This window comes from Elgaria multicarinata, chromosome 1 (assembly GCF_023053635.1).
Source record: "Elgaria multicarinata webbii isolate HBS135686 ecotype San Diego chromosome 1, rElgMul1.1.pri, whole genome shotgun sequence".
NCBI lineage: Eukaryota > Metazoa > Chordata > Lepidosauria > Squamata > Anguidae > Elgaria > Elgaria multicarinata.
Window position 1 is genome coordinate 159,740,287 of NC_086171.1, and position 61,286 is coordinate 159,801,572.

The 61,286-nt window shown below is 42.3% G+C and overlaps 3 protein-coding genes across 3 annotated transcripts; 1 reads left to right on the forward strand and 2 right to left on the reverse strand.

Moving 5' to 3' along the window:
- Positions 1-1,323: 1,323 nt before the first annotated feature.
- Positions 1,324-4,337, reverse strand: CLPS (colipase). Its single transcript, XM_063147551.1, has 3 exons — positions 4,269-4,337; positions 2,551-2,673; positions 1,324-1,461 (listed from the first exon to the last, which is right to left on the reverse strand). Exons 1-3 carry the CDS (start codon positions 4,335-4,337, stop codon positions 1,324-1,326), a joined length of 330 nt encoding a protein of 109 aa, XP_063003621.1.
- An 8,357-nt stretch (positions 4,338-12,694) lies between these two features.
- Positions 12,695-21,136, forward strand: LHFPL5 (LHFPL tetraspan subfamily member 5). Its single transcript, XM_063147553.1, has 3 exons — positions 12,695-13,106; positions 20,537-20,773; positions 21,123-21,136. The coding sequence occupies exons 1-3, from the start codon at positions 12,695-12,697 to the stop codon at positions 21,134-21,136; spliced, it is 663 nt and encodes a 220-aa protein (XP_063003623.1).
- Positions 21,137-22,872: 1,736 nt separating this feature from the next.
- SRPK1 (SRSF protein kinase 1) lies at positions 22,873-60,135 on the reverse strand. Its single transcript, XM_063140784.1, has 16 exons — positions 59,826-60,135; positions 59,233-59,293; positions 45,428-45,546; positions 40,827-40,935; positions 40,409-40,496; positions 39,708-39,795; positions 38,923-39,029; positions 36,325-36,490; positions 32,876-32,901; positions 31,531-31,744; positions 30,671-31,102; positions 30,012-30,112; positions 28,118-28,225; positions 27,408-27,477; positions 26,282-26,374; positions 22,873-25,614 (listed from the first exon to the last, which is right to left on the reverse strand). Exons 1-16 carry the CDS (start codon positions 60,133-60,135, stop codon positions 25,430-25,432), a joined length of 2,277 nt encoding a protein of 758 aa, XP_062996854.1. The 3' UTR covers positions 22,873-25,429.
- Between the last annotated feature and the right edge of the window lie 1,151 nt (positions 60,136-61,286).

A 61,286-nucleotide genomic window follows, 5' to 3' on the forward strand; every position in this document is an offset into this window, starting at 1 on the left:
ACACACCCATCACAGGATTTAATTCAAGTGAATGGGCCACATGACAGCTGAAGCATGCCAGAGCTGCATTTAAGATAAAATATGCATTAAAACGACTTTCGAAAATGCATATTTTAGCAGAGGATGTGGCGGAGTGCCTGCGGGGCAGCCATGATGTCATTTGGCCCAGTAAATCATGTGTGTAGACTGAATCCTGTTCAAGCAGTTCTCATCTTCACCTGCTGTTTGGCTCCAGAGATTTCACCAAACATTGTATACACATGTAACTGTTTAAGAACACAAGGAGGGCCATGAAGCCCCCTCCCACAAATACTTTGCATCACAATTGGGAACAATAGATTGCTGCTAGGAAAATTGCATTGCTCCCAGCTGTTGTGAGAATTGCAGCTATGGTCAGGGAGAACACATACTTTTGGAGGTGGGTAGTGGTGGCACATGACCTCAGTGTCCCTGTTCATAAAAGAAGTGCTGCTGCTGTATTGCATTGAGTCTCGGCGCCACTACTCCACTGGTCAGAGATAAGAAATATGGCCCTTTCTAATGGCTTTTGCCAGGCATCAGCCAGGGACACACTGTCTGCCAGACTGATGGGGCAGTGGGAGGAAAGAGAGAGGAAGAGACTTCTGACTTCTCCTGTATCCATGGCAAAGCCCAGGTATGGGAAATGACAGTCTAGAGTTGGCACCCTCCAGATATGTGGGATTGTAGATCCTATCATCCCCAGCCAACATGGCAGATGTAGTCTTCCAACAGAGAGCTTCGGCTATTGGGCGGTATAAAAATGTAATAAATAAATAAATAAATAAATAAATAGTCCAACACATCTGGATAGCGCCAAGTTTAGGAAACAGGTGTGCACTTGCACTAATGTACTGCAACCTGGCCACAATTGCACAATTTCCTATCTACACCTGATGAAAAATTTCACTGCTTTCTCATTCTTCCCCTTCTACTGAGATGCATTAGTGCTTACTGCAAATTAGTGCATCACCCACACACCCAGAGAGTCTGTGGAATCTGTTTGACTTTGAAAACGCAGAATCCACAGGTAAATTCATACAAATCAAAACTTATTTTAATCCATGGCAGATTTCTCCAGGTAAGAGCATGATATCTGCCTATGGCAAGTAAGGGTTTGCAGCAGGTTTTATGAGGGGTATGTTGGGAAGTATTTGCCATTTATATCAATGAATGCATACATGAAATAGAAGAGAGGGGTGATGATGATTTGATTGGAAGTCTAGGACAGGAATGATTTTTGCCATGGAAATGATAACAGCAGATGGAAGTAGGGGAGAATGCAGACACCTTTAATGTTTCTCCTCATTGACTGTTGATTCTTTTTGCTGGGTCTTTGCAGATGCCATAGTCAGTGTTGGTGATACCCCCCACAATTGTCCAGTCTGCCTCACATGTTAAGCCGTTCTCGCAGGGACACCTGTAGTAAACTTGATAAATGTGCTGGAAGAGATGGAGACATAGATCAGAACATCCTGCTTTACCAGGGTGCAGCTTCTTCTTCATTCCACCAGCTGAACGGGGCTCAGATGTTAATCTGCACCCCTCCATTGTTATCAACCATGTGATATTTTTATATATGAAGTCACCTCCCTGGTCCATCAAATTTAAGGTTAGGCAACTTGGTGCCTTCCAGCTGTTTTGGACTACAACTGCAATCAGCCACAGGAAGCATAGTCAATGGTCAGAGATTATGGAAGATGTAGTCCAAAACATGGAGAGTGCAGATCGCTGTCCCTGGCTAAGGCTATTTGCTCCAATTGGCAATGGCCTCCAAGATCTCGAGCAGGACGTCTTCCCCAGCCCTACTACCTGAGATCCTTTACCTGGAGATGCTAGCCTGGAACACTCTGTATGTCCTCTACTCCAAGCTCTGGGCCCTTCCAAAATTAACCATCTCATTCCTTTTCCCCTATACATTTTTCCAATTCCTTAACATGTCCAAAACTCATTAGTTTGTTTCATCTGATACATTACATTCTACTTCACTTTCATAAGCATCTCTCATATTCAGTAGGGCAACTCCCTTCCTCCTCTTACACCACATGTCTATGCAGACGTGACTCTCATTGAATTCCTGAATCCAACTCCCAGGAAAGGGCTTATAGGATTGCAGCCATTGGCTAGGAGCCAAGGCTGCCACAACTCTAGCATTGATGATGTTGCACCAAGCATTGGTGTACACCAGTGCTATGACAGCACTGGACATTGTCCTTAGGCTGAAATCCTCCACACAGTCTGGGAGTAATTGCACTGAACACGGAGGGGCATCCTTCTGAATAGACTGCATTAGATTGCAGCCTTAAATTCATTTCATCTGCCCTGCTGCTAGTTGAACCTTTGCTGCCCGTTAATTTGATCAAGTTACTTCTCTCTACTCCTCTCTCCACTGCTTTCCATTTTGTTGCCAGATGCTCATCTGAATGGTATTATTAGCCGCTTTACATGCATTTTGTAAGAAGACAAAGAATGTGATGGCTATCAGGACCATCAGATGACGAGTTCGTGTCAACCCTAGGACATGCCGCCTACCTTTCGGCTGCACTCCTGGTTCTCAGCCGCTTTGTCTGCACAACGAGACAGACTTAACCCATCTTTTCTGTGACAGCATTTGCTTCTGCACTGAATACTTTGCAAACACAGCTCTCCATTTTTCTAGAAAGAAAGCATAGTTAAATCAGATGCAAGCAATCAGATAAATCTTCATGTCCCCTGCTCCTCTGACCCTTGGACTGATGCACTTGATCTTCTTTTTGCATGGTAAAAATGGCACAGGTGATGTTTATTTTTTTTAGATGCAATGGTTAGCCTTTCTAGTGTCCCCAAAGCATATCATAATATCATCTGTCGATATCAGAACACATCACCTCCTGGCTCCGTCCACCTTTGAGAGATTACCTCATTCATCCTCATAATTCTGTGACTTACAATTCTTACACCTATTTTTCATATCGGAAAATTGAAGCCAAGAGTGACTTCTGGTTTTATGCACTTCAGTGCTCCCAGTAGTGCACCTAGGTAAGTTCAGAGCCAGGACATTTTGGTCTTAGAGGGTGGGGATGCTTTAGAAAACCATGTGTATAAGTTCAGGTGGGAAGCACAGAATTAACATTTTTCATCTCTTTCCTTCACTCCCTGTTCCATGCTTTACAGGTGCTTTTACATTGCTGATACATACAAACAAATAAATGTTTTCAGGCTCTGATTTAAAACCAAATGAAACAACATTCTGAGGGGTTTCACATTTTAAACTCACTTAATTCATGGAACCAACAAGACTTCAGTAATAAAAGAGAATTTGCCTTTGCTACCCTGATGTGAAATACACTTACTTGGGAATGAGTACAATTTTGTTACAGAAAAGAATAACTTATTTTTAAAGTAAAAATAATAAAATGAGCATCTGTAACAACATTCATGTCCATCTGGCCAGCCCTTGGCTAGACAAGGTGTTGTGTGTGTTTTTAAAATGAAGAAGCTCTTTTTCTTTTTAAAAACTTAGTTCTTCTGGCAACTACCAGCAGTCGCCATCTGCCCTGGAACTCCCACAGCCTGGCGCTGAAGCCAGGTCACATGGTGGAAGGACTGTGGTTTCCTCGCTTTGAAACCGGGCAACGCAGGACGGCCCAAAACTTGATAGGGGACCAAGCTAACCAATGAAGCTATGCCTAAGCAGGCCTCACAGGTCCATATTCAGCACCATCCACTGGATGGAGAGCACCCCTGGCTCTTTGGGGTCTTCTATTGAAGTGACATCAGGTTGATTCAGTGGGACACCCTTCCTCTCCAACTTCCCTGTCTTACTAGCGCTCTTGCATGAAAGCCCAGACATCACAAATCTAGCTATACGGGCACATTTGCCAATACTTGAACTTTCAGATGCCATAGACTTGCATTCTATTTACTTTGACAGGAAATGGGAGTCTCCCTCCTTGCTGCATAGGCTGGTACCCAAACTAATCCTGGTGCCAGATATATTCTGATTGCTTCTCCCCATCCCATCCATGATTATACTATTAATTCTCTAGTGGACTGGGGTGACTTACGCATCTCTGAAATAAACCCTAGATTGGCTGATATGCTGAAATCACATCAAGGGTGGGAAGAATCACCCGTAAAAGCATCTTACTGTAAAAGAACCAAGTGATCATCCCAATACCAGCAAGAATACCACAAGTGTCAGACAGCAAATGCCTTCATCAGTGTTGCCCCAGGAAAGTGTACAAAAACATTACCCAGTGCCCCCTTACCAGATTAAGGAAGAGCCCCCCTTCTGTCAAGGCAAGGCTGAGCAGCAGCAAAAACCAAACTCTCTCCATTGATTCTCAGTAGACAGCTGATTGAACTGGTGTTGTTAGGAGAATAATGCAGAACTACCAGTATTTTTACACGTTTATATGACATGGCAACTAAATCACATGACTCTTTTCTTCCAATCAAATTTGAATGCATGTACTTGTGTTGGAAGCATTCCAGCAGGAGCAAAAAATGAAACAAATATTATAAATGCAATAAATACATACGTTCAAATCAAATAAGAAAAAAGGTGCAAAGATGTTTCCCAAGTTGTGTCAAGAGCTGTCTGGATTTTTTAACAACAGTATTAAAAAGCTATCATGTATTGTAAATAGAGTGATCCAGACAGAGATTGCTTCTTATTGTAGGGTAACTTTGGTTTTAGTGTATGATCAACCTATAGTGCCCAGGTCTGGATGTCACGTAACAGCCCTCAGTCAGTCTGTGCCACAGCAAATTGTGGGGTTATTTCACTCACAGTTTCCTCCTGTTATGTGTGAACTGTGTTTTAGACTCTGTTTTTTCTTCAGGAAGGCTTTAGGTGCAAAGTGTAGTCTCCCACCTCATCTCCCCCTCTTTTCTACTGTGTGCTGGTGTGAGTGTGCAATTTGCTCTATCTTTCTTTTACCTCCACCTCCACCCCACTCTTGCAAACTTGCTTCAAACCTTTCCCTCCACCTCCCTCTCCCAGAGGAATTAGGTTCCTAATTTGACTAGCCTTTACCCACACAACATCCCCAGAATCCCAAGTTCTACCCAGTCTAAACTCAGATATTTTCTCCTTGCACACCCAGCCAGATTAATCTACACAGCAGCTCATCTTCCCCAACTGTTTAAAACTTAGCATATGGATATTTACACCCTCCACTTTGATATTGTGTGTATGTATTGCTCTGCAAATTCAATGTGTATTCCATGTTTTGGTTGAATCCACCCAGGAGTTTATTGAATTCCCCATAGTAATGACTGTACATTTCAAATTCTTGTGTGCACAAGGAAATTCCCCTTTTGCTTTTGAAGAACTGTGTGTGTATATTATTGGGTCATTCCTGCCAAGGCATGCTGTTGCAAAAGTTAAAATGGCCCTTGCCATGTGTCATCTTATAATGTATGCACATTTGTGCATGTGTATCTGGGGGATGCTCATTAACCACAGCTTAATCAGGTAGAGGAAATACAAAACCAGCATGCTTCCCACTTATTTTCAAATTATAAATTTCAAAATGCAAGATAGATAGATAGATAGATAGATAGATAGATGATTGATAGATAGATAGATAGATAGATAGATAGATAGATAGATAGATGCCATGGCTCCATTTGTATTAGCAGTGGCTTTGTATTCTTGGAAAGTGTTAGCATGCTCATGCAGATGTTGTCATAAATTAGAAATAGTTTTACAGAGGATGACGTTTTACTCTCTCCTTAGCTTCCAACAATGCTTTATACCACCAGAGGAAAATATTATTTGGAACATGATAAAAAACAACAACCAGAAAGACAGATTATTCAGACAGCCTGAGATATGAAACCCTCTTGAGCAAACAACATGTGCAGCCTACTGGAAATTTCTCAGGGTACAAGTGTCTCCGTCTCACAGTGGACTCTTTGGTGTGCAAGGCCAGACTCAGAAGGCCAGGGCTGGCCCTCCCATCAGGCAGCGAGAACCCCCTGAGTAGGTGGCAGATCAAGAGGGGCAGCGGATCTGGAGGGGCAGCGGATTGCACCTCCTGCCACCAGAAGGGCCCCTGCGGTCAGTGTTGTACCTCCCTGGTCCCATTCTCTTGCTGTGGCACACAAGTGAGGCTCGTTGGAGGAGAAGTCCCCCTCCACACATCTCTTGCTCTGAGCCTTCTCCCAAAGTGAAAGATCGGGCAGGGGCGCAGCCTCTCTGAAGAGCCATTTCAGCCACACAAAGCAGCCAAGACATCTATCTGGAGAGTTCCTGCAAGATCTCTCATTCTGGTGACTCACCCAAAGCAAGAGATTGGAGGGGGGGGCAGGTGGCCTCTCCAGAGAGTCCGCTCAGTCTCTTGCTCTTGGGGCATCCTGCAAAGGAGAGATTAGGCAGGCAGCCTCTTTGGAGAGACACCCAGCTCCATGTGCCAAGCTCTGAGAGGTCGTTCCCCAGAGGATGGGATTGTGAGGTGGCCCTGGAGGCTGCCTGAATGGTCATTACAGGTAAGTACATAAGAAGTGCCCTGATGCTGGATCAGACCGAGGTTCCATCTAGTCCAGCACTCTGCTCACACAGTGGACAACCGGCCATCAACCAGGGACCAACAAAGCAGGCCACGGTGCAACAGCACCCTCCCGCCCAGGTTCCCCAGCAACTGATACAGATAGGCTTATTGCCTTGCATACTAGAGGAAGCACATAGCCACCAGGGCTAGCAGCCATTGATAGCCTTCTCCTCGAGGAATTTATCCAACCCCCTTTTAAAGCCATCCAAATTGGTGGCCATCACTACATCGTGTGGTAGTGAGTTCAATAATTTAATTACACGTTGTGTGAAGAAGTACTTTCTTTTGTTTGCCCTGAATTTCCCATCAATCAGCTTCTTGGGATGTTCCCCAATTCTTGTATTTTGAGAGAGGGAGAAAAGTGTCTCCCTATCCACATTCTCCACACCTTGCATAATTTTGTACACCTCTATCATGTTTCCCCTTAGCCTCCTTTTTTCCAAGCTAAACAATCCCAGCTGTTGTAACCTTACCCCGTAGGGGAGATGCTCCATTTACATCATTTTAGATGCCCTGTTCTGCACTTTTGCCAGCTTAATAATATATTTTTTTAAGTGTGGTGACCTGAACTATACACAGTAGTCTCCAGGGCCACCTCCCTATGCCTCGCTTTGAGGAATGACCACTCAAAGCATGGCATTTGGGCCTTCGCTTCACTCCAGAGAGGCTGCCTACCCGATCTCTCATGCTGGGGTGGTGGGCAGCTGTGGTGCATCTCCTCCTGCTACAAGCAGTGGGAAATAATGCACTGCCATTGTATAACCTTTGTATAATCTGTTGTATAACCTTTATTGCCTCTTCAGCCAGCTCATGACATTGGCGGCTCCTGTGCAATTCTTGAAGTGGGCTTTCAGTGCCACTTTTTAATTAGACTGGAAAGTGTTTGGATTCTCTGAGATGCAGTGCATGGAACTCTCAGGTTTAACATCTGAAACTCTAACGATACTCCAGCAACCCAGAGGCCATCTTAGAAACTAGCAGCCTAAGTTGTCCAGAAGGAAGGAATGTGACACAGAACTAAGGATTGGCTCCCATGTTCTGACACCTAGGTCCACTTTAAAAATGATGTTGAACATGCAAACAACCACCCTTATCACACTCCATCATACCTGTTTGGGGTTCCATGGGGCAGGATTATATTTCATTCATGTCAACGATTTCTTTGTGTTAGCATGTTAGCATGGTGTGTGGTCCTGGTTGTGAATCACTGATGTTCTGATATTGCCTGTAAACAACTCAATTTAGATGGGGAATCAGCCACATGGAGTCGTTTATGGGTAAGGGTCATTTGCTTGATTTTGGTACGATGGCATTGCTTTAAGATGGGGCCACAGAAAACTGAGCATGTAAGCTGTCAATTGGATGAAAGGAAATCCCACGTATAATTCTTTCTGTTCTTGAGGATTTATATGCCTCATTAGCTTTTATAGCTCCTTTATTTCTCTAAGCCCTAGATCTGGCTATGCTCAGCTGCTCATGTGTATATCTTCTTGGGCTGGCTGAGCTCCTGAGTGCCAACGCTGTATGTAATGTAGAAACAGAGAAGATGTATTTTTGCCTTTGGAACAAGTCCGGAGAGATGGGGGCAGGCACATATGACATCAGAGCCTGCTCCCCTTGGGCTTTCCCCTCCTCCTCTTCCCCCTTCTCCACCTCCACTCAGGGGAGCATCTACCAATATCTGCTCTGTGGGAAAGATATCAGGACAGAGAAGGAGGCAGGTAAGGATAACATCAGCTCCTGCTCATCTTCCAGCTAGACTCACTCACTGGGCTATTTACTATGAGTTGCACTGTGGGAACTTACCTACCACAACCATAATAGTGTTGTTTCTATACCAGCCTCTGTGAAACTGGGTGCATTCTCTAGAAGTAAAAAAATAAATAAATAGGTAATGAAAATGCATGGATGCTGCTTGGAACTCCCAGTCTGAACTGCAGTGTTTGTACTATGAACATATGAAACTGCTTATCCTGAATCAGACCATGAGTCCATCTAGCCCAGTAGAGTTTACTTCCAGTAGAGGTTGGTGACTCTGATGTCAGTGGGGCAGTGTATCTGCTCTGGGTTTCAGTCAGAACCAGTCAGAATTCTAAAGGAGCTCTCCAAGGTGCTCCACACTTTGGAGAGCCCCTTAAGAGTTCTGTTTCTGACTGAAACCCAGAGTGTATTTACTGCCCCACTAACATCAGAGCAACCAGCCTCCACTGTTTCCTTCTCTGACTGTCAGCAGTGCTCGAAGAATTCAGTCAAGTCTCCCAGCCAGCTCTGCTAACTGAGATGCTCCCTTAAACTGGACATTCCATGGACTGAACCAACAGGCAAAGCATTTGCTCTACCATTTAGCTACAGCTCCTCCCAAAAACAGACCTGAATGTTGTGGTTGGCTATGGGATCTAAATTTCCTCAAATGTGGAGAAGAAATCCTAGGAGCACTGTCCTGCATAAACAATGTATTTAATTATGTCTGTCTCTTTGTTGTAAAAACAACATGTTTTCCAGAGCTATAGAAAATGAAAGCTTACGTGGTGTAATGACCGGTGTCAAATATATTATCTTTTGTCATTAGGAAATGAATGAAATCCTCCTCCAGTGAACAACACCCAGGGAATATGCTGGTTACTTACCAGCATTCTTTAGATGCCGGTGATCTCACTAGCAGTTTCTAACTTGCAAAGCCAATAAAAGTTTATCAGTATTTTCAGATCAGACCATCTGTTCCTAGGTTCACCGTTTGCCTGAAAATAATCAGGAGTCCCAGAGAAATTGTTGAACAGCTGAGGAATTTCCCAGTTTGCTAAGAGATTAAAGCAGAAAAGGCTTTGATGTTCATGCACCTTATCAGCAAACTTTCCATTCCAATCAGGGGTAGGATGGGGTTCTCTCTGTGCAAAGGGCCTGAACACAGATCAGTATATAAGAAAGGGTACATACACCCAACGTTTCCCATTTTCTTCATCCCAGCAAACCTAAGGGCAGCAGCAGGTTGTTTCTGTAACCATCACATAACCTGCACAGCCAAATTTGTATGTCTGCAGTACCCTCCTCCTGCATTCCATCTTTGGACTCTGAATTTGCAGATACCTTAAACCATGGCTTTAACCATAGTGGTTAAGCCAGAAAGTCAGGCTGTGTTCAGAAGACACCTTAAACCATGGCTTTAACCATGGTGAATAAAGCAAAAAGCCTTATGCACCATGGGTAAAGCCATGGTTTAAGGTGTCTTCTGAACATGGCCTGGCTTTCTGGCTTAACCATTATGGTTAAAGCCATGGTTTAAGTTATGTTCTGAATGAGCCCAATGTGACTTTACTATGAAGTCAGTTTCTCTCTCTCTCCCTCCCTCTCTGCCTCCCTTATTCCTTCTACACATACATACACACACATACACACACACACACACACACACACACACACACACACACACACTTTTTATAACATCTTGCCTGGTGGAAGTGATCTGGAGATTTCAAAAGCTTGCATGTTTTGGTGAGCTACTGGTTGGCCTGATAAAGATATTGCACTAATACAGATTTTGGATATATACATAAAAAGGTATTGTCCAGGAGAAGATGAACCTCAAGTGGAATTTGGATGGCAGGATGGCTTCCTTGCTTTGATGAGCTGCCTTTCATTATGTATGGCCATGAGGGTAGATTTGGGTTGAGTGAAGTTGACTGTGGTAGATTACTCCACCAGACACCCAGATCAAAGCTACTTCTCTGCATAGCCAGATTTTATGTGGTATTGCAAAGCTCTTGAAAACAGTTAGAGTGTTAGTGTGGTAAGTATGGGTTGTGTTGTGAATTGGGCATCCACCATAATGACCAGGTAGCAAATAACTGAGTTTAGCCTAGAGTTAATGTAATTAAGGCTGCAATCCTATACTCCCTTTCCTGGGAGTAAGCCCCATTGAACTTAGTAGGACTTTCTTTTGAGTAGACATGTACAGAATTGCACTGTTAATAGCTCAACCCTATGCATGCTTACTCTGTAGTACATGTATTGAGGAATGAAGCCTAAGAATGTGAGTGGAAAAGTTCCCAGGTCAAATTTTACCACAACCATTAAGGTGATTAGAGAAAAGTCACAATCTCTTAGTCCATCCCCACCCCAGACCCACTTACTCTCTGGAGCTGACCACACTGTCCTACATTACAGGGTCATTGTAAGGATGGCTGAAATTAATGTATGGGCAGTGCTTTGAAAACTGAAAACATGCAACATAAATGCAAGATTTTAAATATTGAAGAAGTCAACAGATGTGATACTCTGCTCTTCCTTGACAATGTCCATATGGATATGAGCAGAGGTGGAGTGGAGCCAGGGCTCACAGTGTTGGGACCTCCTGATTAGCAAGGACTATGATGTCATCTACTAACCCCCCCCCCCCGGATGTCTTTGATGATTCTGAACTCAACTGCAATGCTCACAGTAGCTGGTGATGATGACAGGGAAGGATTTTCACTGCAACAGTCTTGTTGTGGACAACCCCTGTTACAATGTGAAGAATTTTGGCCTGTCTTGTCTCAAATGGGAAATTATTATCCATCAGCATTGCAAAAGACCTGCTCCTGGTGAAGGTTAAAACTGCTGGAACTAGTTTGTTGACTTTAAGATAAAATATTTCTCATTGGTGTGAGGAAAAACTCCCAGAATGTCTTGAGCTGGGCTGTCTGTCGGTGTCTCTGTGTATGTACAGATATGGAACAACACTTAGATCTGCATTTTGGGCTCTGCTTGGGAGGCATGGCTTTAGGGAGTGTTGTGCCATGGCGTAGCTCCAGGTAACTTTAGAACATGGACTTTGGGTGCAATCCTATGCATGTTTAGAAAAGGGGGAAAGTCCTACAATTCCCAGCACCCCCCAGACAACAAAACTGTTTGGTAAAAGCAAATACTCTGAGCATGTGGAGTTAAAGCATTTTAAACTCACTTTAAACATATCACCATTATGACTACAGGAATAAAATGGAGAAAGCTTTTGCTGCTACCCTCATCACCTGCCATTCTCTGGGTGGCCATTTAGGAGGGCCCTGGATTCCCTGGACTTTAGCCCCAATGTCCAGTCCTAGCTGCACCACTGCTGTCATGATGAGCGCCTGCACCTCAGCCTTTTCCACTGCATCACTGGGCATGGGAATCTGCATCTTTCTACCTTTCATGAAAGCAACAAGGCCACTAGCCTTGCATTTAATTTCCCCACATACCCAATGAGTTTTTTATGAGTTTGAGAACATCTTATTTTCCAAGCCAGAAAAGATGTGAAACCAATGAAGGCTGGTAGCTCCAATGTCACAGGAGCGGTGGATCCATGCCAGGTTTCAGTCAGAACTCTAAAGGAGCTATCTAAAGTATTTCAAGGTTCTTCATACCTTGGGTAGGTTCTTTAGAGTTCTGTCTGAAACCCAGAGCAGTTTCAGTGCACCACTGACATTGGAGCCACCGCAGTGTGAGACACTTAGAAAAATGCTTCATTTGACAGCAGAGAATCGGAATCCTCATCCATCCCATCGTGATCTAAGATCCACGCCAGGGCAGTCCTCCTAGCCTGGCCTCGAATGTCCCAAGTCACGGAAAGGCCGCCTGCCTGCCTGCCTGCCACTCCTTTCTTCGTTCCCTTTTCGCCAATGGGCTTGCTCTGCGCGCCGCTGTCCGTGGTGCTGAAGCCGAGCGCGGCCGCGAAAAAGGCAACGCAGCCGCGGGAACTGGCGTCTCTTCCTCTAACCCTGATGGCAGCAGGAGGGGCTTCGCCTCGAGCAGGGGAAGAGGCGGCAGCCGCCGCTTAGGAAACACCGAGTCTGGGAAGAGGAGGAGCCAGGGCTAAGCACCCTTCAGGCTGCAGCGACCTCTCAGTGAGCCGATCAGAATGGAAATGGACGGGGCAGGCAACCTGCTAGCAAAGTAGCGCCTGAACCCAGGGCAGAGCCTCCGAAGAGGGAGCTGCTTTCCAGAGTCCTGATCTACTGGCGGAGAGCTCTACTTTCAGGTATTCAAGAGTCCCCAGCCATCTGCTGCTCCCACCTGATCGTATGTCCTGGGGCAGCCTTCCAGCCATCTAAAGTCCTGGGGCCTGCATCCAGCGCCGATCCTCGCCACCTCTTTCCTAGAAAAGACAACCCACTCACAGCATCACCATGGCGAAGATGCTGCCAGCGCAGGAGGCAGCAAAAATCTACCACACCAACTACGTGAGGAATGCCCGGGCCATGGGAGTCCTGTGGGCCCTCTTCACTCTCTGCTTTGCCGTGATCATGGTGGTGACTTTTATCCAGCCCTATTGGATCGGGGACAGTATCGACACACCCCAGGCTGGCTACTTTGGCCTTTACTCCTATTGCATTGGCAATGCCCTTACAGGTGAACTCATCTGCAAGGGCAGCCCACTGGACTTTGGCACTATCCCCTCGAGTGCCTTCAAAACAGCCATGTTTTTTGTGGGCATCTCTACCTTCCTCATCATTGGCTGCATCCTCTGCTTCAGCCTCTTCTTCTTCTGCAATGCAGCCACTGTCTACAAGGTGTGCGCTTGGATGCAGCTGGCAGCATGTGAGTTGGACACAGGGAACCCAGGGGATAGGTTGAGGCATCCCTTCTAAGTGTCACACACCTGTGTGCTAATAGGCTGAAGGATATTGTTCTTGGGGACAATGTCCTTGTCCACCAAGCCTACTATGTAAAAGCCACCCGTGTAAAGAGAATATAAATCTGCCAAGTGGCCATTTGGATTAAAACTTGGCATCATCATTACCAAATTTTGAATAATTGAGTTTCCTGTTGAGGCACCCAATAAACAAGGTTAAAGCTAAAGTGCTGTGGGGGTGTGGCAATGTGAATACCAGTTTCTTAGAGAAGTAATACACATCCAATTTGTTATGCATGCTTTTGCACATATTACATGGCGGCAAACCCAGGTTTGTCACTGAATTTACACCCGAAAGGGAACTGCAGCCTGTCATAGCTCTCTGATTAGTGTGGGGCACCTGTGTTTGCAGATGTACATTTGTACTATTCCTATTTTATATCACTGTATGCACACTTAAAATAAGTAATATGTGAAGTGGTCTATGGACATATTTTTGTCTCCAGTGACCTCTCCTAGGGTAGACAATGGCTCAGGATGGTACTTCATGCCTAAAAATCTAGCCTTTGAATTGTCAGAACTAACTCATCAATACAAATACAAGCAGCTTATAGATTTTGATTACCATGCTGGGTTAGAATGGACTATAGATTAGGTTCACCTAGTAGTCAGAGATAGGCTAGAACTGCCTCCCCCAAGCTGGTGCCCTTTGAATTTGATGGACTACAATTCCCAACATCCCCAGTTTGGGCTGGCCAGTGGCTATGCTGGTGAGGAATGGTGGGAGTTGTAGTTCAACACATCTGGAAGGTATAAGGTTTTGGAAGGCTGACCTAGAGCATGCTGAAGGAATAGAGAAGAATTTTTTAAAGGAGAGAAGTAAGAAACTGAGCAAAATACCAGAGGCTTAAGAAAAAGAATTAGAAGCAAGAGCAAACAGGATAAACTGAAATATTAAAGTTTCCACCCACCTGAAACACCAGGAGAGCAGAGTTGGTAATGCCAAGTAGACTATTAAATGCTTTTGATGGGGGGGGGGTGGAGGCAAAAGTTTAAATTGATATGGAAAGATAATAGACAGCGAACAGTAAAGCAGAAACATAACAGGATAACATGCATAGTGGAATCCTTATGTCCTATTGATTTCAATGCATTTACTCGAAGCATGACTTAGTCTGGACCCAATTCACTATTTCTAATATCAGAAGTAGACTTAATGTAGAAAAACAGGGGTGGGGGAATAGGGTCAGGTGTCTTTAAGGGTAAGGATAGTTGAGACTACACAAACAGATTAGATTACCATGAGAGTATCCATAAAGAAAGGACCAAGAACAGTAATCCTGAAGAACAGGCATAGGCCGAGACAATGAAATCACCCTGTTTGAAGACACAAAAGTACATTTGCTGATGCACATCTTTACATTAATTCACTTTCCTGAGTCCAGTTATGTTTCCCATCCAAGGGAGATAAGTGAGCTACAATATTTAATATGTGAAAGGAGACTAGCCATTGCTTGATAAGTTCCAGATCCAGACTCCCCATCTAAACAGCACATCAAATTAGGGCATGTATTAAGTGGCAAAGTTCCACTTCTTCTAGGATATCCTGTTTATGCGATTAATACGGGTGGCCATCAGTCATAGCAACATCTGAAGCAAAAGAATAGCAAGGATCCTGGGCAATTTGTGATTCCACAGTGGGAAGAGGCTGAAATCCAAGAGTGACACTTAAAACCTTCTGTAATATTTATGTCCATAAGAAAGGTTGCAGCCTTGTTACAAGATCTGCAGAGCTCCACTTTAGGAGAAAGAATACATCAGGCCAAAGATATTGGCACCCTGAACGAAAGCTAGCAACAACCCAGCAGGATGAGCCCTGGCATTTTAAATAAGCAGTAGGAAGCGGCTGCAGCCACAGCTGCATTAGGAAAGCTCTAATTCAGGCTGGCTCCAAACCATAAATAGCTTAAGAGTAAGAGGCTTGGAAAGGCATCCAAATAGCTCTCAGGAGCCAATGAGCACAAATGCACTGGAAAAGTGCAGGTACAGGTGACAAATGTGAGTAGGGCTGTGTGTTTTCCATTATTTCATGCAAGTACAGTCAGACACATAATTGGTACTGGCCAGTGGTGTAGTGGAGCCAAGAGTAACAGGGACGCAGCACCAGCCCTTTTTTTAACAGCAGGGATGCTGTCAGCTGCCACCTCCCCCAGTCCCAGACATCCCTGCTCTTTCTGAGCTATAGAATTCAGCAGCTTGTGAACCTCCATGTTCATTCACACATTTTCCTAGCTCTTACAAGCTTCTTGGAGGAGAAGGCTATCAATGGCTACTAGTCCTGATGGCGATATGCTGTCTTTAGGATCAGAGGCAGTAGGCCTATATACACCAGTTGCTGGGGAACATGGACAATATGGTGCTTTTGCATTGATGTGGATTTCCAACAGGCACCTGGTTGGCCAGTGTGTGTTCAGAACACTGGACTAGATGGCCTGTTGGGCTGGTCCAGCATGACTCTTCTTAAGTTCCTAAACAATAAAACAGGTAGACAAGGTTTGGTGAAATCTCTGGAGCCAAACAGCAGGACTTTTAGCAATCAAAAAGTTTGGATCTATCTTCTTCGAACAGCAGCCACCCTCTCCCTCCAATGCCATATGCCAATATCCAAAAAAATGTTTTGAAACCCAGCCACCAGTGTGCCATATTCCCAAAGCTACCTTGGGCACATGGAAGTAAAATTAGTTGTTCAGTTCTTTGTCTCCCAATTGCAAAGTCTGACAAGTCCCATTACGAATCCTGTGGTTGTCTTGTATCACCATAAACAAAATGGACAGAACTAGCATATGTAAAGGATCTTCTTAATATCACCTTCTCTTCCATTTATTTTTTTAAAACCAGAATCTATATGATTCTCTCTCACACACGCACGCATGCTCTGTCTCTCTCCCCCATCTTTTATGCCTTGTAGGAAGACTGGAAGGGGCAAGTTTCAGAGCTGTCTTTGCTGACTTTGCTGTCCAGGAAAGATGGCAACGAAATGCAGATTACACTCTGTCTCTCCTCCTGTCTCCCTTTAGCCAATTTGCCTCTTTAAAGAAACAAAGGATTTATCTCATTAAGCTAAATGGGTTTGGATATAGCTAAGAGGTTACCTTTCTCTTACCTATATGTCAAGGCAAGATAAGGTGGCTCAGAATAGTTACCTTGCACTCCAGTAAAAACACAAGGCGGCTGAGACCCAAAATAATCTCCTTCAGATCTAATCAATAGAGCCCGATTGTGCAAGCTTGTTGTTTAAGTGAAGAAATCACTTAAATCTAGAACATGAATATAAAAAGAGCCATGCTGGATCAAACCAGGCCCCCGACTTTACGGCGGTGCTTTGGCACACGAGGCGCCTTGCTCCTGCACTTGCGTTCCCTCCCAGCATCTGCACGGGAAGGAACGCAAGTGCAAACTTTCCGGCTCTGGAAAAGTAAAAAACAAACAAACAAAAACAGGGGGGGAGAGGAAAGGGGTTGTCCTTCCCCCCTTTTTTATTATTTTGTCTGTATCTACACAGCTGCACAGGTACAGATAATAAAAATTAAAAATGGGGGTAAAGGGATGAGGCAGCCAGAGGAGGACGTGAGGAGAGGAACTGGGTGGACCATGTCTTCTCCCTCTGGCTCCCTGTTCCTCCCCACCCCATTTCTTTTTCTTTTTATTATCTGTACCTGCGCAGATACAGATAATAAAATTAAAAAAGAAATGGGAGGGAAATGGCCCTGTTCCTCTCCCCATCCCCGTTTTTTTTTTTTTTTTTTTTTTACTTTTACAAAGACGCAGGGCCACCCATGGTGACCAATCAGGGGGCACCATGGGCTCCACTGCCCAAAAAATTCAGAGTAAGTGCCCGACTTTTTCGGAACGGAGTTTCCAGTGTTTGCCCCCGGATGGCTTTGCAATGGTGGCTGCGTCATGTAGCTGACCGTTCCTGCGAAGCCATCCAAGGGCAAACTCTTCGTGTAGACATTCCCCAAGGGTCCATCTAGACCAGCGCTCTGTTCACACAGTGGACAACTAGCTGCCCATGGAAACCTACAAGCAGGACATGAGTGCAAGAGCAGCCTCCTGCTCATGCTCCCCAACAACTGGTGGGGAGGTAGCTCTTTTTTCATATTTATTCACAGGGTGATATAGAGTAGGGGTGAACAAGAGGTAAATTAGGAACTACGGGTAGATTTTGGGGTGATTTGCAGTTGATCTGCATGGATTTGGTTCCCCCCTTTTTTAATCAATAGCAGCAACAAAAAGCCTCAGTCAGGCTGCCAAAATGAAGAAAACTTGTGGGGAAACCAGGAGCAGACTTTTGTGTGAAAAGGTTGCAGGCTCAGTTATGATATTGAAAACAAATTCTTGATCTGAGCCTTCAGAGACACCCTGTTCCTTAATTCTACCAGGTATACACCCACCCCACCCCACCCCACCCCATCTTAGTCACTATTTCATTTCATTATATTTCTATACTGCTCCATAGCCAAAGCTCTCTGGGCAGATTACAAAAATTAAAAACCATTAAAACACATTATACAAACTACAAAAAGTCATTTACATAAAAACCATACAAACAGACAACACACATACAGACAACAGATATCTCAAAACATTTTTTTAAACCATCAGCCAAAGACAATCCAGGACCTAATTAAAACTCATTATATGCTGCCAAAAGACTGAGAAAAGAGGGAAATTTTAACCTGGCAGTGAAAAGATAACATTAGTGCCAGGCAGGCCTGGTTGGGGAGATAATTCCATAATTGGGGGGCTACCACCAAGAAGGCAGTCTCTCTTGTTGCCACCCTCCAAGCCTCCCTTGAAAGAGGCACCCGGAGGAGGGCCTTGGATGCTGAACGTAGTGTAAAGGTCGGTTCATGCACCTAACTCCATTTGGGGGGACCTTAAGGATCTAGAAAAATACAAAAATAAAGTAGATCCCAGGAGCCATCCCCGGTTTAGAGAGTAAGGGTGCAATCCTATGCAAATTCAGACAGAAATAAGTCCTACAGTTGCCAGCATTCTCGCCAGCTATGCTTGTGCCTTAAAATCATACAAACATAGAATTGTAGAGTTGGAAAGGGGCCTATAAAGCCTTCAAGTCCAACCCCCTGCTCAATGCAGGTATCCACCCTAAACTACACCTGAAAGATGGCTGTACAGTTGCATCTTGAAGGTGGGAGAGCCCACGACCTCCCTGGGTAATTGGTTCCATTGTTGTACTGCTCTAACAGTCATGAAGTTTTTTCCTGATGTCCATCTGGAATCAGGCTACCTGTAAGTTGTCCTGCACTCTGGGATGATCAAGAAGAGATCCTGGCCCTCCTCTACGTGACAACCTTTCAAGTATTTGAAGAGTGCTATCACATCTCCCCTCAGTCTCCTCTTCTCAACGCTAAACATGCCCAGTTCTTTCAGTCTCGCCTCATAGGGCTTTGTTTCCAGACCCGATTATCCTTGTTGCCCTCCTCTGAACATGCTCCAGCTTGTCTGCATCCTTCTTGAAGTGTGGTGTCCAGAACTGGACGCAATACTCAAAATGAGGCCAAACCAGTGCTGAATAGAGGGGAACCAGTACCTCGCCCAATTTGTAAGCTATACTTATATTAATGCAGCAGAAAATACCATTTGCCTTTTTTGCAGCCACATCACACTGTTGGCTCATATTCAGCTTGTACAACAATTCCAAGATCCTTCTCACTTGTAGTATTGCTGAGCCAAGTATCCCCCATCTTGTAACTGTGCATTTGATTTCTTTTTCCTAGATGTAGAACTTGGCATTTATAAAGTGAATTGAAAGAGAACCAACAATTCTTGGCATGATCAAGGGCTCTTTTCACCCTGTGATAGGTGATTGCATGAACAGCTGGCTTATTGGGGATGCTGGGAGTTGTAACCAAACACATCTGGAGGGCACCAGGTCTGGGAAGGCTGCCCTGGGCTATCACCATTGCTGGTAACAGAAATCAGTTGTGTCTGCAAGAAAAGAAGGCAGAAAGCGGTTGGCATGAAAGAAGCACCGGAGACGATTATCACTTAACACACCATCAGTGTGTAGTACATCAAAGTAGAATAACTATTATCATGTGGCTGTTTTAGGGCATCAAGTGCTGTGTGCCACAGAAATCAACATCCATACAGGAGATTAAGAATTTCTTACTGAACACTCTTTTTCTGCCACCTTGCCAGCAGTGACAAATGGTTGTGCAGCCTAGAAGGTCTATCTTGCTAACTAGTGATACTGCCCAATTCCAGATCCAGCTCATTGGTTGAATCCTGTGTTAGTGCACACCTTTATAGCAAGCAAATTTGAAGCCGTCTCCTTAAGTTGCTTTCCTCATAGCTGCTGATGCTTCTACCACTCTGGCTCCGCTAGGAGGTGCATGCTGTCTCTGCAGGGTCCATATTCATACTGGTGATCAGTGATGGCAAGTAAATATCTCATGACATCATCACACAGGCAGGCCATGTGAGTACAACCAATCAGAAAGGGGGCATAATGTGGTGGATGCATGACACCATGCCACACAATGCAATTCCAAACTACAGTTCTCATTATGTTGCTTGATAAACTTGTATACACAGGTAGGCCAACAACAGTTCCTTGTCCCAGTTCCTTAGTTTCTGTTCCCAGTCTCTGATGTGGAGGTTCACTCTTCTTCTAGCTGCAGGCTGCTTTATCTGTTTCTTCGCCACACTGCTGGTTTCCTTGAATTTTCTTCTTAGCTCCTCTCCTTCACTCTCCCACATATGGACAAATTCATTACTTTTGAAGTAACACATTAATTTGGGGTAAGTTCACTCATTGCTAATACTAACATAGAAATAGCAATTTGACAACGGAAGTGCTTTAAAAGTTCCATTCAGGAAAAGGTTACAACAGCCCAGCCTTATATAAATGTACCATGTTCCATGATTGGTAGTGTCCCACAATTTCTTTGGATGAGTCACCTTGAGCCCTTTGCTTTGTAAGAAACACCTGTTCTCCCCCCATGAGAAGACTGATGATCTGGAAGTGTCTGGTGGGTGGAAGGATGCTCCAGCATCTCTGCAGCCTGGACAAGACGGCCTTTTGGTCCCACCCAGCTCTATAATTTTGTTTCTAGCGCCTTATGAACTCTACCAATGTGTATCATTTCGACATCACTTTAACCATCATGGCTTCTCCCCAAATAATCCTACAAACTTGTTAGGGGAGGTGCTGAGAGAGATCCCATAGACCTTCTCCACATTACATTTGCAAATCTTTTCCTATAACATGCTTGCACTGAAAATTTGCCGGCCTGAATAAGAAAAGCAACCATACAAAAGTTATTACAGCCATAGATTTCAAAATAGTAACAGAACATCTCCCCTTTAGGTGCAGGCTTGTCAATAGGCTGCCTGCTTTACCCTGATGGCTGGGACTCCCCGGAGGTGAAACGCATGTGTGGAGAGAAAACTGACAAATACACCCTGGGTGTGTGCACGGTGCGCTGGGCCTACATCCTTTGCATCATTGGGATCCTCGACGCCCTCATCCTCTCCTTCTTGGCATTTGTGCTTGGCAACCGGCAAGACAATCTCCTTCCGTCAGACTTCCAAGTGGACAATAAAGGTAAGCCTACTTTTCTCAGGGCAGACAAATGATAGGTTCCCCCACCAGTTTCAGAAATCACACTAGTAGGCAGCATACACAACCAGGGCTATGGAATGATTTAGCAAGCATTGAGCTTAGTCAGATAATTGCAATAAAGCTAGCATCAGCATTCAGGTGCTCACATGCTATGGGAATTTGCAGAGCTTATAAAAATTAGTGCTCATGCAGGATTGGAAACCTCCGTGAAGGCTTTAGAGTTCATTTTTTATCATTATCTTTACATTCCGCCTTTCTTCCATGATTAAACTCAAGGCAGCCTTGGGACCCACTTTCTGGATCACCCTTTGAATGTTCTTTTGTCTTGCAGAAGGGAATGAATGAAGAGGAAGACTGAAGCCATCTCAAGCATAGTGACTTCTGCCTTTGGTTGAACTGGGTGTACACACTCCTAACCTTTCAGCTGGATTCAAGAAGGCTGTTCAACACACACACGGGTCAGGGGCAACAATGTCATTGCTTTTGTTAGTTATCTGTAGACATTTGACTATGTTGTGACACAAGGACAAACAACAACAAAAAGGGAACTTAACCCGACAAAAAGAGAGAGCCCTTTTGCAAAACTTGAATTCCTTCTATAGAAAGACAACTACTTCAGACTATCAAAACCAGGACCAGCAAAGGCATGTGACAGGGCCCACCTTGGCTTCCTTTTAAATCTAGCTACCATTTTAACATCCCATAAAATGCCCTGACATAGTGTTGCTTCAAGGCATGGTGAGAAATTAGAATGGAAGCTAAACTCAGCCATCTGGCAGTATTTGGAACGTTGTTACCCTCCTCTCCCAGGTAAGCCTACCAGAGTTTATGGAGGCAGGAGCTCACTAGAACCCATCTTGCTCAGGATTAGGTAAAACTCTGGTCATAACCTTCACTTTTGCTAAGAACTGTACTAAAACACATTTTCTTGGAGAATCATAGATAAGGACTGGAGAACCTGTTGCCCTCTAGATGTTATTAGACTCTACTTCTCATTAGCCCCAGGCAGCCTGATCACTGGTAAAGGATGGTGGGGGTAGTACTTTATCAACATCTGGAGGGCCGCAGATTCCACATCCCTGCCATAGATATTCTATGCAAGTATCAACATGTTTATGAATTTCTGAATTCATCCATTCAATCAAGAGAGAAAGTCGGCTTACAAGGTATCGAACAGCCCGTGAGAAGTTACCTGCTTCCTCTTTTTAATAAATCTTTCTATATACATGCTGGTGCTTTTCACATAAAAAGCGCCAGATGAAAATAACTTCAAGCCAGGTGGAAGGACACTATAATACCTATTTAGTCCCCAGTCATTTTTTAGGCCTCCCTTCGGGAACAGCTGACATCCCTCTTTGAACAAGGGGTTTCTATCCTGCTCTACAATTCTCTTTGAAACACATTTCTTTCAGATTAGATTATCATGTATCATAGCGAGATGGCGACCATGGAAAGGTATGCAGTTGCTTGTGTTTTTCTGGATTTTGTCTTATTTGGTTCTTACGTTCGGTGTTACCTGTTGGAATTTCCCACAAAGCAGAGATTAAAGAAATCTATTGCAAAAATGAGCAGCTCAAACATATGCAGCAATATTGGTACCCAAGAACAATTGATCTGTAATCAAGTCCGAGATCTTAATTGAAACACTAGCGCTTTTCCTCCTGCCTTTACCAAATGTCCTCTTCCAATGATCCTAACTACTAGATCTAACCACTAAATTTTCCCAATTTGATACACCAAGATAAACGACTCTCTCAGTTCTATAAAGGTGAATTTCACTTAGACTGTGCTAATAAAATGTCTGACCAATGATGTGTTCTGATGTATGCTTCCAAGTGTCAACGCACCAGCCTAGCAGTAAAACCATCATTTTCTGAAGTTAGCAGTAGCCAAATGCTGTTTTTTCTTCTTTTCCTCTCTAGTCATGGAACGACACCACGAAAGTACTCCCACAATACAATTACCTCAGTACTGCTCATATTTTACTCAAGGTTCTTGCTGACTCACAACCTATTCAGATAAGAGGCTCTACTGTATAAAAGCTCTGGATGAATACAGACGGCATATCAAAAGTACCTGTGGATTATTTAATAATCTGTTTATTGTGCTGCATTTACAAAGAAAAAAAGACAATGCACCCAATAGAAAGAATAAAAATGTATTTTTTTCCTTCAGGGTTTAGGCCAACAAAACAAGTACAAATCAGTTCGTGAGCACTTTATGGCAATTTGGAAGTTGAGTGAATCCGATGTTGAGTCACAGAATACATAGGCAATCCTGACAAGGTACCTCTTGTATTACCCCAGATCTTCTCTTTTAGTGCAAAAGAGGCGGCGGCAGCCTTCTTCTGTGGAGGGAACCTAAAATAAAACCAAGAGATGCAGCCCCCCCTTCCAACTGTGAACATTTTGTTCCTTTCGGGTAGTCAGGATGTTGAAGCAAACTAGGTTGCGTTGACACCGGAAATTCAATTCTCCCTGCCAGCAAGTCTTCACAGTATTCAAAGAGAAAGTATTATTATACATTCTAGTCCCATCCTAAATATTTTTATAGACAGGCACAGAAGTGCTTTCGGGAGGTGAGGAAGATACTCCAGATAACAGGAATATCATTAAAACTTTTGGAACTTTTTCCTTTTCATCTTTAAGGTTGCGCATACAGAACCTTACTTAAGATCTCCTAAACGGACATGCAGCACAGTTTGCTAAAGCACCAGTCAGGCATCGTATGACACAGTGGCCAAATTGGAAAGCAATGGGGATATGGTGGTTGCACGCACAGTTTTTAAAGGAACAAAAAATAAAACTGCACTAGATTTTTTTTAGTAAAGCAGGGGAGGAGGCGGATCCCTAAAGATTACTACAAACTCGGAATTCTCACACAGAGAAAACACCTGAGAAGCGTGTCTCACTGCCGGTAGCTTTTGCATTAAATTGCCCCACACAGTGCCTGCAAGTCTGAGTCCTCCAACAGTTTCCAGCCTTGGAGAATTTTGTAACCTCGAAGGCCTATTTGGTCCATGGTCAGGAAGGGCCGTTGCAAATCCCAACATCTCCAAACCTAACATTACAAGAGGATGCAGGGGATATTTTTTTCTAATAACCTGGGGAAGCTTGGGAGATACTCATTGTAAAACTAGCAAGTATTACATACCTTTCTAATAAAATAAAAACGCCTACAAGAGTCAGTCACAACTAACCCCCTTTCCTAGGAGTTTAAAATCTTATGTTGCATTCTGTTGAGCAATCATATTTGTAATGATGCTGAAAAACAGAATTTGACACTTCACCTCTTGGGGGAAGGGGAAATCGGACTACTCTTTCCCTAGATTATTTGCCCTGATGTTAATACATTAAAAAAAAAAGAATTTCTATTCAGAAAGGTCATTTCTAGAGTCCAGCACCTTGGACAAGTTAACAGGGTAGATACCTTTACATTCATTAACCTTTCGAAATGCGGTGGTACAAAGTCTGGGCATAAAGTATGGCTGGAAAGACAGCCACTAACAGCATCTTTCCTTACTGCTAAAGAATAAGGATATATCCTATTTTTCTAGACTGAAAACTAACTGCTCTCTACTAAAAATACAATTTCACACAAGGCCGACGTGATGGCATGAGGCAGACCGATGTAATAGGTGGCCTGCCACATACTTGGTAAGCCCACTGTTTTTGCAGGGTTTGGGTTGCAGAAACCTGTTCTGATATCAAGCACCTTTGGGGCCAAAATACACAGCTGGCATGCAACATATATTGGCCAGGGCTGCATGTTGGGCAGGCCTGGCATAGAACGTGGGCAACCTGGCTGCCCTTCCACAGCCAACAAATGCATAGATCTGTATTGGAGGGGCTGTTAATTTAACCAACTCCTGTTTGCTTTCATTTTCCTCGTGAAACTTATTCAAATCCACACGCTCCAGCTTTGGAGAGCAGCTTATTTCACCGGACTCAGAAAGTCACCTGAACACCGAGGGAACAAAAGTGGTGCTAAAATATACACTTTCATATAGGTTGTTTCAAAATGGCTAAAACTAGAGAAAAGTATGTCTGAAAAGAGGAACAACAAACAAGAAACATTACCCAAGCAGCAGAGCAGACACCAAAGGAATGAGTCGAGTAGAGTTCAGTGCTCCACATGGAGCTACCACCTTGGTGCCATCTGCCATTTCTCCTCTTACTGTCAGCAACTGGATGTGCACTAAGAAAATGACTCCTGGAGTCAGTGAGCTAAGGAGGGATTCACAGCTCTTCACATCCCCCTTGGGATGACTGCAATATAGTTAAGGGAGTGTGTCCCAATGGAGATTTCCCCACACTTTCAGGGGAAGGTACTTGAGTAAGGAAGAGGGCCAGGGGGTAATTTCACATTCCCATAAAACTCTTTGGCAAACTCCAATCACAGCAAAACATATTGGACGCCCACTGGCTGACAATAGTCCCTACTGAGTCGCGTACACAAACTCACATGAACAGTTAGATTTATCTAAAATCTCAAAAGCTCTCAAGGAGAAGCTTCGCTCTGAAATTCAACAAGGAAAAAACTGACCCGGGAGAAGGGGGATCTGGGACATCTAGGTGTGTGTGTATATATATTATGCTGTAAACCCAACTATAGGGCCGCGGTTTCAGGCTGCAGCTTCTAGGAATTCAGCCAGGGGTGCCTGAGACACTGTGCCGCTGTCGCTCTCTTCTCGGGATTCAGCTCCAGCATAGGCAATAAGAAGTCTGTGAATGCAGCTGCCTCATCTTGGGCCCACTCGTATTTCTCCACCAAAACTTCGAAAAGGCCCCATGGTTTCAGTTTGGTGATGTGCTTCAGATCACCTGCGAACGATGACAGGAAGATTAACAGGATGTCATTAACGGGAACAGGAAGGTCAATGGAGGGGATGGCAGGACTTTAGTGTTGCCTTAAATTATGTTACCCAATAATAAAAAGAGAGGGGAGACTTCCAAATGTCACACCTGATGCTAGGTAGTATATTTTTGGGGTGGGGGTTATGGTGCAGCAACAGATAGGCAAGATTGTGCCGAATATAGAGTACATGCTAGTGGATGGCCGCAAGTGCAATGGGATTTTCTCCCTTTCCCCTCCTCCCTGCAGGCCTCCATGCTGCTCTGGAGTGTTTCCCAGCCCTCTGGAGCACGTTTTGAGGGCCTACAGGAAGATGTGGGGATGGAATCACCTTCCTCCCAGTTCTGCTGACAAAAGCAGTTCCATCAGTGGAATGACACCATTGGATCCAACCCTATAGTGAGTAACACCCCTCCCCCAACCCTCACATTGCTCAGAGAAATCAGTAAAGCAAGTGGGCACTTTGCTATTAAAAAATTAAACAAAGAAAGCAAGTAACAACTAGAATAGGAGCAAAACGGGAGTTAAAACAGCAACAACACTGGAGTAAAAATTCTTCCAATCGCTCCTAGATTGGAGCCCTCGCCCTTTCAACCACCACATACAGTATGGATATCTCAGTTTCTGTCCCCGTACCTTTTTTGGTGAAAAACTCTTTAGAGTATTTTCCAGCCACAATGAGTTTGCGAGGTATTTTTCCCAGGAGTTCTATAATCAATGCAATGTGATCTGTGTTGCCCGGGGGGGGAAACGAGAAAGAAAGCACGAAAGAAAGAAAAATTAATGTTAGTATTAACCCACACTGCCTTTTTTGAGAACCTTGGTCAGACACTCAAGCCTTTTGAAGCCCCTCTCTACCAAAGCAATGCCTCAAAAAAAGAGAAGAAAACCTAGCTATTCTACGGTTTTGGGAGCTCTTAGTATTACTCGATTGTAGCCTGCTGGAAAATTACACAGTTACGTTTTCCTGTGGCCCAGAGGAATTCAGAACTAATTGTTCATGGTTATTGGATTTTATCATTTAGTTATTCATTATTTTTTAGTGATTGGCTTAATAGTTTATAAATCACCTTATTTTTAATAAGAAGGGAATACAGACATTACTATTCCCAATGTAGAAATTGAGAGTGGATTAACTCAATGTATTTGTGTAGAAGTTTGCCTTTATTTTTTGCTTCTGTGTCAAAGCTCATGTCTTAGAAATACTAGGAAAGCTAAGTGTGGCTTAGACCCATGTGATTTCTCTCTACTTTCTACATTTAACAGCTATTTATCAGAGATCATCAGCAAGATATGGCCACAGAGTTAAGTTCACTCAGGCGCACTGAAATCCATGGGTTTAAGCACATTTATTTGGAACGTAGGCTGTGGTTTCCCACAAAAATGGTGAGCATCCAAGTAGGGTAGGTGAGTCTGCTATTTCAGTCCATGTCATTTTTACATGTTTTTATCCACAATTCTGTTCTGGCCCCACATTAATCTGGATTTTTTTAAAAAAAATATATATCTCAGAATATGTATTTAAATGTATACATTGATACACTACCAAGAACTGTGTAACGACATTAGGAAAAGAGTGAAATGGGTTTTTAAAGCCCAGTTTCATTAGCCTGCTTCAGTGAACCCCAAACATACTTAGAAAACCCCAGAAGAAAAAAATGAATTATTTTTAAAATGCTTCCAATCTTAACTTCCTCTCCTCAATCCCCCCACCCCATGCATCATTTCTAGTAATTTAGAAGAGTCTGTTCTTAGTCCTCACCTTCATCCCGTGAGTAATCTTCACCAGAATGAGGCTCAAACAGATAGTCACCCGTAGCCAGTTCAAAGGCCTGAACAAGAAAACAACAGAGAACTTTCAGGCATTTCATTTGGGAACAGTCATTGAATGTTACAGCAGCAATCCTAACTATACATTAGTTTGTAGGGCAACCCTCCCCAACATGGCATCCTTCCCATACTGGCTGAGAATGATAGGACTTGCAATCCCACACAGCTGGAGGGCTCCAGGTTGGGAAAGTGTCAAGCAAATTTAATTTAAAGCAACGTTCATACCCCAGAAATCCACATTTAACAAAACACAGAAACTGAATAAAGACATATTATTGGACTTTAGAACTGTAATTACTTTGGCCATTAAGTCTGAAACAAGGGGGCTTACCAAATATTTATATTATTATTACTATGCTGCCAATTTTTAAAAAACTCTCATTCCCATTAAATGAAAAGCTCCATTTAATTTTTATTTAAAACAATTTTAGACGATCCTTTCATCATATCAGATTTCAAGGCGGTATAGAACATAAAACAAATGTATTGAAGAAAGACAAGAAAATATCTGATAAAACTTTAAAACAGACTAAGATTTATTTAGTTAAATCAGTTGATTGTGGTACAACAGAAATTGTAGTAGGCTAGCAATTCGTAGGGAACTCTGAAACCAAAACGTGAAAGAAACATGACTGAACTTACCATGCAGGCTGTGCTCCAAATATCAGCTGGGGTGCTATAGCCCGCTCCAATGAGTACTTCCAAGGATCGGTACTGCCTGGTCTGGATGTCCTCAGTGAAGTGTTTATGCTGTGGAATGAAAGGATGCTGTGTTAAAAGGACCAACAGAGACATGGACAGGAACGTAGCTTCCTGGGTCTCCATAAACGTTAAGATCAACAATTTTAAAGCTAGATAGCTTTCAGATGAGACAAACAAGTGGGCCTCATTTGTATAATTTATTTATTTATTTATTTATTACATTTATATACCGCCCCACAGCCGAAGCTCTCTGGGCGGTTTACAACATAACCCATATGTTGTAAACATATAATAATTATTATAACCCATAATGGGTTATAATAATTATAACCCATTATTATAATAGTGATGTGGACTAGCAGGTGTCTTTAAAGAGGGAACTCTGCAGTTGTGGCACCACAACAGAAAAAAAGTCCGGCTCTGCATATATACAGCCCAATCCCGTCCCTGCTTGCTCAGAAAGGAATCCCATTGTGTTCAATGGCATCAACAGGCACCAGCTGAAGTCAAGTGGGCCTAAACACTGCTATCAGTGTAGCTACAGATGGAGGACAGGACCTGCAAGAGGAAACAGCTCCCAATTATCCTTTGTCCTTGCCTTTCACTTAATCTGCCATCTCCCATAATCATATTCTCTTCTATCTACCACAGTTCTAATTGAATATAGTCCACCACCACCCTGGTCCATCAGGCACCAATTCACATTGGGTTAGGTTAAAACTCTTTCCCCTCACATTCCAATTTCCCACCAGCAGAGAAGCTGGTTCATGGTTTTTGTAAATGAACACATGGGACGAACAGGCAGCACCCCTCTCTCTTCATTCTAAAGCAGTATAGTTGCAGGAGGGCTGTACCATGCATCATGTCCGAACTTATAGTTCAGCTGTGAGAGTCAGGTTACTGTTGTCTGAAGCAGCTTGGGGGTCCTAAATGCATCCTGACATCTTGAATAGCCAGCCTTAGAGACTGACGTTGCAGAGCATGATAGCAGAAGAGCACTGAGGCAAGAAGTGGGTGAAAAGAAACAGTTTACAAAATGAGGACCAGCAGTAAGCTAGAAAGCCGTTCCCCACTGCTGCCTCCAGGAAAAGCAAGCCTTCCGTGAAGAAAGCTGACTGGAACATCTTAGGCCAAGCTATGTTGTAAGCTGGAGGTCAGAGAAAATGGTCCAGTTCAGATGAGCACTATCCTAAATAGATTGAAAATGAGCCACACAGAGCCTTGGGCTTGTGGGCTCCCCGTTCCTGAACTCCTACAGACATTATTATACAACAGTAATGTTGTGACACACTCAATCTTCTATCCTAAAATTAGAAATGTTTGGAGAATAGTAGAAAAATTGTATGAGGTAGCCTTGTTCTCCAAATCAGTATCGTATTAATTCTAACAAAAGCAAATACGAAATAGTAGAATAAAGCTATATTACTGAAATATTGACAGTTTTTACATATCAATATACTTCTCAGCAGAACGGCTTATTATCAGCCAAATTGTTTTGTTGCCAGAGTGTGATATTGGATACTAGACTCTGCAGCTCCTCCAAATTGAACGAAGGTGGGGGGCTCATCTCTGATATTGGATTGAACATCAGAGGCACCTGGAAACAGGACATCACATTGCTTTCTAAGTGCCTCTGATGCCTGATGTGAGCATGGAGATGAGCTTTTGCCCCTAATCCATGCTATGTTTAAGAGATCAAAATATATGATTACCATTGGCAAGCTGGTACCTATAGAACCCTGTTTACATGCTTAAAAGAAGCTACATCCACTGGAGGTAACTCCAAAGAGATTAGCAACTTTTGTCACAGTATGGAAAGGGGCTTTAAACTTACCACCCAACATGCATTTCCTAGATCAGCTATCTTCACTTTGAGCTTTTCAGCATTCACAGGCTCAAGAGGATTAAGGAGGAAATTTCCAGCAGCAGATTTTCCTAGATACAACATGAACAACAGACAGTCAACTTCACATGGTTAGAGCCACCATCTGTCACACTAATTCTAAAAGCATTATTTGTCATAAGAATTCTAGACAATCCTTGTCTGGGGTAAAGTATTAAATTCACATCAATCAGCTGGTTCAGATGGTACGATAAACCATGGCTCCCCCTATCATGTGGCCATAAGGAAGAGATCAGAAGTTTTTGCTTCCATTTTTTATTAACCGTGGCTTGGTAGTTGTGACTATGGTTTGCTTGAAAATGCCACCTTCTAACCACGGGTTATGAAGCTGGCTTGTTTCCAAAAGTAGTTAAGATTAACCATAGTTAATCTTGCTAGGTAGCTGGCTCAATCTCTCTCTTTCCTCATATGGGAACAGTACTAGACTGCCTTACCAGGCTGTTATAAGATTATGGGGATCATGTATGTGAAGCATCTTGAACAATAAGGAAAAGCTCTATAAAAACACGAAACATTGTTGCAACATATTCTACAGCACAACTTGTCAAAATTGAACTATTTATTTCTTACATAGGAACCACATGTAGTACCTTTACTGTTCTCAGAGGACCCATTATTCTCATTCTCATCCTCTGAAGGTATTTCTGCCCTGATGCTCTCTTGTAAGTTGCTGATCTGTTGCTCGCTGAAATACTGTTCATCACTTGAGGTCCCCTGGCATACCATTGAATCCAGAACCTCCGAAAGTAAGGGCACACAGGAGCCTGATATTGGCTCCTGTATCGTGTTCTCTGAGCCACCATTACTTTGGCTGTAAGCACAGCTCTCATCCTCTTCCTGCTCCTGAGAGGGACCACTGCAATCGTTGGCATTATGAAGGTCTTCCTCGAGTCTCACTGACACTTGGTTCATTGAATCGGAGAAGGTAGCCATTTGCACCATTCCATTGCAGTTGATTTCGGTTATGCATTTTTCAACCCCCTCCATTAAGATAGTTTGCTCTGTCACAAGAGAAATGTCATCTACAGGAAAAAGGGGGAAAAAGTCAGAAGGTTTATGAGGCAAGGGAAGTTTATATAAGAACAGAATCACAATTCAATGTGTTTTAATGAGTGATTAGATATAAGAGTGCATCAGTGAAATAACACCCAATACCAATAAGCGTTTTGAACACTTGCAGACAGTGATCTAAGCTTAGATGTCCATTACATCTGCTGGGAAAATGCTGAGCTAAAGATTAGCAAACTCTCATGATTAATTCATTAATTAATATCCAGCCTTTCCACCAAAAACAGCACTCAAGGCAAATTGTGTAATGTTAAAACAAGTTTCTTTTGTGTTCTTCCAAGTTTCAGAATGTCTACCAATGCCAATTTTAAAACCTCCTTAGCTTGAAAGGATGAACTATTATGAAATACAGCCAACTCACATATGTTCTAGAGATCAATACCTGTCTTTCCTGATAGCCCTTCATCTGGGGGGCTCTCTTTTAAGAGTAGCTCAAGGGGTCTTGGAACCTCTTCCTGCTCTTCAGGCTGTGCTTCCGGCGGGCTTGCTTCTTTCTCCATCTCCTCAATTTCCTGTATTCGTTTCTCCAGCAGCTCTGCTTGCCGTTTCTGTTTCTTTTTCAATTTCTTTTTCTTATTTTTGGACATTTTGTCAGCCTGTAGGGTAATTGCAAATATGCTAACCCTCAGGCATCTATTGCCTACTGCAATAACAAAAAATCTAGTACACACCATTTTTAGGATTTATGAAAGAGCCTTTACATAAGAGGAAGGACAGAAGGAAAGATCTTCTCTCCAACCATAAAGAAGATCCAGACACCATGCACACTTTGGATAGTGTCCAATTGTGCTGAAACTAGAATAAATTAACACTTGCGCAACATAACTAGCATTTGCAAGGGCAATGGGGAAAAGCAGTGATCTGAAGCAAAATGCTGCTTTTCCCCATTGCCCTAGCAAGTGCTGTCATGTTGTGCAAGTGTTGATTTATGCTAGTGAACATCATTTGTGCTAGTGTGGGTGCACTGCACTTACTTCTCAGTAGATATGTATAGGATTGCAGATTTAACTGAGTCTTTCAAACAAGCATCAAATCTTGTTCTTTTAATTCTGGTATGATATTCATAGTGCCCATTAAGTGTACAATGTAGAAGACGCCAAATGAACACTCTCTGTGGTAACATCTGTCCACCAGATATGGCCTCATGCCATCTTTTCAGATGTTAATACAGTTTTTATATTAGAAAGACAGGGTGAAGGGTGCAAAATTGTTATCAGTATTTATTTTCCCCCTTGTGAAATGCCAATCCTCATTAATAACTGAGTGCATTTTAGGTATTTCAGGGATTAAAATAAGAACCTTCATGCACTACTGACCAGGTCACAAAATATCTAATTTGCTCATGTGAGGAATCCAGACACTCCCGGGTCTGGGAACATGTGACGTAACATAACATGTGAACATGGTAATCACAGATTTGGGCAGCAGCAATTCATAGAATCATAGAATAGTAGAGTTGGAAGGGGCCTATAAGGCCATTGAGTCCAACTTCAGTGGCTGGAAAAAAGCTAGACCACTCCCAATAGTACTAAGACAAAGAAATGGTGCCCATTAATAGTATGGAAAGAAATGAAGAGCATATGGCAGGATCTGAAATTTAAATATGCTCAGACACTATTACGTCTTTGGGTGGAGCCTTTCCACATTACTGGAGCTGCTCTGCAACACAAAAATTATGTACATCCAAATGCAAAATTTAACTCAGTTCTAAAAAGCCCCACACTTACTGGTTTAGGCTGTGGTGCAGTACTCACTGTGAAGCAAGAGAAAAACAGAATTAGTATGCCTGCATTTTGAATTGCCATAATGATGCAGAAGTAGCATGCTACTCACAATCTTCTACAGTCAGCAGATGATACCACTAAAGAAAAAAGCTCTCAACATGCCATCCTCGGATTTCATTCCATTAGGAGGTACTTAAAACACTTTCTGAACATTATAAAGCTGTGTTGAACACTAAATGTTACTTATGTAAGCAGAGAGAACTCAGTGCCAGATTATTATACAGAATGAGAATTAGGCTATTAATCCTAAGGCTACGTAACTGGTTTTAAAGCAAGGAGCATAATTACAAGCAGAAAAGATTATTAGCACGAACAATGCTAGGGGTTATTTTTAAAAGAAAATTCAGAGATATTTGAGGTTGATAGTTCAGGAGTGTAGATTGTTATCCTCAAGCAACGATCCCTCAGTGGGATGGGTACACATGATTGAACAGCCCACCATGGCTTATTTAAGCCACGGTGGGCTGTGGCACATGCATGTGGCCATTTTGAATATTCAGCACCTAGACACCACTTGTTGCATCATTCAAACCTGGGCGGTGGGGCTTGTGTGAAGGTTAAACAACCCTCACACAACCCAGCAAGACCATCTACAGCCCGGGTTTGCACGACACAACAAGCTATGGCTGGCGCTGAATATTCAAATCCTAACTGGCACATGCTGGCATGCACCACAGCCCAAATAAGCCATGGTGGGCTGCAGTGCATGCCAACATGTGCTAGACATGATTTGAATATTCAGCTACACCCTTTGTTTGTTACCATCATATATTTAGCAGTCAATATTCATTTCTAGTGATTTCTGATCATCTCTCAAAGGAAAGACCATACCATTTTAAAAGCGATCCAGAGATGAAACACAGGGAAGGGAAGGCCAGAGTGTGTTTATGTCACTTCAAGGCAGTTCTGTTTCTAATTAACATACTGAACTGGTAAACCACAGGTGGCTAGCTGGCAACCCACAAAACAATTTCCCCTGGCCCAGGCAGACCTATCACCTTTAATTAAGGGGGGGGGGATGTTTCCAAGAGCTGAGGAACCTAACCAAACAGGAGGGCCTGGATTATGCAGCAATGTACACTTTTGGTCCCTGGACTTGAGTTTCCAAAACATACTGGTCCCTGAGAATAAGCAGCCTCATGTACATATCCACCCTGACTGGTACCTGAAGAAGCTGTATTTCACATAGCCATGATGCTACACATTACATTTTGAATGGGATTCTCCCCAACTGAAGGGCATGCTTTAAAACTATTATCCCCAAAATGGGATACGCCTAACCTTCAACCACCAAGCAAGCTTCTTCCAAAGCTGAGAAACGAAGCCTTACATACAAGAACAGGCAGCCCTTCTGCATGGGTCATTGACCACATAGCTGAGGATTCCCTTTTATAATCTGCATTTCTACCCTTAAAGATGACAAGGAACAGTGTGAAAAACATGGCAGCTGAACCACTGAACTGGTAAAGGGGATGGGTCTCACATATTTCCTAGACATATCTACAGTACATCTGAATCCAGAAATTCACAAGACATGAATCCAGGAAGAATAGTTCATATAGAGAAGCTGCCTGGTAGCATAAAAACTACCTTTACTTAAGAACAGGGAGCCATGTGTAATTTTGGCTGTCACTGAATGGTTCTGTTCCAGATCTATGGTCAAGGTGAGTTCACTCCAGTGGTAAATGTCTACAGATAAGCTCTGTTGCTAAATTTCTGATCTTTGGACAAAAATATCTGGATTTTCAACTTTTTGCTACTGCATGTTTTTGGGGAGGGAAATACTTTGCAAGAGATGGAAACCAAATGTAGATTTGTACAATGCATTTCATTCAGTGACTGAAATGCTGATGCAAATGCTTGACATCCTGAAGCTTCCATCCTGTGCTTAACCTGCAAAGAGCCAGATGTGACTTGGTTGAGTCAGATCTCTTCTAGTTGCTAACTGAGGTGGGGAGTAGAAAGAGACACCAGAGGTGGATCACTCCACTGCTATCTCTTGCTAACCAGCACCCCATAGTGCGACTACTGGCAGTATTCTCTTCATTGCAGCTACTTTAAATTAGATACAGCAGTCAGGAATCATTTATGTAAAGTCTCCCAGAAGGAAAACAATGCTGAGCTTAACTTAACTGTGTTTATCACAGGAATTGCTCTCTGGGAAGAACTGTGCAAAATCCAAATCTTAACTGACGAAGTTACCACAATCTCTGGAGACTTCATAGTGGTACATTGGAGATTTTGATGGAGGAAACAGAATGCGTGGAGATACTAGTCTACGCACTATGGAGCTCAGCAGACATAACTATGAGGGCAATGCCTCAATAATATTCCCATGAATGCCTCTGGGCCACAGAGACATTCTTTGGAAATGAAGATGGCGGGCAGCTGCAGGCCAATGCTTTCCTCTGCAGTGTGCCCAGCCAGCTTGAGGGTCAGGGAAACCAGTAGTGGGGGAGATCAGCCAGGGGAGGTTGGAGTAGCCGGCTGGAGTGCAACCTGAGGTATTGGGGAAGGTTTGGTTCTTGTATGACGGAATGTACGGGGGCTGCATGTGTGGGAGAGGAAGAGGGTTTAGAGGAGGGTTGTTTTTTGAGGGATTCTGAAAAAGGGTGTGTTTTTGTGAGTGCTTGAAACGAGATAGGAGTGATGCTCATGTATGCATGGGGTGCTTGTGCGTGCATAGGAACAGATGGAGGATGGGGGTGAATGTGTGAGAGAAAGACCATGTGTGCATGTGTGTATGGTAAGCCAAGGTGAGAGAATGTATGTCCAGAGAGAAAAAGGGAAACAGTGAATGAATTGGCTGGTGGGGGGGGGGGATGTTTGCCTTCTACGAAATTGGTTTTTGTTAGTGCTAAAACCCGTGAGTCCAAAGAAGTTGCTTAGTGTGTTGGGGTTCAGATCCCACCTCTGCCTTCCACTCAGTTTTTTGGGCAGGTTACTTGACCTTTGAGTCTAAACACAACTCCCATGGCAGCCATTTTGCAGTGGTGCCCAGGACAGTTTCTCAAATCACCAAAGGTGCCCACAGCCTCCCCCCCCCCCAAAGACTGCCTACCCAAGTCCTAGATGCACTTCATTACAAAGACATCCTACAATGGAGCTCCTGGGAAAACTTTCATGGAAATGCAAAGACTTTCTAAGAAGCTGGTTTTGTATCACTTACTTGAACTACACGAGATCAGAAACAATATTTTGGAACCACACAGCATGAGTTTACACTCTGTTCATAAGCTGCTTGTGGAATGGTATCTAATGATTATCTAATTTTATAGACAAAATGAAGTGTTCTATGTTAGCAATATATACACTGATGCCGACATTTTATGCCTGCCATGTCCTATCTAAACACTTCAAAATGAGCCAACTTGAAAGCATATACAAAGTACCTGCAGAGCCAGAAGGAGGGGGGGCTCCAGATCTTTGCCACTCTGTTGCCTCAGCAGCTAGTCTGCGGATGTACTGGTCATTAACACACAGCAGAATGTTTTCTGGTTTAATATCAGTATGGATAATTCGACACTTGGCATGCAAATAATCCAGCCCTTGCAAAACCTGCGGATTGAGTAAAAAACAACAAAAATCTTGCATTTAGATGATAGAAAACATCAATGGTGCATCTTGGAAATATATTGAAGAGAGCCAGAATTTGGTAGTTGTGTGTATAATATGACCAAAGTCTCGCTGAAATTATATCAGCAATCCTGCATTCATTTATAAAGTGACCAATAAGAAAATTGGGTTACTATGGAAACTACAGTAAAATGTGCCCACTTCACTTGATCTTCAACCTGTTACTGCTTCAACAACCATTCCTGTTCAGTTTAGCACTATTCTTCTACCTACCTTATCTGAGCTCTCCTATCCTCTCGATTTTACTTACCACTTTTGAATGATAACCAACAACCTACAATTATCCATGCTCTAGTAACTGCTCGTCTGGATTACTGCAATGCGTTATATGCAAGGCTGCCTTTGAAAATGGTCCAGAAATTCAGCTTGTCCAAAAGAGGGCAGCAAGACTGTTAAGAGGGACTGCGTGATGTGATCATATTATGCCAGTACTTTCCCATCATCACTGGCTGCCAATCTATGTCCAAATTCAAAGTGTTGGTAATGACATTCAAAGCCCTAAATTGCTTGGGGCCAGGATACCTGAAGGATCATCTCCTCCCATATATACCTGCCTAGGCCCTAAGATAATCCTCAGTGGTCCTTCTTTGGGAAACCCTGCCAAAGAAAGTGAGATAGGTGGCTACTAAGAAAAGAGCCTTTTCTGCTGTGGCACCCAATTTTGGACGGAGCTTCCCAGAGAAGCTCACCTGGTGTCTACATATTGCTCTTTCCAACACTAGGTGAAGACCTTTTTATTTTCCCAAGCATTATAGTGGTTTTTTTTAGTTTCTGTTGTTTTAAACCTGTTATTGTATTTTAAATCTTTGCACTGGTGCTAGGTTTTATTTTTGTTTTTACTTTTATTCTGTAGTTTTGAACTTTTATATGGTATCTCATGACACCTTATAAACCGCCTAGAGAGCTTAGAAATGTAATGAATACATGAAACAAGTCAGACTGACCACAAAACATTGCAGTGTATGTGTCACAAGAGGGAATGATACCCTCAGAGTTTAAGAGTATGGCCGAGCTCACATCCAAGGGTGTCGTAAGAAGGGAAGACACCTCTTGCAAACAAAGCCAAGTGAGGTAGGTAGCCTTACATGGGAATGTGACACTCTTCTCAAAGCATCTTACTTCTGAATAAGCACACCTATGATTGGGCCAGGTATCACTTGGCAGCATTTCGCCAACTCCATTTGTTTTTCACCTGCCAATGACTCAAGTGGATCCCCTCCTTGCTCACCGGAATGAAGAGGTGGCAGGCCTCTCTGGTGCATAGGAGGCAAAAGCAAGCAGTGCAGCAAAGGGACGTTCACCCCCCAGGCCCTGGACAGATGCTATCACTATATTTCCTTCTGGACCTTACCTCAAAGCCATACTGCAGGGCTGAAGAGAGGACTGAAAGAGTGACCCAGGATGGCCATCCACCCTTCCTGTTGCTGTATGTGTGTGTGTGTGTGTATGCGTGTGTACAGTGGTGGGATGGGTGGAAGGAGAAAGGATCATCCACTTGCCACAGTCAGCAGCAAGGGTGCCAACACCTTCCCTTTGTTCACCCCCAGCCATATCAGTGTCTCTTTGCCTCTTAGCCCAAGAGCTTTTTGTTCTTACACAGAACATGGACCCCTCCCAACCACCCCCCGCCCCCCACATATGAACCCAGATCAAAGCAAATTGAAACAGTCATTGAGCAGACTGAGACACACAGGCACAGCCTTTTTCCATCTCACACCCCTTTCGGAATTTTGCAGCCTTCGTGGGGTGTGTGTGTACTGTCTGAAGGCCCATGAGACAGCCACCTTTCTGCAGCTAGACAGGTCTGGGACTGGTCAGTGCTTGGAGGGGAGATCACCTTGAGTTCCACAAGGGAAGAAAAGTGGTATACATATGTAATAAATAAATAAATGCATACATACATACACAGCCTGGGATTTCCCAGGGTATGCAGCAACCTATCTCTTGTTTATTAATGGCTTTGTTTTGCTTCCAAACCACTCAAAATAATGTCACTGATTTTGCTGTTAGAAGAAATAACCTAGAAGTTAGAAGGCAATAATAAACTCTTGAACTGGCCCACCGATTCACAGCACTTGTTTACTATTCTTAAACATTGAGTAAAGACAGCTTAATCTTCCTTCCTAGGATCCTAGAGCAATTGGATGATGGGATTTCCACTACGGCAAGGTAAGATCAGTTCCGTCAGCAGCAACTGACAAGAGAGATCACAGGGCATCTTCAGCTGCACACTCATTCTACAGCATATGCTTCACCAAAGCATAAAGCTGAAAGCCAGTCTACTTTAAAGAAGCTTCTTACACTTGACAGCATGCAAATTTAAGCAAAGTAATTCCAAATTAGGTGGAACATGCCTGGTGGATGATTCTTTTTACACAGAGTAGTGGAAGCCCCTGATAATTCGATTTGATGATCCATTTCAGAAGATGATGCCCTAAAACTTCAAATACCATACAAATATCTGTAGTTGTGTCAAGGTTGAATTTGCTGGGATATTTAGCATCTTAGCCATTGCTGAAAATATAGCCACTCTCAGAAAAAATTGCATGATTCGTAGATTCCTTCTTTCCCTAGCCTTGCTGCTTGCAATTTTCTAAAGCATCTGTAATACTATTACAAAGTGGCAAGGGTAACATTACATCAGGAAGTATGAATGGAGTTATTCCAGTAGCCTTATATAATTTCACCACTAAGCTCCCTGCACACTGTGATGCCAACACATTATAAGACACCATAGATGAAGTCAGATCAGATCCCAAACAAACAATATTTTTTTTTAAAAAAAAGCTTCCTCTCCTCTTCAAACATACAAAAATTCTCTTACCACTCTCATTTAGGAAGTGTTTGTGTGTGCAGGTAAAGATCACAGTATCATATATGTGTTTGTGTTTTAAAGATCATGAGTTCTAACCAGCATCCATGGGCAGAACAGGGTGAGCTTGCTATACAGTTACCAACAATTCTGATCTTATGCCTTCCAGACAGTGCAATGCTCCAAGGTGAGTGACATGCTTATACATTTGTTGTGGATAAAGAATGCTAGAGATAATTTTCCTCTCCTGCTGCCATTACAACAACAGATGTGTATGATTTTGTACTTAACTCCCTGACCTTACAGGCTGTTCTATTAAAAGGATACGGGAACCATTCACTCCTGAAATTTTGAAGTCATCTAATAACTGAACCACCCTCTCTCTATTTGGATCATCTGGGTCAGTGTTGCGGACCTGTAGTGAAAAGAAAAAAATAACATCACAAGAAATTCTTTAATGAATGAAAAATCTCTCTGCGAAATTTCATAGGTTTCTGAGGCTCTTGCTAAATCCTCATCCCATGTAATTTCTTTTTAGGAAATTGAAGTATCAAGTATGTTAACATTTCTGACCATTGTTACATAGCCAGATTCCTATGTCCACAGGTATGTTATCTCAGAAACTGTACTGATGCTGTTCTATTTCATGAGCTTGTGTTTCTTTCCCTCAGCTCCTTCATAAAAATCCCTTGAAAACATATTGCTGAATGCATGAAAGTAAGGTTAGCACCTAAGCTAACATGTTGACAGGACACCCAACTAATGATATAAGCAGCAAAACCAAATTTGGGATTAATTTACCCACTCTCACAGATTACAATATCTATATCCTATCATCTTTTCAAATGCCCTAGAAATGTACCCTTTACAGATTAAAGGATAATAATAAAATGCCTAATTCTGCTTCTATATACAGTGCTTTCCTTTTCATCTATTACAGAAAAACAAATCTGCTAGAGCAATGTGCCACTAATGTTTTTAAAGGATATACAATCTAAAGTTACATTGTAATGACTGTGGATACTCACAGATTTTAGCAGTTTGATTTCATCCAATGCTGTTTCTGTGTAGTGTTCAGCACTCTTTACAACTTTCATTGCCACAAACCTCTTCCCCCTAAATGGACACAAAAGTTTAGTACTAAACTGTTTTTGGGAACCAGCCAATACTTCCTATGCAAAACTAAAAAATAAATAAATCATTCCTGAACGATAGTTTTCCCCAAGGTCTATGAAAAGCTAATTAAAAGCAATAACATTCAAGGACAAATGTATGTATCAATCTCAGTGTGCAACCTGAACATAGTATTGTTACCATTCTGTTTACATGAGATGAATGCTTTGAACTTGAAAACAGGTAGGAATTTGCTGAGGAAAACTCTCATGTTAGTCTATAACAGTATCCTGAGCAACTAGCAGAAATTTCATCCAAAAAACAAAGACTTACTGGATGTCCCAAGACAACCACACTGTGGAAAAGTGTCCCCATCCCAGTTTCCGGATCACATGGTATCTTCCATTGAACAGATCCCCTATTTTTACAAGATGATAGCCCCCTAGGAAATGTAAAAACAATAGGTCAAGAAACTACAGTGATAGTGAGGTACTCACAAGCTGGTCTACACACCCTTGTCAGCATTTAATCTCAAACAGAACATCGTTTGACAGTACATAGCTGTTGGCAGAGTCATTTAATTTCTTCATTTTGGAAATAAATCCTATGCAAATGAACCCCACTGGTTTACCAAATAGCAAACACAGTCACAGTATAGAGTGAATGGGGCATTTGTTTCTTCAGCTTCTGGAGAGGAAATAGCCCTACAATGTGCTATTCCTCTCGTCAGATTGATTGTGAGGAAGACAACAACGCAACATAGCTATCTGCAGAGGGAGCTCTCCAATCTGTTGATTTTCATACTAAAATAACTCCCTACGGGTGCAATCCTATGCATGTTTAGAAAGAAGAAAGTTCTGCAACTGCCAAAATGTTCAGCATGGCTAGTTGGGGATGCTGGGAGTTGTAAATGTGGTGACATAATCCACCAACCCCAATCTAGTTTATTCAATTGCTAGAATAGCTACATAATGTCAGGGGTGGGGCGGGGGGAGAGGGAACAGACAGATAATGGTTCTGGTTAATTAACCCATAAATTGCAGGGATACTTACCACGTGCGAGACACTTCCTGTTTACATTAACCACCCTCGAATGCTGCCTTCGAGGGTTGTTCCCATGACATCTGAAAAGGGGCACTTGGAGTTGTTGTTGTATTTGTATATTTATTTATTTATTATTACATATTTATATTGCCCAACAGCCACAGCTCTCTGGCAGTATACAATTAAAAGCACCCCCAAGTTAACACATAGCTTGTTCTTGGGTTAAACAACCTCCAGTTAACATCAGATTTGCTGCTGGATGCCACTGGCACAAAATCCCAAATTGCTCTGCAATTTGTGAGTTACTTAACCCATGATTTGCTGCTGGACACCACAGTGGCATCTGAACAGAGTCTGTATATTACTAACTGTTCCCACTGAGCAATACTTAGAAAATCTGTAGTTAATAAGGCTTTCCTGTGCCCTCGAAAGGGATAGGAATGCCACCACAGCAATTTTTAAAAATCTTTGTATCAGGTGCCATCTGCTGCTGATCAGGGCAAACAGATGCATCCTTCAAGCACAACTTCAGCTGGGAAAGGGTGTTAATTTGTAAGGTCCAGTCACAGGATTCACAAGACCAGTTGATTGTTTCTAGCTATTACCTCATAAGACCCTGAGCTCATGAAATAGCAGAACTACTCAGCTAAAGCACAGCAATGTCCTGAAAGAACAGGACCCTAGCAAGTCTTTAAGGTTTCCACAATGAGGAGCCATAGTCATTAAAAATTAGAATGATTTGATGGGCAATGTGCTCAGCATTAAGGTCACATTGAAGACATTTCCAGTCTGTGCGCCACTACTAATACATGTATTTTATGTACATAACTAACCACAAAAACAATACCAAGGCACACTCAGTCCCTGCCTGCCTCTGTTTTAAGAGCTTGCTCAACATTTACAGAAAATAAGGTATCGAGAGAGAAGAGAGATGCTTGGTCAGATGGGTTGCAAGGGAAGTTAAATGATAAAGGTGTCTGCCGCTGAATTATTCACAATGCCGCTTACCTTTGGCAGCACTAGATTAAAAACAACAACGGGGACACAAAGAGGTCATAAGCAGCCCTGTCAGACACTCTTGCCCAATTCTCACATGCCCCTTGTGTTGTGATTTCCACCACCACAATGATTTGCAAGGGGGGTATAAACAGTGTGTGAAGGGGCATGTGTGAAGCAGTTCACACATAGCCACTACTCAAAGTCACCCCACCTTATATGAGAGATGCCTCACAGACAAACAAGGCTTCCCATCTAGTTTGGACCCCACACAACTTGCCACGAGGGCTGCAAGGTAGTGTGAGGATTGGACCAGAGACAAGCATGTGCCTAATGCCATTTTGAAAGCCTGGCGCTATACAGGCGCAATTTTGCTCCTCAAGGTGAGCAGGTAAACAGTATTTGCTCTCACTGGAATCTTATATAAACATCTATAAGTTTCTCTCACCAAATGTATAACTTTAAAACAACCAACCCAGAAGGCACAATAGGTATATAGGCACCAGATTACAACTGTAGGAAAGTGAGGAAGGGGAAAACTGTGGTCTTCCAGATGCTGTTAGACTCCAGTGCCCCTCAACCCCAGCCAGTAGTGCCTGTGATTAGAGCTGATGTGAATGTCAGTTCAACAACATGCAGAGGGCCACAGGTTCTTCACGCCTCCACTAGAATCAATCCCAGCAACAGCTGGCTCCAGCTCTCTTGCCAAATGCAGGGGGTGAGGAGGGCGAAAGAAAGAGACACAAAATGACGATTGCCATGCAGCTCCTTTTTCTGTTCTTTTTTTAAACAAGGAACAAAGATACATAGGGTAAGGCAAAGATTAAGTCAGGAAAATCACTTACTATTCTATGGGGAAGGACATGCCTTTGAAAAAGGGGCAGTGCTTTGCGTAGGGTCTCACAGGCCAGGTGGGGAAGCCTCATGGGCAGAATCACTCCTTGCCTATGCCACATGCATCTTCAATTATCTCACCACAGCTAATCAAATTTAGAAGTGCCCTGAAGAGACAGCTTCAGTAAAAAAACAAAAAAACCCACCCATACAAACAAACAAACATTCAACTGGCTTTGTGTTCCACCAATGTTCCACCTGCAATCAATTCCAGGACTGCCTTAGCAACCTTACAGAGCTTTCTGTTCAACAATTTATGGATCACGTGCCACCCTTCAAATACTTTCAATAGATGCCTTGAAATTCATAGTACACTCTGAAAAACTATTCAACCAAATATGCTACAATAGTTCTATGTACTAATCAGAACTACTTTTCATGATGCAGTCTTCCCTCCTACAACATAACTTCAAATAAAAAAGCATTAAGAGTGCATGCTTTCTACGCAATTCTTCTTCTGATAGCCATACCAAGTCACTGCACCACTGTGACTCATGAGAACACCACGTTCTGTTTGGTCACTCAATTGTACACCTACACACATTTCATGACAAGATTGCATGGTTTGCAGATGGTCCCACCTGCTTTTAAAAGGGAAAAGAAACTAAGACTCTTAATTCTATGTTGTCAGTGTATCTTTGCTTCTAGCCTTTAGAAATTACTAATTTAGATGAGGTGCACAAAATGACAATATAGAACGAGGAAACAATATCCTACTTCAAAAAACACACACCTTGAATGCATTTCTATTGAGTGCTTTGGATTTTTTTTTATATTTCTGGATCGGTACACTACGCTAGAGAACAGAAGAACTATAAGCCAGCTTTGTTTTTAAACATTCACACCTGGGGGCCACAGGCGACAAGGAATTTCATCCAGGCGAGCAATTGAGCTGTTTGGCGGAGGAGCGCTCTGACCTTCCTCCAGCAGCTTACGGAGTTTCTATGCTGAGCACAGAAACACAGTGGGCTGGCAGTGGAAACTGAGAGATGTGTTCAGCTGCTCCTGTGCACCTAGCACAGAAACCAAGTGGGCAGAGGCACGGAGCACTCTGGGTCTCCTCTGCCACCTTGCTGGACTTCTAGCCTGAATGTTTTGTTATTAACCTGCTTTTTGTTCATAAGAATTGGCAAAGACATTATGAAGGGCTCCCTCTGTCCATGACCAGTTACTCATGAATGAAAATCAGGTTTGTAAAAACCATTTCCAGTGATAGTAATTTGGGTGGCCTAATTTGCAAGGCTGATATAAATTACGCTGGAGGCAGTTTTGCTTTACTAGTACCCTTTGACAATCTCTCCCAAAATGCTCTAGGTTCTGGCAAACCATGGCTTGCAAATGGGGAGCAATCTCAAGGATGTAGGCTCTCTCCAACTGGACAGAATTCCATCCTACCTGGTCCAAATTCCATCTCTCCATGGGGTTAATCCTATCAACCTGTGAAATAGCCTCTTTAATGGAGGCGATGCGGCTTTCGAACTCCCTGTCCTCCCCCCCACTACAGGAACCTACCAGGTGGTATAATTGTAGGCATTAAATTAAGGTGTTTCCTTATTTTACCTGGCTTTTAACTTGCCATATTTATTATCTATTTGCTTGTGTGTTATTTCCTGGACATTTTTTTTCTTTAACTGCATTTTTATACTTCTGATGTTAATTCTGCCATTTTGATATTATCTTTGCTTTTTGTTGAAAGCATGAACATATTTTAATGGAAAGGATAGAGATATATTACATGTAAATAAAAAGAAATACTAATAGCCTCATCTCACACTTAATAACTCAAGTTGATTTGTTTAACAAAGACCTAGCCTGGTGAATGACTAGCCTTATTATAAACAGCATTAAGTCTATCAAGCCATGATGTAATCCCTCTAAATGAGATCTCATTTAAATGAACAAAGCAAATTTCTATACACGGAAAGTACCAAGCCAGATTTACAGCTTTAATTACTGATCTAAAATTTGGAGACTGAAGTTGTAAAATGATGACCTCTCACCTTTGCAATAATCATTGGGGTCTTCCTGCTCGTCATCATCTGATCCCAGGATTTCCTCTTCTTGCTCAGGGAGATCATTTTCTGAATGAGTGGCAGGGCCTCGATGTTGAGTTTCAGGCCTGGGGGACATGATACATTCATAAACCATACGAGGTTTTTTTACTGCATGTGAGCCCTCAGACAGAGGAAGAGAGATTATACAAAGACTAAAATGCTGTTTGAGGATGGATAATGACAGGTAAAAAAGTTTCTATTTTTTTAAAAAGTCAAGCCTTTGAATTCAAGATGTACCACATCTGTCTTCGATTATTATGGTTAAGCTGGGTAGAACAAACCACCTCACCTCAAATACTTCAGAGCAATGATCCAATGGACATGCGGTTTGCTCCACATATGCAGAAAGTCTTCTTAGACCCACTCCCTTCTGAAAACAGGTCTTTAGGCATCCCAAGAAAATTATTCCTGAAAACTGGGCAAACTTTAGGGGCAGCCTCTGATGCAACACAAAAAGTTAGCCAACACAGGCGTAGCATCACTCCATGGCTAGGCTAATTAGAACTCCATGGACTCACATACTCCTCTCTCTTCATACACTCCCATCTTTTCTGTTTCAGAACTAACTTCAATTAGCAATACATGTGCACTGGCATTTTGTCAGTCACAGCTACCTCAAACGTATTTGCATATTTACTTCTAAGCCTACTTGTGAACTGTGTTTTGGCACTAACACCAAAGTACACCTAAGTCTCAACATACTTAGCTCTGAAGGAGGAAGGAATGAGCAACCCTGGGGTGTTCTCCCAATTGCTAACCAATAATTACATAAAGTTGTTATAATTCCTGTGACTTTGAAGTTGGTATCTGAAAAGAGTAAATGCCAATACCTAATCTCAGCTAGTTGAAACTATTCTTTAATAAGGCAACATGCATGCCTGGTTTCTAATCTAAAAATCATATCCATCACATAACAACTCCCCCCGCCCCATACTAGGAGCTATTACAACATTTGCAGTTACAACTTCAATGTTGCTTTTATACATGTTCACATTTGTTGCATCTCTTTAGCCATCCCTTAACGCTATTTTATACACTCCCAACCAGCACAAACAGAATTTAGAGATGCTTGGTATGTTATATTGTTTTAACTGTCCACCTAAAGTGTGAATGCAATGAATACGTATTTATAGCAGGTACATTTTCCGGAGCACCAGAATTGGCTGAAGCTCCCTGTTGAGAATGCAGTTGGTAGCAAATCTCGATCTGCTGCTGCATGATGAGTGAAATGGTCCTCAATGGCCACTGCATTCAAATCTCTTCTCAATATCCGAAATACAAAAGTTTCAAAAGATATAAGTCATAACACTCTTAACACTATCACCAAGTGGAGCTGAGCTTTATGCTACATTTTGTCTGGAATATAAAAGATCTAGAACTGGAGGCCACTGGGGCAAATCCAACACCTGAGGGGTGGACATATGTCCTCACAACTGCCAAGCCAGAGGTGAAGGAGGGTCTCAAGGGAGTTGCCAGGTGCAGCAGTGGAATTTGCCAGGCAGCCACTTGCAGAAGTGCAATTTGGGGACCTTGGCCCTGCCAACCACCATCTACTCAGAACAGACCTCCAGAAAAACTAGCTGCTTAGCCAGGAATACAATATGGAGGTTACATCACCAACTCCTTCATGCTGCTTAGAGATGTTCTACTGGTAGTAGAGTAGGACAATGCCTGAATTAGGAATCAGTGCTGATGGCTCATAGAACTTGTCCGGTGAAAGCTACTTAGTGATGGGTTCAGAGGATGGAAAATTCTGGGATTCTGAATTATTTTCTACAGATAGCCCCTTGGAGTGACTTCGCTTCACTCATCATCTTATTGCAGATACCTATATACATTCCAGCCTTAGAAGTAACTCAGTGGGCTTCCAGAAAGCAGGACAGCAACATCTTTGGAAGTCACTCAAAATCAGCATTTCATGTGGATATATGGTAATAAAGGTGAACAAAAAAAGGTATGTTTTCAGTAGGAAAAATGACTATGCACATTTAGAAACATTTAACTTCAAGTAGCACAGTAGTGGTTGGCAGGCTTAGATTGTTGCAATGACCCAAGTTGTACTGTGAATTTTGTATAATGACCAAGAGAAACAGGCTAGTGTTACTAAACCCTTAGAATTATTGAAATTTCCCCCTTCTTTTTAAGAAAACAATTGCTATATAGTTTTTGCAATACATCAATTAGTCCTTTTGTGAAATGTCTGGTTTCATAACACAACTGTAATCTATTGTGGGGTTTGGTGAAGGAATGTTTAAACTGCAAAAGCTGGTATACCAACAAATAGTGCTCATATACACTTCTGGAACATATGAAAGCATTTTGATGTGAACCTCCTCCCCACCCACCCCACCCCCTCCCCTTTTCTTGCAGATTTACTTTAATTTCCTACATATTTCTTTGGCAAGTATTAAAAGTCAAATCTGCACATTAAGCCTACTGTGAACGGAACACACACAGGGATAACATGAAGCCAATTGTAAAGTAGTATAGTTTAATATGAGCTTTGACAGCTGGAGGCAATGAAAAAAATAGAATGCTAATCAATAAATCCTGAACCGAGAGAAGAAACAAATATGGATAAAATCAGTATGATCCATCTAGAAGCCACACCCATCATAGCAAAGCTATTTTTGTTAATTACATCATAAATACCAGAACAATTGTTAAGTATATTATGTAGTTCTTCAATTAGACAATGCTTTAGGGAAAGCATGAGCAATGAATTAGATTTAGTTAACTCTCAGTGGTAATGCTCCAATCAAAGATGCTGTTTAAAATGCCACAGATATTCTGCAATTACTGATCTCTTCAACAAGCACAATTTTCCTGCAGCAAGGAAGTTACTAGAAAGCCTCCACAAAGGTTTTGAGAACTGCTATGATCCTTTATCTAACGGAAGTCAAAATTTCATCACACAAACTAAGAAAGCTCACCATCTTTACAATTAAGCATTTCAAGTCCTTATACTTCCAAAATGAGTTATGATTTGCCAGGCAGTAAAAGAAATATGTAACACTGCAAAGACACGATTGCATTTCAAAGGCAACACTGTCACTACTATTATTTGTAAAGTATGTGTACTTTTCCTATTAAATCCTTAAAAATATAATCCCTTTAATTGTTCTTGCCTCACCCTTCCTAAAATACACCCAAAACCAATGTTGATAGAGACCAGAACTGTAAAACATGCACATACTGTACAAAGAATTCAGAACCCAAAAGTATATTATAAAAAACAACAAGGATTCATTCAAATAAATTGGTTCATCAAAAGACAGAGAAACCGACAAGCATCTTCCTATCTATTTCTGCCATTCAAACAATTCAGAAGCAGCTTACAAGAAGGGACAAAAGGCTGATGTGAGAGTTCCAGAGATTGAATTTCAATGAACAGAATTGCTACACAGCTAGAAACACACTAAATGCTAACAGAAGCCTTGAAAGCATTTGTTTTAGTCTATCAGAACATTTTGCAGCTATCCACCACAGGCTTCTGAACATCTTCTTGCTTTTACAGCTTAACTTCACTGGATTTGTTCTCAAGCAAAGTGTCTGATAAAGATTATATGCCGGAGGCAAGGGGGAATGACAATTGAATTCATGTTCTCAGAAAGATTTATGTGTTTTCCTGTCATAAAAGTCCTTATAAAGGGAATCAAAGTCCCCTTTCCCCCCGCAACAAAACTGGAAGGGAAAAAAGGAAAGCATACCTGCATGAAGCACGGACTCCCATTGATGAAGGTATCTCTGAAGATGGACCAACAGTTTTCGAAAGAGCCATCAAAAATCAAACGGCTCACTGGTCCAGGTAACGGAGTGTATAAATTGCATGCAGGGTGCTGGCTGTTCCTAAACACAGCAAAGCTTTGTGCAGAAGCAAGAGAGAAAAGGAATCTGCCTCCACCACCTAGCTGCAGATGCATAGCACTGCATTGCAGGTAAATGGCTTGCAGCATCACTGGAGAGGGTTGATCTCAGCTGATTTGCTTCCTGCAAAAATTTAGCCACCCTCTAGAATGACCAAAGATTCATTATTTTCCTCTGATGTTTACCAGCTTCCAAAGTCTTTCCAGAGACACAACTTTGTTGTCCAGGTTTCCTTTCCCTGAACTGAGTCACCAGTTTCTTGTTCAATAACTCACATCCTTCCAAACTTGCAAAAAATCCACCATCACAGTAATGGCTTTTGATCATAGGCACTCTATGGCCAAGGCAGGAAGGAGATTTCAAAGTATGAAACCTATCGCTGCCCAAAGCAAAGTTGTAGGTAGCTATGACTTCTCTAGCTCTGCCTAAAGCAATTCTATGGAAAAGAAGGAAGAACATTTTACATAAAATCTTTATCCCACAAATTCCCACTAAGAGATAAACAAAGGAGAGATAAGTGCCAAGTTCATTCTTGGCTATGATATGTACTTCGGGCACATTTCCCCCTTTTGCTTCATCCTGACATTCTAGCACTTAACTGTACACAGGATCAAAAAATGATCATCGATAAAACCAAACAGTAACACATTTGACTATGTAAGAAGCAGCAGACAGCTGAAAAGGCACAGAAAAACATATATGAAGCAAGAGAAATGAAAACCCAACTGAAATGCACACTCTGAATAATTTGTGATCAGCAGCTCCTCCTGCAAACAAACTCAAGTTCTAAGCTACACATCCTATTCTTGAAAGAGGTACTCACTTCACTGTGACGAGTGGACATATACCACAAGGTACACTGCTCCTTCTCCACTGGCTGATTTACTCAGGAGGAGGAGAGCTGAAGTTGTTGGTTGCAAATGAACCTGCCAGGCTTCAGTTTTGGCTTGCCATTTCACTCACCCACCTGCAGTTCTTCCTCTCAAACTGAACTGCTCACAAGGAAGAACTGCAACCTACTGAGTGAGGCACCAGACTGAGGCCTTTTACTGCACATGGATCTACATGCTATTAAATGACACAAACAATTACTCACAGGTAATCCCTATGCTGTTCTGGGTGGGCATGTAATGCATGCAAGTGAAGAGCAGCACAAGTACTTAACCAGGGAAAAGAGGGACAAACTCTTGAAGAATTCCTTACACAAAAATCAGCTAGCTTTTTTTGTGGGAGAAACAGTGCCCGGAACTCTGAACTGTTGAGGGAGAAACTACCCAGCGCTTTAACCAAACAACAAACCTTGGGATAAAACTCTGGGTTGTTTCTCCCTCAGCACCAGAGTTCCAGTCTTGCATGTTGTAGAGCACAACCCAAGAACAGAGGTGGTCCTGGATTGTTTTGTGAACTGGAAACAAAGTGGAAGCAGCAAGCAGTCGGGAAACAGCATGTGCGCCAGAGCACAGCCCCAAAAACCCATGCGATGACATTACATCTGAACCGAGCCTCAGCAATCCCCTGCCTGCAAGCACAATTTGTTGTATATATACAACAAACATTTTAAGGCAGTTAAGCCATAAAAAAAGAAAAGAAAACCGTCAATCTTTGCAATTTTCATGGTAAAGCTCTACACCGGAAAGTTCCACTGTGTTTTCAGCATGATGCAAGCCTTAATTAGGAACATATATATTTTACCACAACCCTAACACACACACATAAAACTTGTCTCATTTAGTGAACAGTATTTGCATATACAATTCATGTAGTCAACAGTCCTCTACAAAAGTTGCCTACAACTCTACACCTATCATGAATGGGGCTCACTGGTGCATAATTGATGGAAAAATTGCACTCCTGGCTGTTTGATATAGTAATCTAGATAAAATAGGCTTTTGAGATATGACTATATAGTCATAAGGTATTACATCATGCTGTCTTGCAATAAGCATGTTTACTCCTTTATTCCCTATGTTTGAAAGAACAGAAAATGCATTAAAATTCATTTCCTATGAATAAAAATTAGTTGAGTCCTTACTCCTAAAAGCCAAAATTAAGTAAAACTCTTGCTGCTTCTTTCAGAAATCTAGGAATAGTTTTTGTTTTTCATTGTGTTAAAAAAAGAAAGAAACAGAAAACATGAGACAGTCACTAGCTTGGGAACTATAAAACTATATGGATTTATTAAGAAACAACGCCAGGGTTATTTGCTCTATTTTTCAAGTTGTACTCTGCTTACCTAGAAAACATATACTGGAGTACTTTGTTCATTATTTCTCCAGGCATTTATTCTCAAGATAAATGCTACCAAATTGTATGTTAGACCAATGAAAATGTTCAAAATGAAGATGACTACACTTCCATCCTTTTGTAACCATTAACTATTTGACATAGAAAATCTCTCTCAAGAAAAGTTTAAAAGGACCATTAATTTGTAGTTTTTTCTCATCATGATAAGTGAAGTTTCCATACTTCACAAAAAACGGGATCCCCAAAACACTATTCATGAGTATGGGCATTCATGAGCATGAACTATTCAATAAACATGTAGGTATATGTTGTTTACTTGGACTTTCAAAAGGCTTTTGATGAAGTGCCTCACCAAAGACTCCTGAGCAAACTTCGCAGACATGGAGTAAGAGGAGAAGTCCTCTTATGGATCATTAAATGGTTAAAGAACAGAAAGCAGAGATTAGGAATAAATGATCAATTCTCCAATGGAGGGATGTAAACAGTGGGGTCCAACACGGATCCATACCGGGACGAATGCTTTTCAATTTATTCATGAATGATCTGGAACTAGTGGTGAGCAGTGAAGTGGCCAAGTTTGTTGATAACACTAAATTATTTAGGGTAGTTAAAGCAAAAGGCATTTTTGTGAACTGCCAAGTGAGCTTCAGCTTTGGACAGTATAGAAATAGAATAAATAAAAATAAAAAGGGACTGTGAGGAGCTCCAAAATGACCTCTCCAAACTGGGAAAATAGACATCAAAATGGTAAATGTGGTTCAATGTGTAAAGTGATGCACATTGGGGCAAAAAATCCCAACTTCAAGAATAAGCTTGAACCATCCAGAGAGCTTCAGCTATGGGGCGGTATATAAATGTAATATATAAATAAATAAATAAATAATCTGATGGGATCTGAGCTAGCTGCGTCTGATCAAGAAAAAAGACCCAGGGGCTGTGGTTGGCAGCTTGATAAAAATGTCAACCCAGCATATGGGTGTTGTAAAAAAAAGGCAAACTCTGTGTTAGGTTGATTAGAAAAGAATTTGAAAATAAAACTGCCAGTATCATACTGCCCTTACACAAATCAATGGTGCCACCCACTTGGAATATGGTGTACAGTTCTCATCACTACCTTTAAAAAAGGATATTGAAAAGTTGAAAAGCATGCAGAAAAGGTTAACTAAGATGACCAAGGGGCTGATGCAACTCCCCTATGAGGGAAGTTTACAACATCTGGGATTGTTTAGCTTAGAAAAAAGGAGAGTAAGGGGAGACTTAATAGAGGTGTACAGAATTATGCATGGTGTGGGGAAACTTGATAGGGAGACTTTTTTTCTCTCCTTCATAATACTAGAACCTGGGACCATCCATGAAGCTGATGGTGCGAGATTCAAACAGATAAAAGGAAATACTTCTTCACAAAGTGCACAGTTAAAAACTATGGAATTCACTTCCACAAGATGTAGTGATGGCTGCCAATTAAAAGGGGATTGGAGAAATTCCTGGAGGATAAGGCTATCAATGCCTACTAGCCCTGATGGCTCTATGCTATCTCTAATATCAGAGGCAGTAAACCTATGTAGAACAGTTGCTGGAGTACATGAGCAAGAGGTTGCTGTTCCACTCATGTCCTGCTTGTGGGTTTCTCATGGGCCATTGTGTGAACAGAATGCTAGACTAGATGGACCCTTGATCTGATCCAGCATGACTCTTCTTATGTTCTTATTTAACTCCCAGCAAATAGGAATTTGGGTTTTAAAGGGTTTTCTCACATGACCCTTTGGGTATAGGAAGCAAAACAGAGGAGGCTGGAGAACTCAACACTGTAGCAATAGGGCAGGATTTCCTCACCCTAATTCCATTTTCTCCTTTTACCTAGTAGAGTGCTGATAATGGCAGAAGAACAGAACATACAGCAGACATACATATGTTTAAGAATATTAAAGACACCATGTTTGTGGCAGATAATATCTTTCAACACAAAGCATGGATGCATTTACTCAAAGGTAAATAGAACTGGTAAGTTTTATAGACATTGTACAAAGATAAATGCTATCTGTACTGTTTACATCATTTTTTGTATGCCAAAATCATGTTTTCCTCTTAGTCCTGCAAGTCCTTGGTGGCTACACGCTTCCGATATCCAGGAAGTAATTTCCATAGGGAACTGAACTGGTTCATACAATCATCAGTGAAAGGCAAATAGGGGAGAAGGATACAGAGGAGCAGCTATCTAGACCCCCTCCTCGATCCAATCAAAAAATCTCAACTTCAAGTATAATAATAATAATAATAATAATAATAATAATAATAATAATTTATATACTGCCCCATAGCCAAAGCTCTCTGGGTGGTTTACAAATTATAGCCTGATGGGATCTGAGCTGGCAGTGGCCAACCAAGAAAGAGATCTTGGGGTTGTGGTGGACAGCTTGATGAAAATGTCAACTCAGTGTGCGACTGCTGTAAAGAAGGCAAACTCCATGTTAGACATTATTAGAAAAGGAATTCAGAATAAAACTGCCAATATCATAGTGCCTTTATACAAATCAATGGTGCTACCACACTTAGAATACTGTGTATAATTCTGGCCACCACACCAAAACGAAGATATTGTAGAGCTGGAAAAAGTGCAGAAAGAGCAACTAAAATAATCAAGAGTCTGGATCATCTTTCCTATGAAGGAAGGTTACGACAGCTAGCATTGTTTAGCTTGGAAAAAGAAGGCTAAGGGGAGACCTGACAGAGGTGTGAAAAATTATGCATGATATGGAGAATGTAGATAGGGAGACATTTTTCTCCCTCTCCCAAAATATGACATTCCATATGAATTCCAAAACCATGGAATTCACTACCACAATATGTGGTGATGGCCACCAATTTGGATGGCTTTAAAAGGAGGTTGGATAAATTCCTGAAGGGGAAGGCTATTAATGGCTACTAGTCCTGATGGCTATGTGCTACCTCCTGTATCAGAGGAAGTAAGCCTATATACACCAGTTGCTGGGGAACACAGGTGGGAGGGTGCTGTTGCACCACATCCTGCTTATGGGTTCCTGACCACTGTGTGAACAGATGAACCCTTGGTCTGATCCAGCATGGCTCTTCTTATGTTCTTATGAGGGCATCTTGATCTCTACATCACAATCTACATCTCCTTTGGTGCCCCATAGCCCACCAAAGCCTAGCTGAAAGCCAGGGATGGTTGATAACTCCTCCCCTCAAAAATAGCCAAACGCTCAGGCTAATGCCGAGATGTGTTCACAACTGATCTCATACTAATGGTCTAGTTAACAACACTTTGTAGTTAGCATGTTACCGGTAAGAATGACTACTACAGCCATATTAAATGGCAAGAAACCCAGGCTTCCAATGTGTGCTCAATTGCCAGGAAGCATCATCCAGTCTAGGTGTCAAGTGTACAATGCACATACAGTATTTTCAAACATTTGTTGCATGCTTCTGTATGAATAGGATACACACTGTAAAACACCAGTTATATATATCAGTGTTATCTAGTAATGAACACTAGGCAGGAAGGCAATGAATATGGTTTACAGTGACCATAGCCTGTAATCCCATAAATGTAAACACTCCACATATATTGCCATTGATCACATCCATATTTAACCTTTGCCTCGAGTGCTCAATTCCTCTTCTTTTCAACTGTAAGCTTTCCGCAACCCTGTTCAACCCACATATAGTATCAAAGCTTGTCAAAAAACATTTGAGTAGGCAGGGATTTTTTTTTTTACGAAAGTTGGCTCTTTTCTTCTTTTACAAGACGGATGATTAACATCAGTATGAGTGGGCAGGTGGGTTAGCAACATTTTCTGTGGCCTTTTGCACTTATTTATTTCATATTTCTATTGCACCTCATCACTACACTTGATATGTCTTTCAATAAGCCATTGATAGCTATGTATACATAACAACATGAATGGTGCTCAAAATCATTCCATAAAAGGAGGCATCACTTGAAGCCAGTTTTCTTGGGGCTAAGCTCGTAGTTGCTATGAACAAAGAACCTTATCCATCAACTCTAGGGACACAATTCCTCTCTGCACAAGCAGCAACTCTGAGCAGAGAAATCCCCATAAGGTCCAGAGCCTATTTCCCATCCCCCAATGCAGTGTTTAGATGTGCGATGGGGAAAAGCGGAGGAGGACTGCAAGAGTATATAAAACACATGCATAGACCTCCAATTCCTTACAATAGCCTATTGTATACATGCCAATACTGGGGAGAAATGGGGCTCTGTTAAATCCTATGGGGTTTGTAGCGCAGGGAATATCGAGTTTTAAGTCTGGATAGTGCAGCAAAGCTCAGTTTCTGCTGTTTCTCTTTCTCCGCTGCTCTATGTTAAAAGATAGCCTTGGCTATTTTAAGGCTTTCAAAATTGCTAAAGTATTAGCCATCTTATATATGAAGGTTTGAGATAACACATGATTATTGCTGTCTATTGCCTAAATGGCAATAAGCAATATTAACTATTCTTGAAATTTTGTCAAGAACAGTTTTGACTGCTCTCTTCTAAGTAACTTTTTTAAAAAAGGAACTTTCCTGGAGCACTAGCATCAAATGTGAAGCTACTATCGCTGAACATCTTATAAAAATCATTCTACTCAAGCCTGTTCAAACAACAGAAATGCCTCAAAGGTATGGATCTGTGAAATCAGCAACAGATAGGAAGAAGCCAAAAGAGGCAAAGGATAAGAAAACATTATAAGTTGGTTTACACCATCACACTGTTGGTGCATCTAACCCAGTAGTTTCTGATTTACAAAGGTCTCAGAAGCAAAGGTCTATCCCAGTCCAGCTACCCAGATTCATTTAACTGCAACTGTCAGGGACTGAACCCATGACTTTCTGCAAAGCAGTACTTATTACTGCTCCTCCCCATCTGGAGAAGTCAAGGACTGAACTTGGGTTTTTATTTTTGCAAAACACAAGGTGTGTCTTCTCTCATACTGACCAAAACATAGGAACAGGAGAAAGGCTAGATTAGTATTGAAGGGCAGAACAGGACTAAAACCCATCTGAAGATGCAGCTTAGATGGAAGAAAATAGGAAAGACATATATTTATTGGAGATGACATATGATGGCATCTCTATACATATGTTTCTAGTGCCTGTGCAATCCAACCCTTACTTAGAAGCAAGTCCCACTGTGTTCAGTGGAGCTTATTCCCTCATAAGTATATTTAGTATTGCAGAGTTGAAAAACAGTAGCACTCAGTTAATTACTCTCACTAAATAATGCACAGCTTTGACTCAACTTTCTTCTCCGAAAACATTTACCCCTTAGCATGCACAATACAATTCTATGCACACTTACTTGAGAGTAAGTATCACTGAAATCAGCAGGACGTCTCAGCAGGACTACCAATTCTGTCCGCCCAGGACAGTATAGCAGCTATTTGGAGTAAAGTACCTACTTGTATAAATCAAGAGCAAAGCGCCTTCCAATATTTGAAAGCCATATGGGAACCCTGTTCTGCCTATGGGTGTAAAACAATCCTCTTGAGCTAATCAACTGCTCTGAGGGCTGTAGCATCCTTAAGGACAGGAGCTGCATTTCAGATAAGGAACTGTCAATCACTGAAAATTCTGTGATTAGTTAACTACCACCTCTTACTTCTACAGAAAGCTTGTGACATTACTGCCTAAATACCCATTCATGTTTAAAATAATTAGAGTAAATAATAAAAACCCGCATGTCTAAATTTAAACATTAGAGTGTGTTGTCAAAGCTGTGTGCTAGTCACAGCAATGGTGTGAAAAAAGGAAGAAATCCCTCCTATAAGTAGTTGCTGAAAAGTTTTAAGTAATTTCTGCTCTTCAGGTTGAAGGAGGTGTCCTTTTTCAGACTTACAATAGTCTTGTACAACCCAGAAAACACATCCTTATTACTTATTTGTTTGCTAAATTTTCCTGCAAGCATACATGCTCAATTGCCTATTTATTATTTTAAACTTTTCTATTTTTCAAGCTCTCTGGGTCTAAGATGCCTGATCATGACCATGCAAATAAGTATTCAAAAATCCAAGGCTGGCTAGAAGATAATAGCCAAGTGTAAATCTCAAATCTTCTCTGTGTTATATACCATTCTTCATACTTCATCTACATGAATAGAGTTTAACTATGTATATTTGATTTCTTCAAGGTATCCCACATTAAGAGCGTAATCCTATTGATTATGTTCTCGCATCTTGGAAGTCTCCAAACTTGGAGGCTTTCGAATTTCCTATGCTCTGCTGGACTGAAGCTGGCATGGGAGGAGGTGCGGCAGAGGCAATCTTTGCCTCTCCGTCGTCTGTCCTGGCTGATTTTTGCTAGACAAGCTTTTTAGCCCACCTGGTGAGGGTGCTTCAGAGGGGGAGGGAAGAAGTCTGGAGAAGGCTCAGGATAAATCATATCCTGGCCTCTCTGGGCTACTCCACTCCCTGCTCACCAGAATGCCCCCTATCTTCCTCCTCTGAGGTTGCTTTTCTGACCTCAGAGAGGCAGCCAGCACAGTTCTCTCTGCACCAGCTTTGAGGGGGAGTGGTCTGGGGTTGGATCTCCAACTCACCCTTCCTACGTCAGAGCACTGTCTATGACCTTGGGAGGGGTTTTCTGACCTGTGCTATGGTCCCTGGGACACCTGACCAGAGAGTACAGGACTGCACTCAGTTTAAAAGGTGTGTAAACAAGCAAATAACTGATCTACTTAACTTACAGAACTTATCTACTATTTCAGGTTAACCTGATTGCCTTAAAACAGAAGATCCAGTCAATGAATATGAGAACATCATCAAAAAGCTGTGTAAAGCTTACCATCTACAGAATCAACAGCAGAGTTCTGTGGCACCTTAAAGGCTAACAAAATTGTATTTTGACATCAACTTCCATGGGCACTGTTAAATTCATCAGTCTGTGAAGTGTTAACTTCAAATTGACCAATTTATATGCACATGCTTGGGGAGGGGGATGCAAACTCTGTTGTAAGAGGGCACTGAAATGCAGAAAGTACCGATAGTGAAAACTATTTTAACAGCTGCCATTCACAAAATATTGTTAGGTGATATTGTAGGCATGTGTAATGGTGAGCCAATAACATATACAGCATAATTAAAATCACAATATTATCCTTATTGAAAGCACAGGAAATAAGAGTTGAATCTTTTGAATCAATTTCAAATTGATATCAGTGTTTGAAATTCCTTTGTTCAAGAATGGTTATCACTTTATGGTTAACACTGATGAAATGGATAATGCCCACAAGACTTTTTGCCAGGAAAGAACTATTAATCTTTATGGTGTCATAAGACTTTGTTGTTTTGCTGCAACAGACTAACATGGCTACCCATCTGGAAAGTCTATAGTATGCAATACATATAGAACTGTATTTGATTGTGCCTGTTTACATTATTTACAAAAAGCAGAAGAGTACCTGTCATTTTGAAAGGAGTGGATACATATGTGCTTTTAATACTGAGGCTGCCCCTTAGGGTGGACTTGTAAAGAGTCACTTAGGAGTGGGAAATTAGAAGATTCTTTATTCTGTTACAGAACAACGTTTATGAGACTAGCTTCCTCAAATCAGTTCAGGTACTTATGATCCTGACACCATTTTGCCTTTGCTTGAAATGGCAGGGGGTGGGGGTTACACTTACTTTCTCTGGGCCTTTTCTTTCTTGGCTTTGGTCCGCTTTTTTCGGGCTTGCAGTGCTAGAACTGGAACAAGATGAAAGAAAACGAGAAAGAACAGAAAGGAAGTTTTCGTTTGGTGAAGAGAAGAGCTCATTGTTAGCATCATCAACCCTGCCAGGCTTACTTTGGTTTATGGTTATCCCTATCTTTCCTCAAAAGCAGCATTAATCGCGGGCAAGCTCGATTAGAGAGAGCCACGCGTACACCAGACTATTTTACCCTCATTAAATAACAATGTCAGTGGAGGTCGGCTATTATGTCACCCTCTTTACCTCGCATACACAACGAGGTGGTGGTAGTGAGATAGACATTTGTCAGGAGGCCTGAAAAATAGGCAGTTACGTTCGGGAAGAACTCGAGGAAAGGCAACACGACACGAGAAAGAAAACAGAAGCCCGATCGTGTGAATTGGGGCAACACTGGAGAAAGCCCACCCCGAAAGGCCAGGGGGTGAACCCTGACTAGGAGAGCGGGGGTGTCGAGAGGGCCGGGGGAGGACGGCCGTTGCCTGACAAGAGAGAGGCGGAGGGGGGTCAGAGGGGCCAAGCGCACTCACCTTTCCGCTCCATGGCGGCCAGAGTCGGCAGCCCCCCCGAGCCCCCGCGCGTGCGCTCTAAAGATCTTCCCTGCGCCTGCGCTGGGCGCGGGCGAGCCGGTTGGCGCGTGCGTATGGTCGGTATCTTGGCGCGCCGTTGCGCGCGCCACCAAATCTCCTCCACGCCGCTGCTGTCACTTCCTTCCGAGCTGGGGCTGCTCAGGAAAGCCACTCCTCCTGGCTCTTCCAAACGGGTGCGGCACCGCCCCCTGCTCTGCATGAGAAGCTGGAGCCGCACATCAGGAGCCTCGCCCGCCTCTCCCTTTCCCATGTGCGGAGCGCATGCGCCACCTTCCCCTCCGGCCCTCTCGCGGTTTCGCAGGATTTAGTAGTGTCGAGGTGATGGGAGCCACGCAAAACCTCGCGCAACGCAAACATGAACGACGTGGTGTCGCTGGAGGTGGGATTGTGACGTGCCCGCTATCCGTTCTGACTGTGGGCGAGTTGTCAAGCCACATATAATCGGCATGGGACCATTAGACAGGCAGGACGCATTTTAGGGCGCAATCCTATGTATGATTAAACCAAAAGGCCTACAGCTCCCAGTATGCGCTAGCCGGCATACCTGGTCTGGGGCATGCTGGCAATTTCTGTCTAAACATGCCCAGGATTGCGCCTCTAGGCACCCACAAGCAAGCAGCACGTCCCAGGGATTGTGTTTTGCTATGTGCCTCTTGCACCAGCAGATGGTGTGGCAGCTCGCAGCAACTTGAAATTACCACAGGATTGGAAACCCATTTTTGTTTTTAACATACAAATGGAATTGGGTATAGCGATAAGGGTATTAGTGGCACGCATGGTAAATTTGAGGGCTCACTTTCCACTGTGTCGGTTTCTAGGTTTTGTGTTACGATCATATTCTTGAGGAATAACTATCTGCAGTTTTTCTATGTTTTTGAGTTCATTTTAATATTGAGTTTAAGACTGGACTTTGTATGAATTGCAACTCCATTTAATAGCTATATAGCAAAAAAAAGTTATTGCAATATACGCAGAGTATAATATGATTTTAGTGTACATATATTGCACTTGAAAATGGGCAGGAACTAGCAGTTGGATGCTACCGGTTCAATCTACTCTCAAGGAACAGCAGGGTAGGCATAGGTGCAAATGTGCAACAAATCAATCTGAACCTGTGTATGTGTAGCTATACTGACATCAACCTTACACCTGTACGAGGAACTGAAGCAGCCTAGTTGTGCCTTTGTAACTAGGTGCCAGCACATAGTGAAAGGATCTTTATGGCTGCAAGGGGTAGACGATTCTGTGGTATGGTAAAGTTTCAAATCGGTTCGAACACAAAGACGAGCAGCAGCAATGACATAATTCATAGCGGTGAGGTGATAGCAAGAATATTATTATTATTATTATTATTATTATTATTATTATTATTATTATTATTGCCCTCCTGTCGGTGAGCGG

Bases quoted from the DNA above. Each gene is read 5' to 3' on its own strand.
- CLPS (XM_063147551.1), bottom strand. From the start codon at position 4,337: ATGGAGAGAGTTTGGTTTTTGCTGCTGCTCAGCCTTGCCTTGACAGAA. The intron at 2,674-4,268 runs GTAAGGGGGCAC...CTTTCTTTCTAG, and splicing joins GGGGGCTCTTCCTTAATCTG to AAAAATGGAGAGCTGTGTTT. The intron at 1,462-2,550 runs GTAGGCGGCATG...CATCTCTTCCAG, and splicing joins ACCAGGAGTGCAGCCGAAAG to CACATTTATCAAGTTTACTA.
- LHFPL5 (XM_063147553.1), top strand. From the start codon at position 12,695: ATGGCGAAGATGCTGCCAGCGCAGGAGGCAGCAAAAATCTACCACACC. The intron at 13,107-20,536 runs GTGAGTTGGACA...TCTCCCCTTTAG, and splicing joins TTGGATGCAGCTGGCAGCAT to GTGCAGGCTTGTCAATAGGC.
- SRPK1 (XM_063140784.1), bottom strand. From the start codon at position 60,135: ATGGGAAAGGGAGAGGCGGGCGAGGCTCCTGATGTGCGGCTCCAGCTT. The intron at 45,547-59,232 runs GTAAGTGTAACC...CATGTCCCCCAG, and splicing joins AAAGAAAAGGCCCAGAGAAA to GCCTGAAACTCAACATCGAG. The intron at 32,902-36,324 runs GTACTTTGTATA...CTTGCTTCACAG, and splicing joins CCCTCCTTCTGGCTCTGCAG to TGAGTACTGCACCACAGCCT.